Source organism: Thamnophis elegans, chromosome 16 (genome assembly GCF_009769535.1).
Source record: "Thamnophis elegans isolate rThaEle1 chromosome 16, rThaEle1.pri, whole genome shotgun sequence".
Classification (NCBI taxonomy): domain Eukaryota; kingdom Metazoa; phylum Chordata; class Lepidosauria; order Squamata; family Colubridae; genus Thamnophis; species Thamnophis elegans.
In genome coordinates, this window is record NC_045556.1 from 34,855,367 (window position 1) to 34,926,222 (window position 70,856).

The 70,856-nt window shown below is 44.8% G+C and overlaps 2 protein-coding genes across 3 annotated transcripts in view; both read right to left on the bottom strand.

The window, feature by feature from the left end:
- Positions 1–14,712, bottom strand: part of NOXA1 (NADPH oxidase activator 1) — a 19,816-nt gene extending 5,104 nt beyond the window's left edge. The window contains exons 1-8 of the mRNA XM_032232639.1: positions 14,504–14,712; positions 8,951–9,033; positions 7,884–7,992; positions 6,755–6,880; positions 6,498–6,602; positions 6,013–6,060; positions 4,435–4,516; positions 1,604–1,659 (exon numbers count right to left, since the gene is read on the bottom strand). Coding sequence (XP_032088530.1) covers positions 1,604–1,659; positions 4,435–4,516; positions 6,013–6,060; positions 6,498–6,602; positions 6,755–6,880; positions 7,884–7,992; positions 8,951–9,033; positions 14,504–14,677 — 783 coding nt within the window. The 5' untranslated portion in view covers positions 14,678–14,712. The remainder of the gene's footprint in view (positions 1–1,603; positions 1,660–4,434; positions 4,517–6,012; positions 6,061–6,497; positions 6,603–6,754; positions 6,881–7,883; positions 7,993–8,950; positions 9,034–14,503) is intronic.
- Positions 14,713–19,835: 5,123 nt separating this feature from the next.
- On the bottom strand, positions 19,836–52,176 carry LOC116519552 (discoidin domain-containing receptor 2-like). Of its 2 annotated transcripts, XM_032233474.1 has the most exons (17): positions 51,844–52,176; positions 46,990–47,134; positions 40,858–40,960; positions 38,109–38,337; positions 36,575–36,722; positions 35,827–35,932; positions 34,684–34,870; positions 33,443–33,689; positions 29,805–29,909; positions 29,135–29,295; positions 28,828–29,023; positions 25,645–25,889; positions 25,342–25,466; positions 23,953–24,150; positions 23,269–23,503; positions 22,162–22,311; positions 19,836–20,692 (listed from the first exon to the last, which is right to left on the bottom strand). In XM_032233474.1, exons 2-17 carry the CDS (start codon positions 47,054–47,056, stop codon positions 20,543–20,545), a joined length of 2,652 nt encoding a protein of 883 aa, XP_032089365.1. In that variant the 5' UTR covers positions 47,057–47,134; positions 51,844–52,176; the 3' UTR covers positions 19,836–20,542. The 2 variants fall into 2 exon arrangements, with proteins under 2 accessions (XP_032089365.1, XP_032089366.1); XM_032233475.1 differs by lacking the exons at positions 40,858–40,960; positions 46,990–47,134; positions 51,844–52,176 and having other exon boundaries at positions 36,575–36,757; positions 38,109–38,180.
- Between the last annotated feature and the right edge of the window lie 18,680 nt (positions 52,177–70,856).

Below are 70,856 nucleotides of genomic sequence, written 5' to 3' on the forward strand. Positions count from 1 at the left end.
TTCCATACTTATTTATACTTGACTGTATCACAATATCACTTTACATATATTGTACAATATATATTTGCTATCGTTTAGCTCAGTGGTAGTCAACCTTTTTCTACCTACCGCCCACTAATGGATCTTTCTTGATGGAAAAATTTCCTTACCGCCCACCAATTTTTGTGCAAGTGCGGAACATGAGCACATTTCTTTTTTTCAGACATGGGTTCTAAATTTGTTTCACAATTTAACAACTACTTTTACTCTTACGTTTGATCTGCACTCCACACAGTGCGTTTTTCCCTCCTCTTTCCCTTTTATTACAAACACCAAAAACAATGCCGTATTAGGTGCCAATTTTTATTAAGTGTCACCATCAAAACAAAATTCCTTTTCCTGCCTTCTTCTTCTTTACCTTTCTTATAGTATTTCACTATATCAAGGATCTCTTTTTCCCTTTTTTATTTTCTCCTTCCTTTCCTTATTTCTTTCTTTTATTTGATAAGATAACAAAACTTAATTTATGAGCCAGACTAAACACTGCTTACTCTCCTCCTTTATTTTATCCCCTGTTCTCTATTTTTCTTCCCTTTTTTGTTAATTTTTTTTAATCCTTTCCTTTTTAATCTCCTTTTTTTAACCTTCCTTAGGGCAATGTACAAAGTAAGGCTGAGCTAGTTAGCCCACTTATTATTATTAGCCAACAACAATTCTCTCCTGCCTATAACTTTTCTTTCTCCTATTTTGCAACTGCTCTCCTCCGCTTTTATTTCATAAGATAACAAAACTTATCTGCCTCTCCCTGCTATCAGTTTCCACTCCTCCCCTTCCTCTTCCCACGTGTTTGCTTGTTTGTGTGCACGCGCACGTTGGTTTATTGATGTGTGCGCTCGCGCCTGTCCACTCGCTCAAAAGGAGGTTTAACCTCCAAAGTCGTTACCGCCCACCTGGAATCCCGAAACGCCCACTAGTGGGCGGTAGGGACCAGGTTGATGCCCCATGGTTTAGCTACTATATCTTAACATATCTTAACACTATCTTATAACTATATCGAACACTTCTACAACATCACTATTTTATGTTTCCCTACTTCTTGTTTCTGTCCTCTAACCATTTGTTCCATATTAAATAATATTCCGATTCCTCCTTTCCTTGTATTTATTTCGTCCCTTTATCCATCTCCGCACACGCTAAAATTTTTCTTATCACCTCATCTTCCTTTGGTACTACAGTGTTTTTCCAATTTTGGGCATATGTTATTCTGGCTGCAGTTATGATATGAAGAATTATATAATTTTAGGTCATTCTAGTCTATTTTATATATTTATGTATTAAATTGTACTGTATTTTATCCTATAACTATTGTGTTCTACCTTACTCTTATTTTAAATTGTTTGCATGAGATTTTATTGGCGATAGTGTTCAAACCTTGTGCTTTGATGCCTAATCAATAAAGCTATCATATCATATAACAGTTCATTTAGTGCCCGGAGTTACTAAGGTGATAAAATGGGGCAAAATTCAGTTAACAACCATTTCGCTCAGCAGCAGAGAATTTGGGCTCAGGATTATCTGTGTGTGGGGGGGAGGACCCTTCTTTTGAACAGGAGGGGAATCTCACCTCTGGAAAACATTCCGATTTGGAATTTTTTGAGCCAGTTTCATCTTCTCTCTCTTCTGCAAGAAAAAAATATGATACATTTATTCGGTTCGAGGAAAAAAAGAGAGAAAAAAAAGCAATTTTGCTGGAAAATATATAAAAGCACTGCGGGGAGAAAGAGGAGGATGTGTGTTAAAATCTGCCTCTTTGGAGGAATTTATTTTATTTTAAATAATTTTTATTCAACATTTTTTAAGCATTAAAATAATGGTTAGGAAGCCAAAAAGTATTTGAAAAAGATTGGTTAGAGTTGATAAAAGGAGTCAAATTGATCGGAAACCAGAAGTGTTTCTATTAGGAATAATGACAACCAATATAATAAAAGAAATCCAGTATTTAAGTCTACACATAATTATGGCGGCGAGGATTGCCTTCGCTAAGAAATGGAAAAATAAATTGATAACAAATGAAGATGAAATAATAAGAAAGGTTCTAGAACTGTGCTGAAATGGACAAACTAACAAAAGAAATTCAGGGAAGAGAAGAGACAGAATATTATCAGATATGGAGAAAATAGTATAGGTGGTTGATGGAAAGAAACAAAGGTCATTGAAAGTTAATAAAGTCCAAAAGTAGAAATTAAGGAGGATTATTATATAGATATGCACTCAAGAGAATTTAAACATATTAGAGGTAATCATCCAATGTATCAGATAGATAAGTAAAATAAGAGGCTTAAAAATGGTGAAACTTAAAACAAAACGTATTAGAAGGGGAAATAACCTAAGGAGAATTGTACCGATTTGAAACTGCTATAAGAAGGAACACGAAGTTCCAATGTATTGTGTAAATCAGAGGTGGGTTCCTACCAGTTCGCACCTATTTGGTAGAATTGGTTCATCAAATCTACCGAACCGGTTAGAAGAGGTTCCACCAGTGGACCCGGAAAGCAGGCCACACCTACAGAAGAGGTTCCAAAAAATTTTGAAACCCACCACTGACACACACACACACACACACACACACACACACAGAGAGAGAGAAAGAAAGGAAGGAAGGAAGAAATAAAAAAAGAAAAAAAGAAAGAAAAAGTGAGAGATGAAAGAAAAAAAGGAAAAAGGGACAGAGAGACAAAAGGAAGGAGAGAGAGAGAGAGAGAGACAAAGACAGAGAGAGAGAGAGAGAACACATGGCCGGCAAGTCACTCCCACCAGGTCACATGGCCAACAAGCCACTCCCACAAAGGAGGCCACACCCACAGAGTAGGTTCGAAAATTTTTTGAAACCCACCACTGGTGTAAATGTAGTGTGTATCTAAGTTTTGTTTATGCGCATTTTGTATGTTTGAAAATAAAAAAAAGTATTAAAAGAATAAAATAAAATCACGGTTACACTTTTACAGCTTTCTGTTATCGGTATTTTTTTTCCCCAGTTTCGAATTTTCCATTCTAGGGCCTGTTGTTTTATACACATACCTCCTTATCTCATACTCATTTATATAATATATACAACATTTACACCTCTGTTACTCTCTAAATATATACCATTTCTTTTTGTTATACTTTCTATGTACTCATTATGTATTAATTTTACACCTCTTTTCTAACCAATTATACCACCTATTCCATGTCTTATAATACTCTTGTTTCCTCTCTATCTCTTAGTCCCATCGTTAATTTATCCATTTCCGCGCATTCAAACACTCTTTTTATGATTTCTGCATTTGAAGGGAGTTTTTTTTGTTTCCAGTTTTGGGCGAATATAATGCTGGCTGCGATAATTATGTGGCACATATAGATTCCTAAAGGACTAGACTGGGAACGTCCCCTCCCTAAATCACACTCGTCCGGTCATTCCACAATGTTTATATGCACTTTGTGGCTGTTTTAATCCCCTTTCTATCGCTTCTCGTCTTTCCCAGAAAGGTTTGAGAGGCTGTGTAGAATAGATATGGGTTGTAAGTTAGCAGATTTATTTTCTCACAACTGCTTCATTGTGGCTGCTTAGATTTCCAGCAAAGTGTACATGTGTCTGTCTGTCTGTCAATCAGTCTATCAGCGTCTGTCTGTATGTCTGTCTCTCTCTGTCTCTGTGTCTGTCTATCTAAATCTACCTATCTATCAGATAATCTATCTATCTATCTCTATCTATCTATCTATCTATCTATCTATCTATCTATCTATCTATCTATCTATTTATCTCTATCCATGTCCATCAACTGAGTCCCCCTTCGGGGGAAAAGGGCGGCATACAAATGAAATAAATAAACATTCAAACGTATTTCTCTCTCTCTCTCACCTATCTCATCTTATCTAGCTGTCTATCATATCTCTCTCTCATCTATCATTCTCTCTGTCTCTCATCTTGTCTCTCTACCTCGCTCTCTGTCATCTAAATATCTACCTGCCTACCTGCCTACCTACCTACCTACCTACCTATCATCTCTCTAATCTTTCTATCTCACCTTATCTTTGTGTCTATCATCTCTCTCTCCCATCTTCTCTCTCTCTGTCATCTGTTTGTCGCTCGCTCTCTCTCTCTCATCTTTCTATGTCATCTTATCTGTCTATCATCTCTCTCTCATCTATCATTCTCCCAAAACTTTAACCTTAGACTCACCCCATTCCTAAAAGGACCGTCCCAATCCTAATGTTTCTTTTATTCGTATCCATTTTCTGTATCCAAAATCATGTTTATACATATATATGTTGTCTAATACATGTTTGTCAAAGAAAGAAAGAAAGAAGGAAAGAAGGAAAGAAAGAAAGAAAGATCAATTCACAAAACTTTTTTTTCTGCGTTCCATGCCACCCACTAAACGATCCACCCACGAATTGCCATCTTAGTCTGACCTGGCGTCCAGTCCTTTTGATTCTCGTGAAGAAGACCAGGAGGTGTCATTTCCGGTGGAGGTGGGATTCCTTGGATGATCTTCTAAAAAAAAAAAGAGAGAGAGATGCATTTTCATCCTTCCAGCTTTTAGCTTCTGTGGAACCCAGATGGGGAGGGGGGAAATCAACTCAGAGATATTATTCCTCTTAGGAAGTCCCACTAGGGGGCACAAAAACACACCGTTTGCATCCCCGAGGTTGAAGGCTTGGTGTAGCATAGGGTCTAGATTGGAGCTTCTAAAAGTCCCAGGTTTTTAAGGAAAGCTTTAGGAAAAGTTGCCAGATGGAGTTTTACATTTGTGTAGCTCGTGATGCTCTCTTAAGCTTGGTGGTTTTCTTGCAGACGTTTCATTACCTGGCTAGATAATATCTTCAGTGCTACAAGAGAGTGGGAGAGTGGGGTTTGTGGAGAGGAGGAAGAAGAAGAGGAGGAGGAGGAGGAGGAAAAGGACTGTGGGCTCCTTGATGTCCCTGAGCTTGGTGGTTTTCTTGCAGATGTTTCCTTACCTGGCTGGATAATATCTTCAGTGCTAGAAGAGAGTGGGGTTTGTGGAGAGGAGGAGGAGGAGGAGGAGGAGGAGGAGGAGGAGGAGGAGGAGGAGGAGGAAAAGGACTGTGGGCTCCTTGATGTCCCTGAGCTTGGTGGTTTTCTTGCAGACGTTTCCTTACCTGGCTGGATAATATCTTCAGTGCTAGAAGAGAGTGGGGTTTGTGGAGAGGAGGAGGAGGAGGAGGAGGAGGAAAAGGACTGTGGGCTCCTTGATGTCCCTGAGCTTAGTGGTTTTCTTGCAGACGTTTCATTACCTGGCTAGATAATATCTTCAGTGCTACAAGAGAGTGGGGCTTTTGGAGAGGAGGAGGAGGAGGAGGAGGAGGAGGAGGAGGAGGAGGAGGAGGAGGAGGAGGAGGAGGAGGAGGAGGAAAAGGATTATGTGCTCCTTGGTGTTCCTGAGCTTGGTGGTTTTCTTGCAGATGTTTCATTACCTGGCTAGATAATATCTTCAGTGCTAGAAGAGAGTGGGGTTTGTGGAGAGGAGGAAGAGGAGGAGGAGGAGGAGGAGGAGGAGGAGGAAGAGGAGGAGGAGGAGGAAGAAAAGGACTGTGGGCTCCTTGGTGTCCCTGAGCTTGGTGCCTTTCTTGCAGACGTTTCATTACAGAACCCAGTAACACCATTAGTGCTAGGAGGGAGTGAAGTTTGTCCTCCGTTTACATACAAGGGGCTGTGAAAATAAACTAAGTTAACATTCACTAGACTCCCCGTGTCTAAGGTTGGGTTGTGCCACCCCAACCCAGTTGATTTGCTCAATCATCAATGCCGCAGACCCAGAATTTTTCTACAGCAAAATTCTAATTTTTGCAGGAAGAATCGCAACCCTCTCTGGGCAGAAGATCTCGAGATGGAGACATTTCAGCTCTTCTCCGTCTGCCTACAAGGCAGCTGGTCTCAGGAGCAGAAGAGCCCTGGCAGAGCTCAAAAGTTGCCCACCTGATGTTTGATGAGCCACCCAACCACGTTCTTCCCCACGTTGTCCCACACACCTTATGGGAAGCATCAATGCTGGAGTCCTCAAAGGCAGAAGAAATGACCTGTGCAAGCAAAGAAATTCAGAGTTGAGTGCAAATAGCTGAAAGATTAAAGAGGGTGATTATTTAGGACCTCTCCTCGCAAAGTGTTTGCTTCTCCTTGGGTTCCAGCCCATGGGGAATGCAAGAGACTTCTTCAAAGCTCTTCTGGCCACCTCCAAGATCTCAAGGACCAACTGTCATGCCTGCAAGCCATCTTTTCATTTTGGACTTCAGGCCTGCCCCACTTTCTACTGTGGGAAAATGGGAAGGGGGGAATTATATGGAGTGAGGTGATAGGTAGCCATAACGACATTCTTCTTAGAAACTCAAGGTCATCTTTGTCTCTGCACCCCGACCGGAATTGGATGGGTGGAAGCTGCCGGCATGGCAGTGGGAGATTGGACAATGTGATGGACTTGTGGGTGTGGGGGCAAAATAAACTCAGCTTTTATAATCACCTTAGATTCACCGAGATAGTCCTTCTCTTTCAACTCTTCAGCCTGCAAGGGAGGCCTAAACATTCTCCCTGGTGGGACGGACTGAGGTTCCAGGAAGAGATGATCCTGAACACGAGACAGAAGCAAAGTCTCAGCTCAAAACGGGAGAAGGACGGGAGTTTTAAGATGGAATGAGATCTCAAGGTTTTTGGGGCGGAGGGATTTGCCTGGCTGAAATCACACAAACACACACACCCCATTTAAACGAGATGACTTACCTCTACTTGCTTCAAAGCAATTGCTGTTTGCCTTTGGGGCATTTGTCTGGCTGCTTCTTCCAGAGTTTCCCGCGCTTCGTGCCAGCTTCCAAGCCTGCAGTGAGTGGCTGCCATGTTGTGCAGAACCTGCGGCCGTAATTCAATAATTAAGTCGCAAGCTCTGGTGGTCACACAGAAGTCTTTGGCAAAAAATATATATATGGAATTTTGAAATAGGTATACCACTAAAAAGAGGATGCGTGTAAAATCATAAATAAATATGAAAGACGTTTATTGTAATTATCAATACAAGCAAATATTTTTTTTTATTGAAATTTTTTGAAAAAAAAACTTACAAATGTTTATCTCCCTTCCCCTCCCCTCCCCACCCAAACCCCATCCCCACCAACCTCCCCCCACCCCCGGTTTCCCAGAACCAATACAGGGTATAAATCTTTAACAAAAATATTCTAAGATAAACTTAAAAAAAAGTTAGAATCATCTTTCATTTGAGCTTTAACTCCTCTTTGCTAAGCTAGCTCTAAACAGATTATATCATTCCTTGTTTCTTCAGTCATAAACTAGCTGGAATTTCTTAGTCCCGTATTTATTTTGAGTATAGTCAATCCATCTTCTCCACTCCAGTTTATATCTCTCATTTGAATGGTCCTTGAGATATGCAGATATTTTAGCCATCTCTGCTAGGTTTGTTACTTTTAATGTCCATTCTTAAATAGTAGGCAAATCTTCCTTCTTCCAGTATTGCGCTACCAGCAGTCTTGCTGCGGTTATTAAATGCAAAATCACTCTTTCTAGAGTCTCCACATCTTTTCTACACCGTGGCGACCAAAACTGGATGCCGTATTCCAAGTGTGGCCTTACCAAGGCCTTATAAAGTGGTATTAACCCTTCACGTGATCTCGATTCTATCCCTCTGTTGATGCAGCCTAGAACTGTGTTGGCTTTTTTGGCAGCTGCTGCCCACGGCTGGCTCCTATTTAAATGGTTGTCCACTAAGATATCCTTTTCCCCACATTTGGATGCAGGTGAGATGCACATTCAGAGTGACGCTGCTAAGAAAGATAGAAATCTATCTCCCCCCGCCCTCATTTTACTCTGACATCACTCAATCCTATTTCTCATCCCTCACCTCCGGGGTGCAGAGCACAAAGGACAAACCCAGCTGTTTGTAATTGATGCAAGTATTATTCCCGAGAAACCGCAGAGCCTGCTTCGCATCTTTCAAAGCTTCCTCATACCTGGGGTCAGAAGAGAGGAGAGGAAGACGTGAGAAAAGGGAAAATGAAGGAACGAAGTTGCATTTATTATTTATGGAGAGCGTGGCATCCATAAAGGTTGCGCTTTATAGAATGTCACACGGATGCCTTGCTTCAACAGCTTCCAATCGAAACTTCAGAGGACAGAAGCAACAGGATTTATTTAGGAATCAAATGTATGTGCTGGCCCTCTCCCCAATAAGGCGACTCTGGGTGGAATCAGATGAATTAGAATTAAAAACAGAAATCGAATTAATTAGAATTGGAATGAGTAGGATAGGATAAGATAGGATAGAAGGACAGAGCAGAACAGAACAGAGCAGAATAGAATAGAAAAAAGAATGGAATGGAATAGAATAGAATAGAGGAATGGAATAGAGAATGGAATGGAATAGAATAGAATAGAATAGAAAGAATGGAATAGAATGGGATAGAATGGAACAGAATGGAACAGAATGGAACAGAATGGAATAGAATGGAATAGAATGGAATAGAATGGAATAGAATAGAGGAATAGAATGGAATAGAGGAATGGAATAGAATAGAATAGAATAGAATAGAATAGAGGAATGGAATGGAATGGAATGGAAGAATAGAATAGAATAGAGGAATGGAATGGAATGGAATAGAGGAATGGAATAAAATAGAATAGAATAGAAGAATGGAATAGAATGGAATAGAATAAGGGATGGGATGGGATAGGATAGGTTAGAAAATAGAATAGAATAGAAATTAGGAATAAAATAGAATGGAATGGAATAGAATAAGGAATAGAATGGGATAGGATACTATAGGATAGGACAGGACAAGATAGGATATAGAATAGAATAGGGAATGCAATGCAATGGAATAGAACAATAACAGATTGCATCCTGCATGTTCCATCCAACATGGTGAAATAATCCTAGGTTTAGCAACATGGGAGGTGACACTTGCTTACCTGCCCAGCTGCAAATGAACGTAACCTCTTTGGAAGAAACCCACGGCTAAGCAATTGTCTTTGGAAAGCGTTTGATCAAAAGCCTACAAGGAAAAATAGAATAGCTAGTCAACAGGATGAAGGGCAAGTCATTTCTCCACAGCTTTTAATCAGGGTTCGTCTTGGAGAAAGAAATAGAAAACGCGTGCACAAACACACACACACACACAACATTCCGCTATCATTTCTGCATTTCAGAATTGCTTGTGGGCTGAGGAGCAGACCATAAAGAGTTGACTTAGTCTAAAGAATTGTTCTAAAGATTTATTCTAAAGAATTCTGGTGGCTGCCTCAACGGAGGGACAGCATCAAGATCAGGAGGAGGGATTGTTAGGCGCCAGAAGTTTCCCGGAGCCACTGAGATGCCAAAGAGAGTGAGACTCCAGATGAGGCTTGCAAAAATATCAGCTTTTATTTATGGCCATAGCAAAAGCTGGGCCACAAAACTATATCCAAAACATACATGCAAAATGCATGTTAAGGAACAGCCACCCTCGGCAAGAGTGGGGATTTTGCAGTATCCTTCCCCTGGAGTGGGGAGGGGATGGAGATTTTACAATATCCTTCTTCTGGAGTGGGGAGGGGATGGAGATTTTACAGTATCCTTCCCCTGGAGTGGGGAGGGAATGGAGGTTTTGAAGTATCCTTCCCCTGGAGTCAGGTGGGAATAAGATTTTGCAGTATCTTTCCCCCTGGAGTGGGGAGGTAATGGAGATTTTGCAGTATCCTTCCCCTGGAGTGGGGAGAGGATGGAGAGTTTGCAGTATCTTTTCCCTGAAGTAGGGAGGGAATGGAGATTTTGCAGTATCCTTCCCTTGGAGTGGGGAGGGAATGGAGATTTTGCAGTATCCTTCCCCTGGAGTGGGGAGAGGATGGAGAATTTGCAGTATCTTTTCCCTGAAGTAGGGAGGGAATGGAGATTTTGCAGTATCCTTCCCTTGGAGTGGGGAGGTAATGGAGATTTTGCAGTATCCTTCCCCTGGAGTGGGGAGAGGATGGAGAATTTGCAGTATCTTTTCCCTGAAGTAGGGAGGGAATGGAGATTTTGCAGTATCCTTCCCTTGGAGTGGGGAGGGAATGGAGATTTTGCAGTATCCTGGAGTGGGGAGGGGTGGAGATTTTGCAGTATCCTTCCCCTGCCACGCCCACCAAGCCATGCCACGCCCACCAAGTCACACCCACAGAACCAGTAGTAAAAAAAACTTTGAATCCCATCACAGGTATTACAATATATACATTTTACACAGATAGAAATAAAGTTTGCCCAATCAGACACAATGTGATCTTTAAAGCATTTGTTTGTTCAGGCCTCTGTCTCTCTCTACCTTATCTATGGGGGCAGCACCACCTCCCCCTTGGCCAAGTGATGTATTTGGCAGAATGCTTTCAGGCTTTATGAGGCAGGAAAACTCCCTACTCTGGTTCCAGCAAAGTCTTTCAAGGGAGGATTTACAGTCACAGACCTTATCTGGCTTGGAGAGCGGCCAGGTTGACATCTGCAAAACTTGGCCAGGAGTCTCAGAGAGTCATGAACCAATGAAGCGAACTCCTGCAAACTCCACTCCCCTGTCACTCCTCTTTTATTCCCTCGGGGGGGGGGGCGTTCACCGTCCACCTGTGGCCTTACTCCCAAGTCGACCCCTGTTCTTTAGCTCTTCCCTTTGTCCGGCCACTCTGCGCATGCACACACTGTGAACAGGCTCCAGCTGTTCTTCTGCCTCACTGATGTCTGACTCCGAAGGCAGCTCATAACTGGCATATAGCTTTGTGAACCCCTCTCTGCCTCCGACCCAGAGCCCTCATCCGAGCCTTCCCCAGACTCCAGGACTGGCCCAGGTTCCTCCCCAACCTCCTCACAGTCTGAATCTGGCGGGCCACCACAGAACGTTGGACTAGAAAGCGCCAAGGCCCTTCCAACCTTATAATTCTATTTTTTTTTTTTTATGTGAGCTGGCCACCTCGGTGACCCTGACCTTCATTGCACCAGGAAGCTGTGAATCAGAGGCTTGGGGTTTAACTGGAGGCAGCTTGTTTAGATTGCATTTTTGGGAAGGACTCCATCAACTCTTTCAAAAGTAGAGCATGGCACGGCGCCAGAACTTTTCTGCGCTGGGTCCCACCAGCCAAGAGCGACGCTGAACTTAGCAAGGAGTCATTTCAATGGAGTTTGCGAAACTCTGCATTGAGTCTTTCCCCAGCTGGAAAGTGGAGGTTTTCAAAATTGCTTGGGGAGAGGTGACCTAAAATTGATACGAAAGAGAGATTAACCTGATTTTGCATTTAATAACTGCAGCAAGACTGCTGGTGGCGCAACACTGGAAGAAGGAAGATTTGCCTACTATTCAAGAATGGACATTAAAAGTAACAAACCTAGCAGAGATGGCTAAAATATCAGCATATCTCAAGGACCATTCCAATGAGAGATATAAACTGGAGTGGAGAAGATGGATTGACTATACTCAAAATAAATACGGGACTAAGAAATTCCAGATAGTTTAAAGAAACAAGGAATGATATAATCTGTTTAGAGCTAGCCTAGCAAAGAGGAGTTAAAGCTCAAATGAAAGATGATATTAACTTTTTTTAAAGTTTATTTTAGAATGTTTTTGTTAAAGGTTTATACCCTGTACTGGTTCTGGGAAGTCGGGAGAGGGGAAGGTTTGGGGGGGAGATTGGGGGGGGAGGGGGGGAGGGAAGTAAATATTTGTAAAAGTTTTTTTCCCCAAATTCTAAAATTGATACGAAAGGAATGTCTTTATTAGCCGAAGCAAAATTTACAAAACCAGGTGGGGTTTTTTTTTTTTTAATCTCCACCAACAATTCAGAAATTGAGGGAGTTTTTTTTAAAAAAATCCCAGAACGCCAACAAGAGAGAGAAAACACACACACACACACACACACACACACACATGTATAACGACACTAAATATATACCTTCCTCCCTGGCTTCAGCTGATAAGGAGGAGGACCTGTGGCTTAATGGCTAAGACGTCTGCCTAAGATGTAATACAGCACAGGTTCGAATCCCAGTAAGCTTATGGCTAGCTGATGAGAGCTAAATAGCTTGAAATAGATCTATACTAGTCTCCTTTTATTTATTTATCAGCACAAATATAACACACACACACACACACACACACACACACACACAAATTGTAAGCGACACAGATTGTCTCCCTGGCTTGTAAATCATCACTGAAGCCTTGCAAAAATCCAACTGTTGAGCAAGCCACAATTAACTGGGTCACCCGTCACCACAAACCATCATCCAGAGGTCACAAACCAGATCAGCTCCAGCCAAGGAAATGACACAGCGGCTTAACTTGATGAATGAACTAAGTTGTTTGGACTTTGTTCAAGAAATCGCTGCCAGAGAATTAATGGAATATCTAAACGTTAACTCTTTTTTTTTTTTTTTTTTTTTTTGAGAATGCAAGTTTGAACAGAATTAGGTAATTTGGAATAGACTGTCTGGGGAGTAACCTCTACATTTTATCAACCAGAATTTAGGTTTTTAGCCTAGGAGAGTCGCCAGCACTTAGATACTTGGGATTAAACGTTCTCCTTCTCTGCAAAACGTTCCAAACACAAAGTCCATTAAAGTTCGTGATAAGAAAAAGGGACTTTGTCCATGTTTTTAATATTATGTTATAAAAAGAGAGCTCGCCAGCAATGTTTCCTGGACATGAAGAGCTTGTCAAGGCTTGCGAAAGACCACAGTGCTAAATCTTTCTTCTCTCGTTTGTGATTTTATCCGACTTTATCTTTTCCTTCTTCATAATAGGAGAACTTGAATTTCGAAAGGAAAAAGGCTGGGGTCAAAACTGTGGCTACAATAATAAAATTCTTAAAAAAAAAAAAAAAACCTTTGTTGTGGCCAGTATCATTTCTTTAATCTTAATCTGCAGTTATCCTGGGAAATATACACTTCGCTACATTTTTTCCCCTGGATTACTTTTTTTTTCTCTTTTCCAATTCAGTATGGGATTTCTTTTTGGTCTCCTTTCCCTACCATCCAGATTCCACCTTGTTTAATGTTGGAAATTAGTTAAGTGAAGCTTCTTTCTTTCTTTCTTTCTTTCTTTCTTTCTGCTTGCTTGCTTGCTTGCTTGCTTTCTTTGTCCCTTCCTTCCTTCCTTCCTTCCTTCCTTCCTTCCTTCTTCTTTCTTTCTATCTATCTTTCCTTCTTTCTTTCTTCCTCCCTCCCTTCCTTCCTTCCTTCTTTCTTTCTTTCTTTCTTTCTTTCTTTCTTTCTTTCTTTCTTTTTTTTCTTCCCCTTATGTGTTTTTCAATCTCTGTAGCCTTCCCTTTGTCTGTCTTTGCTACATCTTTAATCCACACATTGCAAAACAAGAATGGAAATAATCCTCGACTTACAAGCATCCATTTAGTGATTGTTCAAATTTACAATGATGCTGAAAAAAGTGACTCAGGACTGCTCCTCGCACTTATCACTGTGGCAGTATCCTGCTTTAGCTTGACAATCGTGTGATTCACTTACCGGCTGCAGTGATTCGCTTAACAACTATGGCGATAGATAAAATCAGGCACGGGTCACTAAACAACCGCCTTGCTTAGCAACAGAAATGCAGGTTTCAGTTGTAGTTGTGAGTCGAAATCTACCTGTGCCCCTTCAGCACCTTTAATCTGGTCCCTGAAATCATTGGAATGCAGGGAAAAATCTATTGGATTTGCAATTCTACGACGGGGATTCCAAAATTCTACGCCCCGTAAGGCAAACTTCTTGAAGTCTGATATTAAAAAATATATATCTGCTTTGGAGATCCAGCATTTCTTGTGGATTTGACCACCAAGGGAAATGGCCTGTGGCTTGTTGAACAAACCACAAAGGGATGGTTCCCACAACTTCTGAAGGCAACTTCTGTCCCATGGGTTGATTGTTCCCACTGTCAGAAAGCTCTTCTCTGCGCTCTTTCTAGAGTCCCAACCTCTTTTTAATAGTGTGGTGGCCAAAACTGGATGCGGGATTCTAGGCGTGGTCTTTATAGAGTTGTTTTAACAGATTTTAACAGATGAACAGAATTGGAAGGGACCTTATCGGTCATCTAGTCCAACCCTCAGCTCCAGCAGGAGACCCTACACCATTTCTGACAGATGCCAGTCCAGTCTCTTCTTGAAAGTCTCAAGTGATGAAGCTCCCACAACTTCCAAAGGCCACTTCTGTTCCACCGGTTGATTGTTCTCACTGTCAGAAAGTTCCTCCTTATTTCCAGGTTGAATCTCTCCCTGGTCAGTTTCCATCCATTCTTCCTTGTCTGGCCTTCGGGTGCTTTGGAGAATAGCTCTCTGTGGCAGCCCCTCAAATATTGGAAGGCTGCTCTCCTGTCTCCCCTGGTCCTTCTCTTCCCTAGACTAGCCAGGCCCAGTTCCTGCAACTCTTTGTGTGTTATAGTTTCCAGTCCCCTAAATCCTCTTGGTTGTTCTTCTCGGCACTCTTTCTAGAGTCTCCACATATTTTTTTACAGTGTGGTTGAGAGAATTGCTTTCTCTTACCTCCAGAGCTTGATCCAGCTGTCCTCGCTGGAGATAGAGACAGCCAATGTTGAAATGTATCTTGGAAGGAGGATTCTCGATGCCACGAAAGATGTCCAAGGCAGTATCCAGATTGCCTTTCTCAAGGGCGAGGATACCTTTGTCCCAGTCTCCTAGTAGCTGCTTATAAGCCATCAGCCTTGGTTTCTAATCTTGTGTTGGTCGTTGGAGAATTAATATCCCGCCTTTGTTCTGCTCGATTTGGCTTTTAGAATGAAGTAAACCAGGAAGTGGAGTATTTGTTTTTGCTCATGGAAGGAAGTGCAGTTGGTGGAGGAGGGAGAGTCATCCAGGTCCAAGATAATAATAACCTTACCTTGAGAAAATAATCTATCTAGGACTCCTGGGAGTTGTTATTATCCAGAGAGGCACTAGGTGGCATCAGAGAGAGACATGGAAATCTCTCTGTCACCATCCAGTTTTGAGGTCTTGAGGTTTAGGTGGATTTAGGTTTGTGGAGTTAATTCTGAAATAAACTTTAAGGTAAAAGTTCCCCTCGCACATATGTGCTAGCTGTTCCTGACTCTAGGGGGTGGTGCGCATCTCAGTTTCTAAGCCGAACAGCCAGTGCTGTCCGAAGACGTCTCTGTGGTCATGTGGCCGGCATGACTCAATGGCGAAGGTGCACGGAAGACTGTTTCCTTCCCCCCAAAGGTGATTCCTATTTTTCTACTTGCATTTTTGACATGCTTTTGAACTGCTACGTTGGCAGAAGTTGGGACAAGGAACAGAAGCTCACTCCGTTACGTGGTGCTAGGGGTTTGAACCGCCGACCTTTCTGATCAACGGGGCCCGACATGCACTACATGAACACGTGCAGTGCGCACGCACAATGGCATGGTACGTGTATGTATACTTACCTCTTGCGACGCCTCCGCGATGCTCCAGCTGCTTGGCAGAGCGTCGCGCAGGAGCCGTGCGCTCTGTGCACGGAAGCACCAAAGAACTCAAATAAAGGTAAGGAGCTCGGGTGGGTAGGTGGGGCCTCGAGAGCATCGTACCGGAATGGTACCCAGTGCTCCGGGCAGGCACCAGTACCCCTGTACCAGGGCGTACCTCCTGCAACCCACCACTGTTACCTTCTCACCAAAGGTAGTCCCTATATTTTGTAATTGGTCACGAACCAATCAAGCAAACTCATTGCCTCCTGCAAACTCCACTCCCCTTTCGCTCCTCTTTTATTTCCTCTGGGAGGGGCCATTCACGGTCCACCTGTGGCCTTACTCACAAGTCGAACCCTGTTCTTTAGCTCTTCCCTTCATCTGGCAACTCTGCGCATGCGCAAACTGGGAACAGGCTCCAGCGGTTCTTCTGCCTCACTGATGTCTAACTCCGAAGGCAGCTGATAACTGTCAGACGGCCGTGGCCCCCTCTCTGCCTCCGACACAGAGCCCTCATCGGAGCCTTCCCCAGACTCCAGGACTGGCCCATCTTCCTCCCCAACCTCCTCACTGTCCGAATCTGCCGCCAGCTTTGCAGGCCATTGGCGGGCCACAACATTTGTGTGTGTGTGTTTGTGTTTGTGTGTGTGTGTACTTAATGTACTGTATATGTATGTATCCTCATGAAAAATGGATATATCAATGAGTAATCATCAAGCATTTACCCCCAACGCTGTTGCAGCTAAAGGAACTGCATGCAAAAATGGACAAAGATACAAGAAGCAGGCAGGATGAGAAAACCCAACAGACTTTATTGGTCATTTGTCAATGTATAAAAATGGTCATCAGGATAAAGAACAGTGTGATTACAGAGGAATTCCTGGTTAAATTCATATATTATACTATGTACACATCTGAATGGCGTTTCTAAATACAAAATATACAGGGCTGAAGAGCCGAAATAGATACAAGCGAAGGGTTAGCAAAATTAGAATCAAAAAGGAAAGGAGGAAGGTATGGGCGTTTCTATTTTTCCAGGAAATCTTATGTGCTTTGCGACAAAGTGGTGATTTATCCACAGTTTCAAACTTCAAGTAACATGGAAAGCGCCTCGAAAGGAAGAGGAAATAGTCAAAGGAGAAGAGGGTTTCATTTATTATTGCTTTTAATTAGACATTTCGATTGATTGTTGAGATGCACGGGGAAAGTTTTAGAAGCGGCCAATTAAAAATGCTGGTTTGATCCATTGGCATTTTTTGCATTTTGTATTTGTATTTTTATTTTAAATTAATTCCATGCAGAGAAACGTGTAGGTGAGGATCTCTCTTGCATTTGTCTGGTCTTGAAGGCACAGGGATATAAAGACTTAGCAAATATATATCTATTTTGCTCTGAAACCATGCTGGGGAATTTGCTAACTATTTTTCAGTTCAGCAATGGAATATGATTATCTTGAAACTCCCCTCCAAAAATAAAGTGGTGTTATTAGCCATCAAACCTCAAAAATACACTTTTCCCCAAAAGGTGCCCACAATTTTGGCCGCTACTGTAGATGCCAGTCTATGATACTTGCTGGCAATGTCTACCATTTGATGTGGTCTTCAGGAAAATGGGTTGCATGGCACCAGTGGTGGGTTTCAAAAATTGTTCAAACCTACTCTGTGGGTATGGCCTCCTTTGTGGGAGTGGCTTTCCACCCATGTGACCAGATGCGAGTGGCTTGCCGCCCATGTGACCGGATATGAAGATGCCGACGACACTTGTCAGAACCACCTTGAATTACCTCACACGCAGCACTGGCATGCATAAGAATATGATGTAAACTTGCTTTTTTAAAAGGCATCTTTGGTTTGCGTTAAAACAACTTCAACACACACAATGTTCTGATTGCACCACAAACGCAGTAGTCATCCTTACCTTTCACAGAGGCACTGAGTTTTATAAATAGGAGCATGATTGTGTAGAATAATCATATCCAAGGACCAGTGGTGGGTTTCAAAAAATTTTGGAACCTCTTCTGTAGGTGTGGCCTGCTTTCCGGGTCCACTGGTGGAACCTCTTCTAACCGGTTCGGTAGATTTAACAAACTGGTTCTATTGAATAGGTGCGAACTGGTAGGAACCCACCTCTGCAAGGCACCTATAAGACCAGACAGTTGAGTCCATAGAAGAGAGAAGATAAAAGTCTTCTTCTCCCGTATCAAGTTCCTCAAACTAATTTGCATTAAGGCAGAAGATAAAAGTCTTTGGTATTACCAAGTTTCCCAAGCTAATTTGCATTTCCTTGATATTAATTTTTAAAAAAAATAGAACGGGAACCTAATTATTTGAATAAGGCACCAGGCGTGGCACTTCAATAGAATTCTTTTAAGTTTACTCCTCGCTTTTCAAGGAGTTTGCCTCACTCAAAGTACACCAGGTGTTTTCCCAGCCGTGCTTACCTTTTTCCAGATCAGTTAGGATGGAAAGGGTTGATGGTTAAACTGTTCAAAAGGTCATTTTTCTTTCCCCGAACTGAAAATCGAAATTCTGGAAGAGAATGTTACAGCAAAGACATTTTTTTCTTCTTCTTCCTCAAAAATCAATCCAGTTGCCTTTTAAAAAATAACTTTTGATATGTCTCCAGCGAAGAATTATCCTGGCATGGGAAAATGGAGTTATTTATCAAGCTATGCCCTAGATTTGCTCAGATATTGCTTTGTGCAATTAAAGGTAAAGGTTCCCCTTGCACAGAGGTGCTAGTCTCTAGGGGGCGGTGCTCATCTCCGTTTCAAAGCCGAAGAGCCAGCGCTGTCCAAAGACGTCTCAGTGGTCATGTGGCCGGCATGGCTAAACGCCAGAGGCACACAAAATGCTGTTACCTTCCCACCAAAGGTGGTTCCTATTTTTCTACTTGATTCTTTTACGTACTTTCTTCGAATTGCTAGGTTGGCAGAAGCTGGGAAAAGTCACGGGAGCTCACTCCGTTAGGCAGCGCTAGGGATTTGAACCACCGAACTGCCGACCTTCTGATCAAAAACTCAGCATCTTAGCCACAGAGTCACTGCGTCCCTTAGCTACCACGTTCTGTGCAATTAACAATAATCTTAAGCGCCATACAAAAAATAAAGCAGGTGGTAACCAGTGGTGGGATTCAGACGGTTCGCACCTATTCGGGAGAACCGGTTGTTAACTTTCTAAGCACTTCGGAGAACCGGTTGTTGGAAGAAATCTCCTTTTGTTTTTTTCCATTTTACAGGGCTAATCCTGTACGAAAGGCAGGAAGGCATATTCTGGTGTTGTTTCTAGCCTCATCTTTATTGCCCTGCTTACAGAAACTGCCTCTCCAGTTAACCCTTATTACATTATAACAGCTAAGGTGAAGCACTCATCGACGGGAGTGATGGTGAGTTGGCCACTCCCACACAGTCACATGACCATCGAGCCATGCCTACTCAGCTGGTCATTAGGGCAGAGAACCAGTTTTTAAATTATTTGAATCCCACCACTGGTTGTAATGATGATCAAACTTGATACACATTAATTTGAAATCATGGGCTGGTTAAAAACTGCACAGTTTGCAAGATAGAAATGTGATTTTTCTAGAAATCTGGACCTTTTTGGGGAGGACGCAGAGGGGGGAAAAATTTTTTTGTTCAGTCAAATCTGGGTTTTTTTGTGTCTTTTCCAAGATCCTTCCCACAAAACTCCAAATTTTCAAGCTTAAATATATCCTCATGGGCTAGAAAAACCCAGTTGGCTAATTTTCAACCTTTTAAAAAACCTAGGAATGAAAGCCACAGGTGTTTTAAGGGATTTAAAATAAAGACTGATAGAAACGCTGGATGAAAAACAAAATTGAGATGTTCTGAGGTGGGCTGTGACTTCTTTGGCATCTTCACAACTTGCAATATAGCGCGATTTGAATATCAGTCCTTTTGGGCTACCCAAGACCCATTTCATCTTGGTATTAATCACAGTGTCGATTAAGCCTTTCTATGATAATGCCATTCCCCCCCAAAGTAAACAATTTGTTGAGATCTAGAAGGCCTAACTATCAATCTTGACATTCATTTTTGTTTTGCTCTCCACAAAAGTCGTAAATCCAGTGTGGGAAACTTCACACGTCTCCCCTTTTTGGTGAATCGGCAGTCACAAGCATCCATCAGCTCCCCAAATTTGATTGAAAGGTAGAAAAGATAGTAGTTGGTGGTGTGACAGAAAATAGGAGGCCAAGGTCCCACAGGATCAGGTGTGAAATCCAGCAGGTTCTGACAGGTTCTGGAGAACTGGTTGCAGAAATTTTGAGTAGTTCGGAGAAACGGTAGTGGAAATTTTGAGTAGTTCGGAGAACCAGCAAATGTCACCCCTGGCTGGCCCCAGAATGGGGTGGGAATGGAGATTCTGCAGTAACCTTCCCCTGCCATGCCCACCAAGCCAAACCCACCAAGCCACTCCATGCCCCCAGAACCGGTAGTAAAAAATGTTGAATTTCACCACTGCACAGGATGCATCAAACATGGTCTTCAGGAAAGGTGGACCGATATCCCAAGAAGGTGACTCTTCCAAAGAGATGGAACATTATTTGTCTTCCGTTCTGGAGACAAGTGGATTCTGCTGAGAGCTAGGAACGAGGGACAAAGCAGAGGCAAAAGGCCTTCTCCATATTTCAAGGAAAGAAGTCAAAACTATTCCATGAGATGTTCGTTTTCTCAGCCCTCTGAACCGTGGCTGAGAAAAGCAGCAGCTTTCCAAGATGCCCCCATGGAGAAAGCCATGCAGAATATGGATCCTTCTCGCCAAGGTGATGTAGTCTCCTCAACTTGGTGCCATGCTTCTTCTCAGGATGGCCACCAGCCACATGGCCAAGAGGGCTTTTTTTCCCCAGGTCCTAGATCGAAGAGATGCCAGTGGACACCTACTTGGCCATCAACATGGGAAAATCAACCCAGCCAGCAGAAAAGGGGCTTGGGCCATATCTCCCCTTAGTCTCTTGAAGACATCTCAAGACTAAGTCATTCAACGGTGACTTTGGTGGTTCATCTGACTTCACCTGGTCTTGTCCACAGGAAAGAGGGAGTCAAACAACGACATGAGAACCTTTGGCCCAGCTACAGTAGTCTTTCAACAGTCCCACATTCTCATATAGGTCCGATACTTCCATCCATCTGCTCGATGAGAAACAGATGGATTGCTTCAAAAGTGGGGCGATCCTTGATATCGCGGCTCCAGCATTTCATCATCAAGGAGAACACAGGATTCGAACACAGAGGCGGCTGGGACAAGTAGGCCTGTGGACCAGAAGAGCAGAAGGATGTCACAAAGAGATTTTTGGAATTAATTGAGGTCCATTTTCCCCCCTTTTTCATCAGACATAGAATAATAGGGATGAAAGAGACCTTGGAGGTCTTCTAGTCTAACCCCCCTGCTTGAGCAGGAGACCCTACACCACTCTGGACAGATGGAGGTCCAGTCTACCCATGGAAACCTCATCCCCAGAGACAAGCCATTCCACTGATTAATTATTTTCACTGTCAATTTTTAATTTATTTCAGAAAGGCCATTCACGACTACCTAGATCAGTGACGGTAAATCTTTTCGGCACCAAGTGCCTAAACCGGAATGTGTGTGCGTGCGCTGAAGCCCCGGAAACTTGTGCGCATCCGCCACCTGGTCTTGTCAACTCCCAGCATTGTCATGGGAGATAAGGAGGGGAGTGTATTCCATGCATATTGTCAGCTGGAGTCGGATGTCAGCCAGCTTGGGAGGGGTGCAACTTATAGGGGAATGTGATCTATGACACAGACTGAAGGGTGGGAAGGAACAGGGGTAAAGGTCAGCAATGAATCAAACAAAGCAGAGGCTTGACTGCGAACAAATTTTGCCTAATGGGGCTCCTAGTAAAGTTTTTTGTATTGAGCCTTGGCTTGATGCTCATGAATCAATTAGAGCATTTTAAGGAAATCTCACAGACAGTCAAGTCTATGCTTTGCTTGCTTTATTGCTGACCATTAACCCTGTTCCTTCCCTCCCCTCAGTCTGTGTGATAGATCTGGAGAGGAATTCCCTTTAACCTAAATAAAAGGGGTTTTATCGAGAGTCGAGGAGTCGGCTTTCTGCTCTTGGGAAGCCTAAATCAGAACACAATCCCAGGAAAGAAGAACATCCAACATAACATTAACACAACACTAACACGTGAAGGGTTAATACCACTTTATAATGCCTTGGTAAGGCCACACTTGGAATACTGCATTCAGTTTTGGTCACCACGATGTAGAAAAGACATGGAGACTCTAGAAAGAGTGCAGAGAAGAGCAACAAAGAGGATTAGGGGACTGGAGGCTAAAATATATGAAGAACAGTTGTAGGAACTGGGTAGGTCTAAGTTTAATGAAAAGAAGGACTATGGGAGATATGATAGCAGTCTTCCAATATCTCAGGGGCTGCCCCAAAGAAGAGGGAGTCAAGCTATTCTCCAAGGCACCTGAGGGCAGAACAAGAAGCAACGGGTGGAAACTAATCAAGGAGAGAAGCAACTTAGAACTAAGGAGAAATTTCCTGACAGTTAGAACAATTAATCAGTGGAACAACTTGCCTCCAGAAGTGGTGAATGCCCAACACTGGAAGTCTCTAAGAAGATGTTGGATAGCCATTTGTCTGAAACGGTATAGGGTTTCCTGCCTAGGCAGGGGGTTGGACTAGAAGACCTCCAACTCTGCTATTGTATTATTGTATAATTAATTGATTTGAGGGATCCTACCTGTCGGCCTTGATCGCGGAAGAATTCCCCTGTATTCTCAATAACCTGTTCATCAGAAAGCCAACTATATGGCTGCTCTTTGCATAAGGTGTACATCTCCCACAATGTCACACCAAAGGCCCATACGTCACTGGCGGTGGTGAACTTTCCCTAAAGGGGAAAAAAAAACAGTCGCAGGTGACTGAAAGTCTCTACCAGTTCTGGATCATGTCTGTTCCTCTTTGAGGAGCTGCTAGGAGGTCCTCTCTTAATCTTCACCACCCTGAATGTTCTCCAAGTAGCTGGACATCAGGCATCTAATTCAGTGCGATTCTTGCTAAAAATTCTAAGAAGGAATGTTCATACATCCTGAGTTTGCAATGGTTTGCCCTGGAGATCACAACTCAGTGAAAAGAAAGGAAATGAAGTCTGTTCTTCTACTTGCTGGCTTTTCATTAATTGGATGTTAATTAGCCCATTTGTTGCACATTCAAACTGATTAGTAATTCTCCCTTTCCTGGACAATCACTCAAGAAGATTTCCAGGCATGGTCAGTTACATCTGAAACATTTTTAAGTAGACAGGACTATTAGTTTCTGGACCATCTAGGAGGTGAATTAGAACTTCTTAATACTGACTTCTTTGGCTAGAAGAGTTTTCAAAGTAAAGTATTGCTGCTAACTTTCTAAACAAAGAAAGGAGAGTAGAAGAAGAGATGATGATGAAGAAGGAGGAGGAGAGAGCAAGGAGGAGATGGGATGAAGATGGTTGTTGTTAATGATGATGATGGAGGAGGAGAAGGAAAAGAGAGGAGAAGGAGAAAGGAAGAGAAGGAGATGGAGGCAAGATGACTATGTTTGATGGAAAAGAAAAAGCAAGAAGGAGGAAGATGAGTAGAAGAAAAAGGAGGAGGAGGAGGAGATAGAGACAGGATGATGATGATTGATGGAGATGATTGAGAAGAAAAGTGAGAAGGAGAAGGATGAGGGGAAGGAGAAAGAGAAGAAGGATAAGGGGAAGAGGAAGGTAGAGAAGGAGATTGAGATGAGATGATAATGACCGATGAAGAAGGAAAAGAAACAAGGAGAAGAACACAATTTTAGTTGGCCTACAATTCCATCTTCTTACCAACAGAATACTCTCCCAGGCCATCCAACGGATCGGTAACACAGCCCTGCCTTGTATCCGGTAATAATCACCACTGTAGAGATTCCTGCTCATGCCAAAATCAGCAATCTTGATGGTATAGTTATTTCCAACCAAACAGTTGCGTGTGGCCAAATCCCGGTGGACAAAGTTGAGGGACGCCAAGTATTTCATGCCAGAAGCAATCTGAGTGGCCATGAGCAAGAGATGGAGATTGCTGAGGAAAGAAGAGTCAACGCCAAGAATCAGGCAAGGAATCTCGAAGATCTCACTGATGTCCATCATCAATGCGATAGATTCCACCAACAAGTAGATCATTCTCAGGTGACATAGACCTCCTGGTTTCTTGTACAGAGACAACCCCAAACTTTGCATCCCAAAGACCAGCTTTTAGATGAAATGCAAACTTTATTGTCATCTCCCCCAAAGTCCTTAGAAACCAGTTCTGAAGTCCTTAACTGACCTTGGAAATTTTGGTGGCAATGAATAAAGGAAGTCTACACCTAAAATGGAATTTGCTGCAAAGCCGAATCGATTTTTTCAGAAGGGCACATCCACCGAGCATGCATTTTAATGCCTCTTCATTCCTTTATTTCTTTAGTTTTATCCCACCTTTATTGTTCTCAATTCTAGTTTAGGCCAACTCTTCCCCTTCCCCTCTGTCACCTGACACAAGGAACGTTGCTGGAACGTGTGAAAGTGCTTCTGCTCTGTCTTTGCAGGAGGAACTGGTGAAGGTCCCCATTTTCCATGTATTCGGTGATCATGCAGAGAGGATCGTCCTTCACACACACACCCAACAGACGGATGATGTTTGGGTCATTCAGACGGGACATGATCTTGATCTCTTTTAGGAAATCGTTCCTAGGAAGGGTAGAAGAGTAGAGTGGAGTGGAGTGGAGTGGAGTGGAGTAGAATAAAATAGAATAGAATAGAATAGAATAGACTAACAGAGTTGGAAGGGACCTTGGAGGTCTTCTCGTCCAACCCCCTGCTTAGGCAGGAAACCCTACACCACTCCAGCAAAGGGTTATCCAACATCTTCTTAAAAATGTCCAGTGTTGGAGCATTCACAAGTTCTGGAGGCAAGCTGTTCCACTGATTAATTGTTCCAACTGTCAGAAAATTTCTCCTTAGTTCTAAATTGCTTCTCTCCTTGATTAGTTTCCACCCATTGCTTCTTGTCCTGCTTTGGAAAATAGTTTGACTCCCTCTTCTTTAGGGCAGCCCCTGAGATATTGGAAGACTGCTATTATGTCTCCCCTAGTCCTTATTTTCATTCAACTAGACCTACCCAGTTCCTGCAACTATTCTTCATATGTTTTAGCCTCCAGTCCCCTAATCCTCTTTGTTGCTCTTCTCTGCACTCTTTCTAGAATCTCCACATCTTTTTTACATCGTGGCGACCAAAACTGGATGCCGTATTCCAAGTGTGGCCTTTCCAAGGCCTTATAAAGTGGCATTAACCCTTCACATGATCTTGATTCTATCCCTCTGTTGATGCAGCCTAAAACTGTCTCCTATTTAAATGGTTGTCCACTAGGACTCCAAGATCCCTCTCACAGTCACTACTATTGAGCCAGGTACCACCTATACTGTACCTGTGTATTTGGTTTTCCTTGCCTAAATGTAGAAGAAGGATAGAAGGCCAAACGTTTTGTGTAGAACAGCCGAGAGACATCGGTGTTCTGACTTTATGGGGAAAGAAGCATATTTCTGATCCAGGGCCAAGTATTGATGCCACATGCTTTGGGATCTCAGCCTCCTGATTCATGCAAGTAATTAATTAGTCTAATTAAATGATCACAATTAATGCAATCACAACAGAGGGCTATCTGGGCTCCAGTGTGGAGGAGCTGTGGATTGTTGGTTCTTTGTCCAACTGTAGAGGAAGTTGGACAACTAGATAGGGTTGAACCAGAATATCCCTTCTTATGACATAGGACCATTTCTACATGGCCATACTGTGAGATGATAGACAGCAATGCACAAAAGACTGGAATGAGACCTCCTCAAATCCTTGAGGACTTGACCGATGCTGTCACTGAAGCTTACCTGGCTGTCTTGGTGGCATCCGCTCTCAACATTTTCACGGCCACCAAAATTGCCCGGCTGGAACTTTCTGGAGAAGCGGCACGACCCAAGAATTCCAGAAGACCAACAGCTTCACAAAGGTGGACCTGTCCATGTGAAGAGCCAACCCATGAGAACAAAAATTAGGCTACGCTACAAAGTATCTCCAGAGTTCAACCTAACCGATTGATGGACAGCCAATGAAGTGTCCTACATCTCCTTGGGTTACTGAGTGGGAAATATGATCTACTCACTTCCCCACCCTGTCCTTCTCGATGTACTCACCTCCCCAAATTGTCCTTCTCCCAACTTCTCCTTGAGCTGCAGGTGGTGACGGGGAAACTCAGCGATGGAGATGTCCTTCTTGGTCAACGAGTCAACGGTGATGGCTGGCACGGCGTAGGTATTGTTTCCTGTCACCCCTTGCAAGTTGACGATGTCCGTCTCAGCGTAATGGGGGACGTTATTCTGGAATCCCTGGTGAGGGGTGCACTTGGTGACGTCGGGCTCTGCGTAATCGCCACTGCAGGCTGGAAGACCAAGGGAGACAAAATGGGTTTGGACCAACGTCATGGTCAAAACCCTACGCAACTCATTTGGGAGGTTCTTCTTGCTCCGTTGGGCCAGGCAAAGAGAGTTTTAGAAAAAGATTCTGAAGGCGCTTCCAATCGGACACTTCCTTTTTGAAAGTCTCAAACTTTCTGGGCATATGAAAGATGAAATTTTCTGAGTCTGCTATCAAATTAACTTATTTAGGTGTTTTGATTGTAGACCTATCTCCCGTTGACCATTCCTGGCCATTCAGAGTAGCTCAGGCTTTTATCAACAACTAGCCGATAACTTGGCGTTGCCTGGGAAATTATTTATACAGTGGGGCTATTTATTTATATTCCGGACCAAACATAATTTCTAATGTTGGATTTTGCCCCTTACCAGAGGGAGCCCCCTTGTGGAGTACTGTGAAGCCGTTGCCATGGCAACTCCACTGTGCTGTACAGTAGAAGACATTTTACAGCAGTACAGTAGAAGTATTTGAAGGCAACAACAGGCTATATCTTAACAGAACACACACCCCAGGTGATGTTAGGGGTGTCTTATCCCCACAGTATTTGTTTCCAGAGAGTAAGTCATCTGTGTACCAAGTTTGGTTGAAATTGCTCAAGGCGTTCCCGGGTTATGCTGGAACATACACACACAGCCATAGATGATTGATAGATAGATAGATAGATAGATAGATAGATAGATAGATAGATAGATAGATAGATAGATAGATATAGACAGACAGACAGACAGACAGATAGACAGAGATAGATAGATAGATAGATAGATAGATAGATAGATATAGACAGACAGACAGACAGACAGACAGACAGACAGATAGACAGAGATGATAGATAGATAGATAGATAGATAGATAGATAGATAGATAGATAGATAGATAGATAGACAGACAGACGATAGATGATAGATAGATAGATAGATAGATAGATAGATAGATAGATAGATAGAGATAGATAGATAGATAGATATAGACAGACAGACAGACAGACAGATAGACAGAGATAGATAGATAGATAGATAGATAGATAGATAGAGATAGATAGATAGATAGATAGATAGATAGATAGATAGATAGATAGATAGATGAATGTTTGAAGTTAATAAAGCCATTCCCTTTCCTTTAGGACACTCCCCATTTTCCGTCTATTCCCATCCCCACCGCCCAGACCAGACGAAAAATGGGGCGTGCAGAAGCCAAAAATGGGACATGCGGAAGCTGAAAATGGGGTGCACGGAGGCGACAATAGACAATGGCAATCCCTGCAGCCTGAAACAGCTGATGGTTGGGAGGCCGATCCAACCGACAATCAGCTATTTGTGCTAACCAGGCTGTGCTGAAACTGAAACAGGCTGTTTGCTGCAAGGAGGCAAGTCGCTGGGAGGCAGAGGCCAAAAGGTGGGGGGCAGAGGGGGGGGCAAATTCAGTGTATAAGATGTACCCAAATTTTCACCCTCTTTTTTTGTGGGGGGGAGTCAGAGGTGGGTTGCTACCGGTTTGCACCAGTTCAGGCGAACCAGTAGTGGTATTTTGGGCTTGATCACAGAACCGGCAGCAACCCAGGCTGGTCACGCCCCTGAACTGGTTCCCCGGTCACCTCTGCCATTGCCGGCATGTTTTATAGTAATTTTTTCATGTTCTCTGCATGTGCAGGACAATTTGCAGTCAACTGCGCACGGACGGATGCGTGAAGCGAACCGGCAGCAACCCACTCCGAAAAAATACGGTAATTCCAGTCTTCCGGAGGGGTGGGTTTCATGGTTTTGTCTATCTGGTGGGGCTGACATAGGGAGCCGAGGTAGTGCAGTGGTTAGGGTGCAGTACTGAAGGCCACTTCAGCTGACTGTTATCTGCAGTTCAGCGGTTCTAATCTCACCGGCTCAAGGTTGACTCAGCCTTCCATCCTTCCGAGGTGGGTGAAATGAGGACCCAGACTGTGGGGGCAAGTTGCTGACTCTGTAAACCGCTTAGAGAGGGCTGAAAGCCCTATGAAGCGGTATATAAGTTTAACTGCTATTGCTATTGCTATTGAAGGAACAAACAAGCAAACGAAAAAGATCTATCGAGATTCACTCTGCTGCAAAAACCCAGAGGACAACCTCATCAGATCACTGGGGTTGCAAATTGATCTGGTAACCAAAACTCACCAAAGAGAGAAACTAGGCATCTTGGAAGGCAGAAAAAAGGAAGGAGAAAATTGGAAAAGAAAAGCCGCAATGAGTGGAAAAGAAGAAAAAAGAGGAGTAAGAGGAGGAGCAGGAGAGAAGGAAGTGAGGGAAAGCGGGATTCCCCATCCATTACCCTCTCTGGACCCATTCATTAGTGGTGACTGTGGCCTCGCCCCGTGCAAATTACTCAAGGAAAAGCTTGTAAGAAAAAACCATTCTCTATGCGCGGCTTTCAATTAGAGCAAGTTCTTGCAGGGAGGATTTTCCTCATCCCACCTGCTCTTAGTCCACTCTGGTCAAGTAGAACCATGATCTGGAACCCACAATCATCACCAAGTCATGGACACGCTCGTCACGGAGACCTCAACTCAAGTGGAATGTGCTGTTTGAACTCTACCACAGTAGAAGCGATCCGGCCAGCCAGTCCTAGAGGAGATCAACCCTGACTGCTCTCTAGAAGGCCAGATCCTGAAGAGGAAACTCAAAGACTTTGGCCACCTAATGAGAAGGAAGAAAGACTCCCTGGAGAAGAGCCCAATGCTGGGAACGATGGAGGGCAAAAGAAGAAGGGGAAGGCAGAGAAGGAAGTGACTGGATAGAGTCACTAAAGCAGTCGGCGTGAGCTTCAATGGACTCCAGAGGGTGGTAGAGGACAGGAAGGCCTGGAGGAACGTTGTCCAGGGAGTCGCAATGGGTTGGACACAGCTTCGCAACTAACAACAACAATAGAAGCTTCCCTACCCGAGTCTTCGGCGCTTTGAGATAACTCTGGCAATTTCTGGAGGAGGGTGAGAGGCTGGTGGTATTCCAGATCCAAGGGGAAGACCCTCTCATAGGTGGGGTTGTTCTGGTAGATCTGTGTCTGGCCGTTGACAATTCTGGAGCTGTAGAAGGAGAGACGCACCGTGGCATCTTCTTCCAGGATTCGCCGGGGAGCCTACGGAGATCATTTGAGAGATCTTGTAAGCAACAGCGACCCACACTGGGAACTGTTCTTTCTCCGAAGCTTGAGAAAGGTCTAGGTAGCTCAATGAGGGGTGCATGGTACCGTCTCCAGATGCTTCTGAGTGTACTGTCTCCACAGGATGGCGATGATAACCACCAAAAGGAGAAGAATGATGGCCACAAGACAGCCGACCAGACTAGAAGAGTTGGAGTCCTCTGCCTTCTGCTCCACCCTGGGACTGATGGAAGCTAGGATGGTGTTCCCTGTATAAAAAACGTTTATAGTTGATCAGTCCAAATCAATATATATCAATGTGTGTGTCTGCGTCTGTGTGTGTTCCAGCATAACTCTGGAATGCCTGGAGCAATTACAACCAAACTTGGTACACAGATGACTTACTCTCTGGAAAATAATATTGTGGATGGGGTAAGACACCCCTAACACCCCTTGGGGTGTGTGTTCTGTTACGATAAAGCCTGTTGTGCCTTCAAATGGCTTCTACTGTACTGCCGCAAAATGGTTTCTACTGTACGGCGCAGTGGAGTTGCCATGGTAATGGCTTCACAGTACTCTACAAGGGGGTTCCCTCTGGTAAGCGGGAAAATCCAACATTAGAAATTACATTTGGTCTGGACATTTTCCCCCCTATAAATAAGTGCCTGGGCAATGCCGGGTTATTGGCTAGTCTAGAATAAAAGGGTTGAAAATAGGCCCACCCATCGGTCCCCCTGCTCAGAGAAGTTCTAAATTATTTGCCTCTCTGGCTTCTTACCCAAAGTCCCCTGTGTTGTGTTTGGTCTCTCTGATGATGGATAGGACTCTGTGGTGGGACTCCATGCAGAAGTAACCAGGATTGGATCTGAAGCATCCATATTGACTAAAGAATTGAAAGGGAGAAAGGCATTATCTCAATATATCAATTCTAGACTGAGGAATCTGTATGTTTTTCACTCTCTCTCTCTCTCACTTGCTCCCTCTCTCCCTCCTTCTTTCTCTCTCTCTCTCCCTCCCTCCCTCCCCCCCTCTCTCTCCACATTCATGAGCCGAGGTAGTGCAGTGGTTAGGGTGCAGCAGCACTGCAGGCTACTTCAGCCGACTGCTAGCTGCAATTCAGCAGTTCAAATCTGACCGGCTCAAGGTTGACTCTGCCTCTGTTCGGGAGGGGGTCTTTCCCCCCGCACTTAAAGCGGCGGTGGTGAGACCCCTCCTGAAGAAACCATCTTTGGATCCAGCCGTTCTTAACAATTACCGTCCAGTCTCCAACCTCCCCTTTGTGGGGAAGGTTGTTGAGAAGGTGGTGGCCTTCCAGCTCCAGCGGGCCTTGGAGGAAGCTAGCTATCTTGACCCATTCCAGTCCGGCTTCAGACCTGGCTACAGCACAGAAACCGCTTTGGTCGCATTGACCGATGACCTCTGGAGAGCCAGGGATCGAGGCCATGCCTCCATTCTGGTTCTCCTTGACCTCTCAGCGGCTTTCGATACCATCGACCATGGTATCCTTCTGCGACGACTGCGAGAGGTGGGGGTGGGAGGCACTGTTTTGCAGTGGTTCTCCTCTTACCTCTCGGACAGGTCGCAGTCCGTGTTAGTTGGGGGGCAGAGATCGAACCCTAGGCCCCTAACATATGGGGTGCCGCAGGGTTCGGTCTTGTCTCCCCTACTTTTCAACATCTACATGAAACCGCTGGGCGAGATCATTCGGCGGCACGGGATAAAATACCATCAGTATGCGGACAATACCCAGTTGTATCTGTCCGCCCCGTGCCAACTCAATGAAGCGGTGGACGTGATGAACCAGGGACTCGAAGCCGTTAGGGACTGGATGAGGGCCAACAAACTCATGCTCAACCCGGACAAGACCGAGTGGCTGTTGTGTTTCCCTCCCACTAATTTGGCAAATATTCCATCTCTCAGGCTGGGGGGTCAAATATTATACCCCTCAGATAGGGTCCGCAACTTGGGAGTCCTCCTGGACCCACAGCTGACTTTCGAACATCATTTATCAGCTGTGACCAGGGGGGCATTTGCCCAGGTTCGCCTGGTGCACCAGTTGCGCCCCTACCTGAACCGGGAGGCTCTCACAACAGTCACTCGTGCCCTTGTGACCTCTAGGCTGGAGTACTGCAATGTGCTCTACATGGGGCTGCCCTTGAGGAGTATTCGGCGACTTCAGCTAGTCCAGAATGCAGCCGTGCGAGCGATTGTGGGTGCACCTCGTTTCACCCACGTAACACCTATCCTCCGCGAGCTGCACTGGCTACCTGTCGATCTCCGGATACGCTTCAAGGTGCTACTTGCCACCTATAAAGCCCTCCATGGTAGTGGGTCTGGGTACTTGAGAGACCGCCTACTGCCGATCACCTCCACACGACCCATCAGATCTCATCGTTTAGGCCTCCTCCGAGTTCCATCTGCTGGCCAATGCCGACTGGCCACCACGCGGAGGAGAGCCTTCTCGGTGGTAGCCCCGACCCAATGGAACGATCTCCCCGTGGAGATTCGTACCCTCACCACCCTTCAGACCTTCCGCACAGCCCTTAGAATCTGGCTATCCCGTCAGGCCTGGGGCTAAAGATTGTAACCTGCCCGAATGGTATGAATGTTGCGTTTTAATCATGTACTGTCTTATATGTAAAAGTTTGTCTCCCCCGCCCCCCCTTGGATTGTGAGCCGCCCTGAGTCCCCCCAGGGAAAAGGGCGGCATACAAATAAACAATCTGAATCTGAATCTGAATCTGGTAAGAATGCAGAAATGCAGGTATTCTGCCAGCTGCCAGGAGTTCAATCCTGACCGGCTCAAGGTTGACTCAGCCTTCCATCCTTCTGAGGTGGGTAAAATGAGGACCCAGATTGTTTGGGGGACAATACGATGACTTTGAAAACCGCTTAGACAGGGCTGTAAAAGCACTATGAAGCGGTATATGTCTAAGTGCTACTATCTATCTATACCTGCCCTGTCTGTCTGTCTGTCTGTCTGTCTGTCTGTCTGTCTGTCTGTCTGTCTGTCTATCTATCTATCTATCTATCTATCTATCTATCTATCTATCTATCTATCTATCTATCTATCTATCTATCTACCTACCTACCTACCTACCTACCTACCTACCTACCTATCTCTATATCTTATCTATCTATCCTATCATCTCTCTCTCTCTCTCCCCCTTTCCCTCTCCCTCTCCATATACATATATATATATGTGTGTTTATGTTGTGTGTGTGTGTGTTTCTGTGTTGCATTTGTGTTGCATAACAAAGGCAACAGTAAAAATAATGGCTTTCTGTCGTGATGGTCTCTTGTGATGAGCTGATAGACAGAGAAAGGAAGCAGTATGCTTTCTCCCATATTTGGGCATACCAGGGGTTGTGACACTATATATATATACTATATATATATATATATATATATATATATATATATATATATATATATATATATATATATATATATATACTATACTATATATATATATATATATATATATGTGTGTGTGTGTGTATGTGTGTGTGTGTGTGTGTGTGTGTGTGTGTGTGTGTTTTTATTTGTGCTGATAAATAAATATATATATAGTGGTATATATATAGTGGTATATATATAGTGGTATATATATAGTGGTATATATATATATATATATATATATATATATATATATATATATATATATATATATATATATATATATATATATCTCCTATCTATCTATCTGTCCGTCCGTCCGTCCGTCCGTCCGTCCGTCCGTCCGTCCGTCCGTCCGTCCATCCATCCATCCATCCACCCACCCACCCACCCACCCACCCACCCACCCACCCACCCACCCACCTACCTACCTACCTACCTACCTACCTACCTATCTATCTCTGCTGACTCTATAAAACCGCTTAGAAAGAGCTGTAAAAGCACTACGAAGCAGTATATAAGTCTGCTATTGCTATTGCTATCCATCTATCCATCCTATATGTATATCCACCCATCTCACAAGAAATGAGTCTCGGCAGTGTGTAACATTTCTTATAAATATATATAAAGCAGTCAAAAATTTTTTAAAAAACCCACTACATGCTTTTTGGAGGGGAAGGCTTGGGAAAACCGGGCACTTGGTGCCGAAAAGATTCACCATCCCTGGACTAGAGAGTGGTGCAGAAGAGGGAGAGATAAAAGGAGTGTCTGGGGATTTTAGTCCACTGGTTGTGACCGACTGTAAGGGCCCCTGCTCATTTCTAGGCCAGCACTGTCCAAAGTCATTTCTGGGGTTATGTGGCTTCACAGACCACTGTTCCCACCGAAGTGGTACCTATTTATCTATTCACATTTGCATGCTTTTGAACTGCTAGGCGGCCAGTCGACAATCCGTGCCACGCTGCAAATCAAGGGTATTGGTTGACACTCCCGACCCACCCACCCCGGGTGCTCACCTGATTGAAAAGAGACCTCGCTGATCATCATCCAGGTATCGGCGAAGTAGAAATGGCAAAGGATGGCTTTGCCAACGTGGTGGTGGAAGGGAACGGTCACGAATCGCGCGCTGGGATTCTTGTCATCCAAGACGGTGCTCAAGCCCACAGGTTGCGGGTCCCACTCGGTGACCCACTGTGGTTTGAAGAGACATTCCACCCTTTCAAAGATCTTCACCCCTTTGGAGAACATGTTGTTGCAATGGACCTGTAGTTGCGCGGCGGCGGGGAGAGAAAAATGGCAACCGTCAGGTAGCCATGTTGGCTTTTCTGTTGCGGGAAGTGGTACATCCCTCTGAAATATCGACAGTCTAAATATTTGTAAAGATCAAGCTTTTATTTTATATTATTTATACATATAAATGCGTGGATAGTGTGATACCTGGATATCATACATTTCAATACACATAGACATAGTCTTATTACTCCTAAGTATTCCTTTCCATTGCATTATTTCATATTATTTATACATGCCTTTTACTATTCCCCTTCATTTCTAAACCTTCCATCTATTCTTTTATCTATCTTAATACACACAAACCATTATTCCCCTCTTACTTCTGTCCCTATTTTAACTTTTTTCCATCCTCCAGTTCACTTTTATATTCAGACATGTTATATTGTTTATATGTCTCTTGGTTAATTCAAAAATTTCATCTATTCTTTCATTATTCAATACCTGAGCATACAATTTTAAAAACAAATTACAATCGATTATATATTTAAAATATGTATTTTCATATTCTTTCCAGTCCTTCGATCCATATTGTTCTACTATTGGTTACATATTTAGATTAAAATACATATATGTTTTTCTTAACCATCCCTTATTTGTTTCTAGCCTTTCACTGCTAATCATATTTTTTATCATATTTCCCTTAACTTCTAAATTTCATCCTTCAAAATATAGGTATATTTTTTCTAATCGCCCATTATTCGATTCTAGCCTTTCACTGCCAGTCATATTTTTATACACATTTAATAGTATCCTCATTTAAAGTCTAAATATTCCACTTCTTCATATCTGTTTATATTATTATCCTAATAACTATCAGGCTAACTATATATGTTCAACCTGTATAATTGTGGTATTAGTACACATCATTAAAGTATATTCATAAGAATTTCTTTTTTACCTAGGGTTAACCTAACCTTTGCAAGAAGACAGGCATCAAAAATGTTTCACCAGGAGAAGATTCTACCTTCATGGAGGTGAAGTTCCTCTGATGGTCAAACTGGAACTCCATCTCCACCACACCGTTGCGGAAGCTGTCGTTCCTCCAGCCGATGTAATCGTAGCCTGGCCACGCCCGGTATTGGTGGCTCTTGGTGAAATCATCCAGTCCCAGAACACCGTCTGTCAGCTGGCCCAGCCCACCATAGAGGAGCCTGGCAGGAGAGCATTACCCAGTCAGAAGAAGTTTTGGAGGTGCTATCTAGACGATAGATATACTACGTTGGGACTTTATGGTTTTGTCCACTTCCCTCTCGGGATAGGGATTGATGTTCTACCTAAAAGGTAGCTCTGGGTTCAGAAATGGATAATCAATGTTAATCAGGGGTGAAATTCTCTGAAGTCTGCTAACGGTTCGCTTTGCTACCAGTTCACTTCATGCGCATGCGTGCTCAACGTGCACTTTGCGCACTACTGAAATTGGAGGATTAAGAAGCCTTTTCTGAATCTGCAAAGTAGGTAGAAAAGTGAGAGATGGGGGATAACGTTACCTAGTTGGGTCATGAAACATCTGCAAGAAAACCACCAAGCTCAGAGAGCACCAAGGACTCCACAGTCATATTCCTCCTCCTCCTCCTCCTCCTCCTCCTCCTCCCACTGATAACATTACCTAGTTGAGTAATGAAACATCTGCAAGAAAACCACCATGCTCAGAGAGCACCAAGGACTCCACAATCATCTTCCTCCTCCTCTTCCTCCTTTCTACCACTGATAACATTACCTAGTTGAGTAATGAAACATCTACAAGAAAACCACCACGCTCAGAGAGCACCAAGGACTCCACAATTCAACCCTGAGCTACAAATATTCCCCTCTATCGGTAAGATGGACCTTGATGTCCTTCTGCAAGGTGGTTTATAATCTTACTTAAAACGAAGTGGATGAAAAGGGACATTAGCATCCCTTAAGCGGCAGTTTCGTGGATCCACAAAAGTATCTGTCGCAATGGATGAGATAGCCTTGACTGTGTGACTGTTTTGGTTTTGGTACAAAGAAACGAAGATAAGGTAGCGCGCGGGAAGGGGACATTTGAAAACTGTATTGCATTATTACATTAACGAGAGCAATAAATGGAGAGGCAAGGAAGACATTGAACTTGGCTCCCTCTTACTTTCGTTCCTGGTGACCATCGTAGATTGAGTCGTTTAGATAAACAAGAGGATTGCCAGAGTCCACCATGGTTTCCCCCTCGGGCATGCTGTAGGACTCCAGGCCATCTAGGAAAGGAGATTATTGAGCATCAGGAGAAGGACATCGTAGTAACGGTATCCTCTTTTCTTCACTACCAGTTCGGTGGTGGGAGTGTGCATGTCTGCGCATGTGCAGAAGGTCCGTGATGACGTCTGGGTAGGCGGGTGGAGCGTTGCGCCGCCACCACTACCCATTCTCACGAACCGGTGCGAACCAGCAGAATACCATCTCTGCCTACATGCAGTGGTGGGATTCAAATAACAACTGGTTCTCTGTCCTAATAACTGGGTGTGTGGGCGTGGCCATGGTGGGTGTGGCCAGGGGTGTGTGACAGGCAGCACTTGGCCTCCTGAACCCACCCACCCCCGGGAGCAAAAACAGGCCACAGGGGGGGAGGCGCCCCCCATTTTGAAGCTAGAAGGCCTCCTTGCAGTCTCCTAGGAGCAAACACAGGATGTTGAGGCCAGTTTTCAACCTCACCCGAATCAAGAGCGCAAATGGCTATGGAACCTTCTTGGACCTGCTCATCCAAGCTTCTTCAGTTCTGAAGAATGTTTTCAAGGGGGTGCTGGAACCTAAGAAAATCCTGTTGCCTTTTTGGAAAAGGCACCTTTGGGACAAGCAGGACCTGGATGATTGAGAATATCTATCAACATGTAAGTCCTTACCAGACCAGACACAACCGTAGAGTTCTACTCTCATGCAGACTGTCATGGGCTGCTCCGTCACTGGGATCACACGGATGTAGCGAGCGATGATGGGCGGGCGAAGATCTTTCAACACAACCTCGTAGGTATCTGTGTTGCCTTGGATCACCTGGAAGGGATTTGGCCATCTTAGAGGCACTGGACCTGGAGAATTGTGAGTCTTGAGAAGGAGAAGCCCACAGATGGGTAGCTTTGAGTCTACCTGGTAGAGGCAGCCTAGCTGGAAACATCTGGGAAAGTTGGAGAAGGCTACTGCCTCAAGCAATGAATGAATGAATTGGGGGGGAGGGAGGTCCTTAAGTACATTTTAAGATGCAAGAGATTCTTTTGGAGTCTACCTTAGGCGTTTGACGACATTCCTATCACCAGCATGATTTTGTCCATCCCTGATGCCAAGTACGCTATGAACTAAGGCTAAGACATAAACCAGGGGTGAAATCCAGCAGGTTCTGACAGGTTCTGGAGAACGGGTAGTGGAAATTTTGAGTAGTTCAGAGAACTGGTAGTGGAAATTTTGAGTAGCTCAGAGAACCGGCAAATGCCACCTCTGGCTGGCCCCGCCCCCATCTATTCTCTGCCTCCCAAGTCTCAGCTAATCAGGAGGAAATGGAGATTTTGCAGTATCCTTCCCCTGGAGTGGGGTGGGAATGGGGATTTTGCAGTATCCTTCCCCACTCTACTTGTTTTCTGTTTTCCTGTCTGCTTATGCAATGGACATTCATAACAGCTACTAGGTCTGAACCGAGAGCTGCAGTGGTGAAATTCAATTTTTTTACTACCGGTTCTGTGGGCATGGCTTGGTGGGCATATCAGGTGTGGCAGGGGAAGGTTACTACAAAATGTCCATTCCCTCCCCACTCTGGGGCCAGGCAGAGTGGGGAGGGAATGGACATTTGCTGGTTCTCCAAACTACTCAAAATTTCTACTATCGATTCTCCAGAACCTGGTAGATTTCACCCCTGAGGGGCTGGTCCTTTACAAACTGTAGAGAATAATGCTAAAGAAAAGCAACAAAGGAGTTGTGGCAGTGATGGGATTCAAAGTTTTGTACTACCGGTTCTGTGGCCATGGCATTGCTTGGTGGGCATGGCAGGGGAAGGATACTGTAAAATACCCATTCCCTTCCCACCCCACTAACCTGCTTTCCAGCTCTGTTCTCCTGTGCAGGGCAACAAAAGAAGACCAAGCCAATCAGCTGGGATTCGGGAAGCAGCAAATAGATGGGGGTGTGGCCAGCCAGAGTTGGTATTTGTCAGTTCTCCGAACTACTCAAAATTTCCGCTACCAGTTCCCTAGAACCAGTCAGAACCGGCTGAATACCACTTCTGACTTGCGGGCAGGAGTTAAGCAAGTTTGGAACTCATCTGGATGAGTAATAAATTAAGCTATATTCCACGCACAGCCTCTTTTTCTTGAAAATGAGATCTAACAGCTTTCGGTAAAATGTATCTTCAGAGCTCAATTTCTCTTTGCAGCTCCTCCGTATCTCACTTACCTGCCTGTTCTGTCGATCCTTCCAGGACAGCCACCGTTCGCCGTTACGACTGTAATTGATCCGATAGGCCCGGGCGAACTCCTTCCCGGTGGCCCGGGCATGGCGCCCTTGTGTCCCCACCAGGGTGATGAAGTAGAGTTTGTGAAGGTCAATCTGAAGAAACTGCACGTCTTCTGGTTGCAAGAGTCCCGCTGGACACCAAGCTCCATCGCCCTCTTCTCGGAGCAATCTGAGCACACGTGGGGGGCAGAAAGAGATGGAGGCGGACAGTAGGACCCATAACGCCAAAGACCAGGTTAGCCACTTTAGAAGAATGATGATGGAGGTTCTCCATCATCCAGGTCATGGTTGTCCCCAAGATGCTTTTCCAAAGGTCAATTGGATTTCCTTGGTTTTTCTTCAGAACTGAAGAAGTTTCTTGGATGAGAAATGAAATGTTTTCAAAGATTAAAAAACAAACCAAGGAAGCCCAGTTGCCTTTCGGAAAAGCATCTTTGGGGTAACTTGAATTTGGGAACCCTGTGGAGCAAGAACTGCCATATTTTTCAGAGTATAAGATGGACCGGAGTTTAAGACGCACCAAGATTTTGAAGAGGCAATTTAAAAAAAAATTTTTACACTCTGCAGACCTCCCAAAAACGGTCCATTTTTCGCGAAAACAGGTCCGTTTTTTTTGTCAAAAAAAGGACATGTATAGCCTTTAGCCCATTTTTCTCTCATTTCTATCCTCCCCAGCTCCCAGGAGTACTCTGGAAGCCTGCTAAAGGCTATGCACGGCCATTTTTGCAAAGGGGGCGGGGTTTCGGGAGGCCAAAAATGCTGTATTCAGTGTATAAGACGCACTCAGATTTTTACCCTCTTTTTAGAGGGGAAAAAGGTGCGTCTTATACTCCGAAAAATACGGTAGCTGTCAACTCGTAAAGCATTTCCATATTTGTTATGGAGTTGTCATGGGCATCTTTCGGAAACATGACACTAGCTTCATGGTTGCTGTTATATATTGTAATTAATTGACCTTTTTTCTGGGTTGACGCGATGCATTGAACCAAGTTGGCAAGGTTCACCCCACCCATTAACTCGGGAATATTGACCTGGCTTGATCCGGTTTGTGATATCTTTCATGCTTAGCCTTGGTTGGACCAGACTATGGACCAAGTGTCATGTAGGCCAATGTAGGCCAATGTCCCTGAAGGTGCTTTTTCAAAAGGCAACTGGGCTTTGTTTTTAGCAGTTAGCAATAGCAATAGCAGTTAGACTTATATACCACTTCATAGGGCTTTCAGCCCTCTCTAAGCGGTTTACAGAGTAAGCATATCGCCCCCACAGTCTGGGTCCTCATTTCACCCACCTCAGAAGGATGGAAGGCTGAGTCAACCTTTGAGCGGGTGAGATTTGAACAGCTGAACTGCATAACTGCAGTTAGCTGAAGTAGCCTGCAGTGCTGCACTCTAACCACTGCGCCACCTCGGCTCTTCCTTGAAGATGTTTCCTTTCTCTTCAAAAAAAAAAGCTTCTTTAGTTCTTCAACTTCTTGGATGAGAAGCAAAATATCTTTAAGGAAAAACTAGAAAGTCTAGTTGCCTTTTGCAAAAGCATCTTTGGGACAACCATGACCTGGATGATCGAGAATCTCCATTTAGACACTACTGAAGATTCTTCAAAATCATGCTATGCCCCTTTCTCAAAAAGTCTGAGGAATTCAGGGTGTATAGCAGTGATGGGATTCAAATAATTTAACAACTGGTTCTCTGCCCTAATGGCCATCTGGGTAGGCGGGGCTCAGTGGTCACGTGACTGGGTGGGTGTGGCCAACTCAACGTCACTCCCGTCGATGGGCGCTTCGCCTTAGCTCTTACAATGTAATCAGGGTTAACCGGAGAGGCAGTTTCTGTAAGCAGGGCAATAAAGATGAGGCTAGAAACAACACCAGAATATTCCTTCCTGCCTTTCTTATAGGATTAACCCTGTAAATTGGAGAAAAACAAAAGGAGATTTCTTCCAACAACCGGTTCTCCGAACTGCCTGGAAAGTTACCAACCAGTTCTCCCGAATAGGTGTGAACCGGCTGAATCCCACCACTGCTGTATTATGCTACAGGTTCTTGAATAAGAACTTGGTTTCTTGGCTCACCAGAATGTCCCCAATCATCAGTGGTGACAAAAGACCCACTCAACCAAATGTCTGTGGAGATTCTCGGTCATCCATGGTGGTCCCAAAGGTGCTTTTTCAAGAGGGACCTGGGTTTTCTTTGTTTTTTTTTCCCTGAAGAGGTTTCACTTCTCATCCAAGAAGCTTCTTCACTTCTGACTGAATCCTTCCGTTCCACACCATTCAGTCAGAACTGGAGAAGCTTCCGTGGATGAGAAGCGAAATCTCCTCAAGGGAAAAAACGAAGTCTGTTTGCCTTTTGAAAAAGCAACCTTTGGGACAACCATGACCTGGATGACCGAGAATCTCTACTACTTTGTTGTAAAGCTTTAGTAATGGAGTTGCACAAGCCTGCATGAGCTTCCCCCTCCTTCCCTTTATCTGTGTGAGAAATGGGGAATGGCCTGTCTTGCTCTGGATACTGGCCTCTTTTATCTGACCATGTCTTGGTTGCTGCTCTTCTCTCTCTCCCTCAAGGCCATTCCTTCTGCCTCTCCCTTGGTTGGGTGGCTTGTGTACATTGCCCAAAAGCGGGGGGGGGGGGGGGAATGATGACTCAAAGTATTGTACCAAGGCCAACTTTGGAAGAAATTCCACCCACCGGGCATACTGTGGTCCAGTTGAGTCATACCACTGGCTGGAAGCAGTAATGTCCTCGTCTCTGATCGACCCTTCGTACATCCCCAGAGGATACCGGCATATTGCTGGGAAAGAGGAAAAGGGGGGGGGGGGAAAGGGCACAAGTTTTGCAGTGAGGAAAAAAAAACATCATCAAAGCCTTTTAAAACTCTCGTGAAAAATACACCATTCCCTGCCTGTTCTGACCGAGCTTCCCAATAACATGAAGCAAACTCCTGGTCCCGACAAAAACCCCTTTTATTAATTGACTGTGAATTTTGCTCCTCCCCATCCAGCAAAGTCTTTCAAGGGAGGATTTACGGTCACAGACCTTATCTGGCTTGGAGAGCAGCCAGGCCGATCTCTGCAGAACTTGGCATGGAGTCTCGGAGAGTCACGAACCAATTGAGTAAACTCATGGTCTCCTGCAAACTCCACTCCCCTTTCTCTCCTCTTTTATTTCCTCTGGGAGGGGCCATTCACCGTCCACCTGTGGCCTTACTCCCAAGTCGACCCCTGTTCCTTAGCGGTTCCCTTCGTCTGGCAACTCTGCTCATGCGCATACTGGGAACAGGCCCCAGCCGTTCATCTGCCTCACTGATGTCTGACTCCAAAGGCAGCATACAGCTCTGGCCCTCTCTCTGCCTCCGACACAGAGCCCTCATCAGAGCCTTCTCCAGACTCCAGGACTCCCTGAAGCCTCCTGGGACCAAAAATGAGTTGTGGGGGGGAATTGCTGCCCCTGCATCCCCCTCTTCATGCGCACGCATCTCCCATATGCGTGGCAGAGACCTGAAAATCAGCAGGCTGGCGGGAGGCATGCATGCATTCGCTGTGGAGCTGCGTGCAATGCCTTGCATGCCAGCAGAGAGGGCTCAGTGTGCCACCTGTGGCACATCTGCCATAGGTTTGCCATCGCAGCCCTACAGGATTGAAATAACAACGTAGTCAAATACTCTGTCAAGCCATTTGCTAATCCTGTCTTATCACACGAGGACTGCCTCAGATAACACAAGTTTGCACATGTCCCTTTAATGGTGTTTCAGGTCATGTCAGTGTTGGGCTTCTTGTCAAGTAGAATATATTACAATATAATCCTGTCTTGACAAGAAGCAGGAGGCTGTTTGGGGATAATATGCATTCTCTAGAAAAGCAGAGGAGGATAAACCTAGAAGCTTTCTCTCTTGGCGTTTGGGAAACTGACCGGATACGCTTTGGTGAAACTGACTTTTCTGGATTATCTACTAGGAAATAACATATTGGCCTACTGCCAATTACCTCCACTCGACCAATTAGATCCCACAGATTAGGCCTCCTCCGAGTTCCATCAGCCAGTCAATGTCGACTGGCAACCACGCGGAGGAGAGCCTTCTCTGTGGCAGCTCCGACCCTCTGGAACGAACTCCCCGTGGAGATTCGTACCCTCACCACCCTTCAGACCTTCCGCATAGCCCTTAAAACCTGGCTGTCCTGACAGGCCTGGGGCTAAAGACCTCACCGTACCCGAATAGTATGAATGTTGTGTTTTTTAACGAAGTACTGTCCTATATGTAACTTGGTTTGTCTCCCCCTCCTTCTGAATTGTGAGCCGCCCTGAGTCCCCCCAGGGAAAAGGGCGGCATACAAATATTAATAAATACCAAATACCAAATATCTTGTGAAATGAAGAGACGAAAGAGCCCAAAGCGGCTCGCGGAGACCCCCTTGGTTCACCGAGGAGCTCCGCGAGATAAAGCGCCGGAGGAGACGCCTAGAGCACCGGTGGAGATCCGACAGGTCCGTATCGAACCGAGCACTGTTGACAGCTTGCACCAAGGAGTATATTTGGGCATTGAGAACTGCCAAAAGATCACACATTGCCTCCTTGGTAGCGTCCGCCGAGTCTCGCCCAGCCGCCCTGTTTAGGATAACCCGCTCCCTCCTAAATAGGAGGGAGACGGGGAACCCCCTGCAGGGTAAGGCTGAGGAATATAGTCAGTTCTTGGCGGACAAAATTGCTCGGTTTCGATCGGAACTGGACTCCACCCCTGCAGATCCAGCCGGGACACAGGGGAATAACTTGGTAGACCATCTCTGGGTTGAGTTTCAGGATGTTGCCTCCGGGGATGTGGACAAGGCTATGCGAGCTGTGAGTTCCTCCACCTGCATACTGGACCCGTGTCCCTCTTGGCTGACTGCCAACAGCAGAGAGGTGACACGAGGCTGGATCCAGGCGGTTGTTACCGCCTCTCTTCGGGAGGGACACCTCCCCACCGCGCTTAAGGCGGCGGTGGTGAGGCCCCTCCTGAAGAAACCGTCCTTGGATCCAGCAGTTCTTAACAACTATCGTCCAGTCTCCAACCTCCCCTTTCTGGGGAAGGTTGTTGAGAAGGTGGTGGCCTTACAGCTTCAGCGTACCTTGGAGGAAGCTAACTACCTTGACCCCTTCCAGTCTGGCTTCAGGCCCGGTTACAGCACTGAAACCGCTTTGGTCGCATTGACCGATGATCTCTGGAGAGCCAGAGATGGAGGCTATGCGTCCATCCTGGTTCTCCTCGACCTCTCAGCGGCTTTCGATACCATCGACCATGGTATCCTTCTGCGACGACTGCGGGAGGTGGGGGTGGGCGGCACTGTTTTACAGTGGTTCTCCTCCTACCTCTCGGACAGGTCGCAGTCGGTGTTGGTGGGGAGGGAGAGATCGTCCCCGAGGCCCCTAACCTATGGGGTGCCGCAGGGTTCGGTTCTGTCCCCCCTGCTATTTAACATATACATGAAACCGCTGGGCGAGATCATTCGAAGGCACGGGATAAAATACCACCAGTATGCGGACGATACTCAGTTGTATCTGTCCGCCCCGTGCCAACTCAATGAAGCGGTGGACGTGATGAACCGGGGCCTTGAGGCTGTTAAAGACTGGATGAGAGCTAACAAACTGGTACTCAACCCAGACAAGACCGAGTGGCTGTTGTGTTTTCCTCCCAAAATTTGGCTAACGTTCCACCTATCAGGCTGGGGGGGCAAAATTTATTCCCCTCAGATAGGGTCCGCAACTTGGGAGTCCTCCTGGATCCACAGCTGAGTTTTGACCACCACTTGTCGGCTGTGACCAGGGGGGCATTTGCCCAGGTTCGCCTGGTGCGCCAGTTGCGGCCCTACCTGAACCGGGAGGCTCTCACAACAGTCACTCGAGCCCTTGTGATCTCTAGGCTGGAATACTGCAATGTGCTCTACATGGGGCTGCCCTTGAAGAGCATCCGGCGACTTCAGCTAGTCCAGAACGCGGCCGCGCGAGTGATCATGGGCGCACCACGGTTCGCCCATATAACACCAATCCTCCGTGAGCTGCGCTGGCTACCTGTTGATCGTCGGGTGCACTTCAAGGTCTTACTTACCACCTATAAAGCGCTCCATGGTAGTGGATCTGACTATTTGAGAGACCGCCTCCTGCCAATTACCTCCCTGCGTCCCATCAGATCGCACAGAGTAGGCCTCCTCCGAATTCCATCCGCCAGTCAGTGCCGACTGGCGACTACGCGGAGGAGAGCCTTCTCAGTTGCTGCTCCGACATTATGGAACAACCTCCCCGTGGAGATCCGTACCCTCACCACAGTCCAGGCCTTCCGCACAGCCCTTAAGAACTGGCTATCCCGTCAGGCCTGGGGATAGGATTACTCTCACCCCGCCCGAATGTTGAGTGAATGTTGTGTTTTTATGATCAATTTTCTTTTAATCACGATTCTTTTCTTTTTAAGTCTTGTCTTGCACTCCCTTCCCTTCACTGTTGTAAGCCGCCCTGAGTCCCCTCAGGGAAAAGGGCGGCATATAAATTTCCAATAAAATCTAAAAATCTAAATCTAAAATCAAAGATAGCTCAGAATAAGGAGCTATTTTCTATCTTGGCTCTTCATGGACAACAAATACGGCTCTTGTTGTCCTTTTTCTATATTTACATCCCCCGAGCAGAAGGAAGGGGAAAATATTTATCTATTCCCATCTGGAGGCAAGAAATCGGATTTAAGAAACACACATGATGGATTGGCTGGGTGTTAACCTCTGGATTCCGGTGTCTCTTTTACGTTTCCTAAATCGCGGGACGAGTGGCTGAGACTTGCATCATCAACACTGCCGAGAAATGACATCTTGAGTCCCTAAATTTGCAATTCAATGTGGTAGAACCCCAAAATTTAAAAATCTGTTAAAACAGTGAAATAGTTAAAGTTGTATAATGGAGATTTGGATGTATGATGAACTATTTGTGTTGCTGAAAAGCGCATGTAAAAATGTTAATTGGTAAAGGAAAGCTGGGAAATCCAAACATGAAGCCGACCTGATGGAAGTGTAAAAAAGTACAAGGGACCTATTATCACATATGGTGGACCTGCCCGGAAACACAAAAATATTGGACAAAAAATTGGTAATGGGTGCAAGAAATTACAGGAGAACAGATAAAATACAAACCCGAAATCTTTCTGCTGGGAATAATCAAAGGGAAATATACAAAGAAAATTAAGTACATATTAACACATCTGCTAACTACAGCTAGAATAGCATTTGCCCAATGCTGGAAACAAAATAATACCCCCTTGGACGAATTAGTGATTAAAAAAACCTTTGGATTGTGCAGAGATGGACAAATTAACACTGAAATGAAAAGATGAAGAAGAGTCGGAATATTATGAAATTTGGAACAATTGGTACAAATGGCTGCAAAACAAGAATAAAATTAATTAAGCCAAAAAAACAATATGTATAAAAATATATATAGAACTGTGTATAAAGGTGTGTAAATATAGAAGCGAAATATTATATACATGTACAGGTTTGATGACATAACAATGTTGATGTAATGACTGTAAGGTGTTGTAGAAGGGAAAAAATAATTTAAAAAATCTGCTAACAAGGAAAGCTGGGAAATCAAAGGGGACATACAGAACAAGAAATAGGAGGGAGTAAAAGGGGAGATAAATGAGGGACAGGAAGATAAGGTGGGAAAAGGAAGTATTGAAAATAAAAAGCAGATAGAAGATTTCACTGGGATTTACAGTCACAAGGGAAAAATAGATAAAGGGGAGAGCTCCCAAAAAGGAAACCACAAAATAGTAAGGAAAGGAGGAGAACATGGAAAACCCTGGGGAAAGTTACTAGAATAATGAAAGTAAATACACTGAAAAAAATAGCAATAGCAGTTAGACTTATATACCGCTTCATAGGGCTTTCAGCCTTTTCTAAGCGGTTTACAGAGTCAGCATATTGCCCCCACAGTCTGGGTCGTCATTTTACCCACCTCGGAAGGATGGAAGGCTGAGTCAACCTTGAGCCGGTAAGATTTGAACTGCCGAACTGCAGCTAGCAGTCAGCTGAAGTGGCTGCAGTACTGTACTCTAACCACTGCGCCACCTCGGCTCTAAAAGATACAACAACCACAAAAACAGCAAAAAGAAAAAGAAGTTAGGGGAAAGGGGAAGAAGAAGGGAAAGAATTAAAACTGGAATTTTTGAGAGCCCGGGAGAAAATGGTTAAAAGAGGAAGAAAGGGGGAAAGAGTTACATTAGTAGACTAAAGAGAAGAGTAGTAAGATTGTTATTGTGACGTAACCAATTAAGAAATAAAGAAACGATAGCCTATTGTTAATTGTAGAAAATTTTGGGGGGGAAAATGCTCTCTATGCTTAAATTGAATTAGAGGAGGTAGGCTGTTCATAGCAAAATATACCAAATGGAGAAAATGAGAAATTTGGTGCGACTTTGAAGGGGCAATGCAAGATATTGTTTAAGTATTAAGAAAAATAATAATCATAAAGATGAAAAAGTAATGGAAGAGAATAACTTGGCACAAAGTGAAAATGAAACTATGATGTAGAACGGACTCTGTAAATGAGAGGATGTTAAAGCAAAGATCCAGGCAACGCTTTGTTCCTACAATACGTATAATTTGTCTTAAAATAAATAAATAAACCTTGAATGGAAAACGAAAAGAAATGGCATCTTGAAATAATAGCCCATAAAAGATATGCCCATTTTTGTGGAGACTTACAACTGTTACTGATGGACTGGGTAGAAATGGAATGGGAGACATTTAAGGGAAAGAAGAGATATTCCCGTTTAGTTATACCTGGATTATACCTAATTCATACCTGGATTGACTTCAGACCCCGAACACGTTGAAAATCCAGCCAGGAGCAGAAGAGATAAGCAGAACATCCTTAGCGAAGGTAACCTTGGAGTGGGTATCTTCCGGTGGTCAGTTTGACGGGTCCTCAGTCGCTTCCATTCATGATTCTGAGGGAAGAGAGAAGGAACCTGGTTAGAACTAGATGGCCATGTTGTAGATCAGCTGTCAAGCGCCAGGAGAATCAGGAGATCCAGCCAGTTCAAATGGGTATAAAGATTTATTGTAAGCTTAGGGTCCCTAGCTGAATCTCAACTACTAACAGTCAAAGCCAGTTGGCGGGAGATAAGGAATTCACGGCGGGCTGGACTTAGGTCTCTTGAGGACGCGAAGGCACTCATAGGCAGTTCAAATGGGTATAAAGCTTTATTGTAAGCTTAGAGTCTCTACCTGAATCTGAACTGCTAACAGTCAAAGCAAGTTGGCGGGAGATAAAGAATTCACGGTTGGCTGGATTTAGGTCTCTTGTGGGCAGCGAAGGAACTCATGACTGATGTCGCCATTTGACCTCTCTTTCAATCTCAGCCTGGTTATCTCCCACATTAACAGAAACATGTGATCCCCTCCTCACCCTTGGATAAGCTTTAGATAAACTGCCCCACGATTCCTTTCATCTGAGAGAGAACGAAGAAGGGAAGCCACAAAGAGACACCCTTCCCGCTCCTGCAAATCATATCCTGGAGGAAATTAACGTTCCACGTCCTTCCCCTCGGTGCTTCGAAAACACAATGGAATTCCTCCGCTGTCTCCTGGGCGTGCGGGACCTTGCTCCGAGCTTCCGTCCCAACCGAGCTTGCAAGGTGCAAGCGAAGAAGAGTCCAATTTCCTCCCTCGCTTTCTGATAGCCAAGCAGAACAGCGTTAAAATTCTCCTTGCCGGGGGGCCCAGGGCGGTTTCAGCCGCTAATTGCTAACAGCTGCGAGAACTGTATATTTAAAAACCATATTAGAGAAAGAACGGGGACGATAGCAGAAGGCAGGCTAGGAGGGTTTGGCCAAGGTCACTCTCTCTCTCTCTCTCTCACATACACACACAGACAAAAGTGCTCTGAGCTGGAGACAATCACAACCTTCTTTCTTTGCAAGGGGAGAGAGAAGGCCCACCTGTTCTTCTCACCTTCCCCTCGCTTTCTGCTTTTGAAGTCCCCGCTCTCCCCCTGGCACAGGTCTCCAGCTTTGATCTGGCCCACGCGTGCCACGTTCCCTCGCCTGTTTTGCACACCCACCGGTCTTGCTCACTTCCCCCCACCCACCCCGGCTTAAGTCCTGCTCAGGAAAGAACCTCTGGAAGGGTGCAGAATCCCAGCATCTGCCTGCCTTCTGCTTGCCTCTTCAGGCCTTTGTTGGGCTAACGAGATCCATGCCCATCTGCGGTTCTCTGCCCCCCAACTTTGAGGAAAGGGCTTGGAGGCGTGCCCTTCCCCTTGGATTTTCCCTGCTTCTTTCTTCTTCTTCCAAGGTATCAACTTCTCCCAAGGAGGAACTTTCAGCTGCGAGAAGGAGGCCCGATTCCATTCCAGACAAATGGTTGTCCAATCTCTTCTTAAATCCTCCAGTGTTGGAGAATTCACAACTTCTGGAGGCAACTTCTGTCCCGCTGGTTGATTGTTCTCGCGCTCAGGAAATTCCTCCTTAGTGTTTCTCTCCTTGATGAGTTTCCATCTGTTGCCTCTTCTGGTGCTTTGGAGAACAGGTTGACCCCTTCTTCTTTGTGGCAGCCCCCATAGATATTTGGAAGACTGCTATCATGTCCCTGCTAGTCCTTCTTTTCATTAAACTGGACATGTCCAATTCCTGCAACCATTCCTCGTATGTTTTAGCTTTCAGCTCCCTAATCATCTTTGTTGCTCTTCTACAATATGCACTCTATATAGATGCAATGGATGGCTGTGAAAGTTGGACCATAAGGAAGGCTGAGCGCCAAAGAATGGAGGCCTTTGAACTCTGGTGCTCCTGCATCAAGTCCCTTGGACTGCAAGGCCATCCAACCGGTCAGTCCTAGAGGAGATCAACCCTGACTGCTCTTTAGAAGGCCAGATCCTGAAGAGGAAACTCAAGTACTTTGGCCACCTAATGAGAAGAAAGGACTCCCTGGAGAAGAGCCTCATGCTGGGAACGATGGAGGGCAAAAGAAGAAGGGGATGGCAGAGAAGGAGGTGGCTGGATGGAGTCACCAAAGCAGCCAGCGTGAGCTTAAATGGACTCCAGAGGATGGTAGAGGACAGGAAGGCCTGGAGGAACATGGTCCATGGGGTCACAATGGGTCGGACACAATTTTGCAACTAATAACAACAACAACTTCCATGCAAACAATTGTGAAAGTTTTTCATCATGTGACCTTGGATGACTCCACTACTGGATCAAGAAGATAAAACAGTGTGTGTGATGATGATGATGATGATGATGATGATGATGATGGTGGTGGTGATGACGATGATGACGACAACAACAACAACTTTATCTGGGCCCCATGAATCAGACATCCATTTCTCAACCCTGGTGAGCCTTCATTGAATGGCACAATGTTATCACAAAACCTGCACATCTCAGCAAGACGTAACCCAGCCGCAGCCTCTCCTGGCCCATAACCCCAGATGAGCGGGGCAGTGATTGCCCTTAGATGGAAGGCAACAAGGGAGCAGTAGCCCCATCTGTGGGTGGGTGGGTGGGATCCTGTAACTGGGAAAGTGGGTGTTATTTTGTCCTCTTTCTTCTGAGTTTTCAGCCTTTGTCAATTTCATGGGGTATTGCGCTCTGCTCTCATTCTCTCATATGTGTGAGAATCTGTCTGTCTGTCCATCCATCCATCCATTCATCACCTCTATCCATTCTGCCTGCCCATCCATCCATCCATCCATCCATCCATCTTTTGTCTTTCTGTCTGTCTTTCTGTCTGCCTGCCTGCCTCTTGCTGTCTCTCTCTCTCTTTCTCTGTGTCTCCCTCACTATCTCTCTCTATCTATATCTTTCTGTCTGCCTATCTATCTATCTATCTATCTATCTATCTATCTATCTATCTATCCATCTATCTTTTCTATCCTTTCTTTCTATCTCTCTCTCTCTCTCTCTGTTTCTCTGTGTCTCCCTCACTCTCTCTCTCTATCCTCTCTATCTTTCTCTCTGTGTCTGTCTCTTTCTCTGTATATCTATCTATCTATCTATCTATCTATCTATCTATCTATCTATCATCTATCTACCCTTTCTATCCTTTCTTTCTGTCTGTCTCTCTTTCTGTCTGTCTGTCTCTCTCTCTCTCTCTCTCTCTCTGTCTCTATCTATTTCTATCTATCTATCTATCTATCTATCTATCTATCTATCTATCTATCTATCTATCTATCTATCTATCTATCTATCCTTTCTACCTTTCTACCTTTCTGTCTGTCTGTCTGTCTGTCTGTCTGTCTGTCTATCTATCTATCTATCTATCTATCTATCTATCTATCTATCTATCTATCTATCTATCTATCTATCCTTTCTACCTTTATGTCTGTCTGTCTGTCTGCCTCTGTCTCTCTGTCTCTCTCTCATCAGGCATATCTGCCCACTACTGAAGGGAGGGCACTGTTTGGTGTTTCAAAATTAAAAACAAAACAAAACAAACCCCAGATCCTCTGTCCGTCTTCCAGGATAGAACTGAGCCAAGAGAAAAGCAAGCCCTCTTCCTTCCTCTAAGCCAGAAACAAAAGAGAGGCAGCTGTGTAGCCTTCCGGCTACCCTGGGCCATGCCCTCTGCCTCCCCCTACCATGCCCCATGGCAGAGAGATCAAAAACATGGTTTCCAAATTCCCCTTTTCTAGCTTTGCCTTTGGAAGGGAAGGGAGGGAGGGAAGGGTGGGCAGGCCTCAAGTCCCCGGAAGAGGAGTGAGTTGCTGAATTGGACAAAGCCAAGGAAAAAGTGTTCGGGAATTGGAGAGTGAAAAGGAGGCGAGGAGAGAAGAGAGAAGAAGAGAAGGGAAGAGGAGAGGAGGAGGAAGGAAGGAAGGGAAGGAAGGAAAAGGAAAGGAAAGGAGGGGAGAGGAGAAGAGAAGAGAGGGGACAAGGAGAGGAGAGGAGGAGGGAGAGAGGAAGAAGAATGAAAGGAAAAGGAAAAGAAAGGAGAGGAGAAGGGAAGAGGGGAAGAGAGGGGAAGAGGAGAGGAAAGGAGGAAGGAAGGAAGGAAGAAGAAAGGGAACGAGAGGAGAGGGGAGAAGAGGAGAGAAGAAGAGAGGGAAAGAGGAGAGGAGGAGAAAGGAAGGAAGGAAAGGAAGGAAAAGGAAAAGAAAGGAGGGGAGAGGAGAAGAGAAGAGAAGAGAGGGGAAGAGGCAAGGAGTGGAGGAGGGAGGAAGGAAGAAGAATGAAAGGAAAAGGAAAGGAAAAGAAAGGAGAGGAGAAGGGAAGAGGGGAAGAGAGGAGAAGAGGAGAGGAAAGGAGGAAGGAAGGAAAAGAAAGGGGACGAGAGGAGAGGAGGAGAAGAGAAGAGAAAGGGAAAGAAAATGAGACAAAAAAAGGAAGAGGGAGGGAGGGAAGAAAGTAAGGAGAAGAGAAAAAAGAAAAGGAAAAAAGAAAGCAAGAATGGAAAAAAGAAAGGAAGGAAGGGAAAGGGAAAGAGAGAAAGAAAAAGGGAAAAAAGAGAAAGAAATAAATAAATAAAGAAGGAAGGAAGGAAGGAAGGAAGGAGAGAAGGAGAAAAGAAAGGAGGGAAGGAAGGAGGGAAGGAGGGAAGGGGAAGGAGGGAGGGAAGGAGGGGGAGTAGGAGAGAAGAAACGAGGGAAGGAAAGAGGGAGGGAGTAAAGAAGAAGTAGGACCGTTGTATCACACACACCCCGCGCAACAGCCCTTACCTCCCTGGCTGCCTTCGCTGTCCTGCCACCCCCACCATGGTGGGGGCGGTGTGTGCGAGAGAGCCTAAGCGCTTGAGCTCCACGGATCCAGCCGGGCTCCCCTTCCCACCATCCCTTCTCTTGGGCCCAGCAACTTTCGCCAGGGGTGCTGAAAGTTGTTGGCGGAGGTAGATAAACTGCTCTCTCCCTCCGCCTGGGCCCAGGAGGCTCTTCTCCTTCTTCTTCTCCTTCTTCTATGTCACTCCAGTTTCTATGGCAACCCCTGACGGAGGAGGCTACGGGAAAAGAGCAGATGTGTGTGTTGTGTGTCGGTGTTGCAAAGCCAGGGGCTGCCTTTGGCGCTCTCTCCTCCTCCTCCTCCTCCTTCCTCTCTCATCCCCTCCTACTTCGAGCTGTTGCTCAGCCCACTTAGCTGGACGCTGTCCAAACTTTGCAACGCAAAGAAGGGGGGGAGCCACAATGGGCCAGAGAACAAGAGGAGCCGAAGCAGGGGGGCGGAGAGAGGTCCTCCCCCACACCCACCCACCCTTCTCCCTTCCCAGCCTGCTGACCCTACAGAAATGGGAAGCTGCACCACAGGCGCCAACGTGCCCCGGCGAGTTTGGAAGCTTGCGACAGGCGAGGAAATTGAACTCTTGGCCTTCTTAGCAGTTCCTAGAAGAGTGGGGCTCGGATGTGGGGGGTCTGCTGGGATGTGGAGATGATCCATCAAAACGTGTGCATCTTGCAAGCCCTTCTTTTGGGGCAAGTCCTCCTCGGTCTGGCATCTCCCCTTCCCCGAGATGCCCCTCCGATGAGATTCAGAGGGGAGGCTAAAACATGCGAGGAACGGTTGCAGGAACTGGGCACGGCTAGTCTAGGGAAGAGAAGGAGACAGGATAACAGGCTTCCGATATTTGAGGGGCTGCCCCAGAGAGGAGGAATGGGTCAAGCTGTTTTCCAAGGCACCTGAAGGCCCAAGGAGAGATTCAACCTGGAAATAAGGAGGAATTTTCTGACAGTGAGAACAATCAACCTAGGGAACAGCTGTTGCCTTCGGAAGTTGTGGGAGCTTCATCCCTGGAGGCTTTCAAGAAGAGACTGGACTGCCCATCTGTCAGAAATGGTGCAGGGTCTCCTGCTTGGGCGGGGGGTTGGACTAGATGACCTACAAGGTCTCTTCCAACTCTGTTAATCTATAAAGGATATTGAGCCTGTAGAAAGAGTGTAGAGAAGAGATGATGAGGGGACTGGAGGCTAAAACACACGATGAACGGTTGCAGGAACTGGGCCTGGCTAGTCTAGTGAAGAGAAGGACCAGGGGAGACAGGATAGCCGTCTTCCAATATTTGAGGGGCTGCCTCAGAGAGGAGGGGGGCAAGCTATTTTCCTGAAGGCCAGACAAGGAATAATGGATGGAAACTGACCAAGGAGAGATTCAACCTGGAAATAAGGAGGAATTTTCTGACAGCGAGAACAATCAACCCATGGAACAGAAGTTGCCTTCGGAAGTTGTGGGAGCTTCATCCCTGGAGGCTTTCAAGAAGAGACTGGACTGCCATCTGTCAGAAATGGTGCAGGGTCTCCTGCTTGGGCGGGGGGTTGGACTAGATGACCTACAAGGTCCCTTCCAACTGTTAATCTGAATCTTTCATTAAAAAGCCATTTTCTTTGTTTGGTTTTGTTCTTGGCTTCCATCCCACCAAAAGTCAGTTAATAGCCGAGAATACTTTTGAGGGGGAGAGGGTAGAATGAATGCCGGTAACTCTCGTCCTTTACTATAAGTAATAAACAAAACAACATAAAGGAGAATATTTGTAGCTCAGAGTTGAAACAGGAGGTCCTTTGGTGCTTGCTGAGCTTGGTGGTTTTCTTGCAGATGTTTCATGACCCAACTAGGTAACATCATCAATGCCAGTGAAAATCACACTCCTTCTAGCACTGATGATGTTACCTAGTTGGGCCATGAAATGTCTGCAAGAAACCAAGCTCAGATCTACTGAATAAAAACAGGGAGAAAATCACACTCCTTCTAGCACTGATGATGTTACCTAGTTAGGTTGTGAAACATCTGCAAGAAACTAAACTCAGATCTACTGTATAAAAACAGGGAGAAAATCACGCTTAGTAGCACTGATGATGCTACCTAGTTGGGCCATGAAACGTCCGCAAGAAACTAAGCTCAGATATACTGTATAAAAACAGGAGCAAATCACACTCCTTCTAGCACTGCTGATGTTACCTAGTTGGGTCGTGAATCGTCCGCAAGAAACTAAGCTCAGATCTATGGTATAAAAAAAAGGGAGAAAATCATCCTCACTAGTGCTGATGATATAACCTAGCTGGGTCCTGAAACTACTGCAAGAAAGCAACCAAGTTCGGAGAGCACCAAGGAGCCTTAATAACAGAGTTATTCAGCTAGGGACCTTGGAGGTCTTCTAGTCCAACCCCGCTGCTGAAGCTGGAGACCCTATACTCAACATTCAAATGGTGTATGTCAACGTTCAAAGTATGGGCAACCTACAGAGAGAGCTTCAGATTCTAATGTACGATGGTGGGTGTTACATCGAGCTATAACTGGTGCTTGGCGGTATAGAAACTCTCACCAGCGCAAGTGACTTATGACCATTTCCCACACTAACGACTGTTGCAGACTCCCCATGGATCCCTGGCACACAATCCCACCTGAGGTTATTTTTAACACCGAAAAGCTCAGCACGTGTGTGCTATTTTATTTCAAAAGCGATCCCCCCGAGGGCTGAAATAATGATTATGAGCAAATATGTTGGCGGCCTTGGTTGGTTGCCCACACATCGGTGAGAACCTGTGAATTGCGTCTGAGTCATTAGCTCAGTGTGTTCCTTCTGTGATTCCCACGGTGTTTTTATGGAGCAGAAGCTGCTAATGACCTCAGAAAAGCAAAAACCACCATTGGAAGGGGACCTTCTAGTCCAACCCCTTGCTCAAGCAGGAGGCCCTATACCATTTTGGACCAATTGTTGTCCAATCTCTTCTTAAAAGCCTCCAGGGATGGAGGAGTCACAACTTGATTGTCCTCACTGTCAGGAAACTTCTCCTTAAGTTCTAGGTTGCTTCTCTCTTTGATTAGTTTCCACCCATTGCTTTTTGTCCTACCTAAGTATCTTTGACTATTTTTTGTATTAAAGAGTTTTAATAGATTTTACAAGTATTTCCCCTTCCCCTTCCCTCCCACCACCCCAACCCCGCACCTCCTCCAACCCTCCCCCCCACACCTCCCAGAGCAAAATACAGGGTATAAACATTTAACAATCATACACTAAGTAACTTTAGCGTCATACCTTCACTTATACTTTAACTCCCCTTTTATTAAGCTAGCTTTAAGTAAATTGTAACATTCCTTATTCATTCATTCATAAGCTAAATGAAATTTCTTAGTCCGATATTTATTTTGAATGTAATCAACCCATCTTCTCCATTCCAACTTGTATTTCTCATTTGAATGGTCCTTCAAGCATGCTGAGATTTTGGCCATCTCTGCTAAGTTTGTTACTTTCAACGTCCATTCTTGAATAGTAGGCAATTCTTCCTTCTTCCAGTACTGCGCCACCAACAATCTTGCTGCCGTTATTAAGTTCAAAATCAAGTTAGTCTCTATAACTGTACAGTCTGTAATTATACCTAACAAGAATAACTGAGGAGTGAACTTTATCCTCTTTTTAAGAATATTTTGAATAAAATTAGCTAAACTTAGTTAAATTCAGTGATAATAGGTATAGTTAAATAAAAATTGATAATGATAGCAATGTATACAATGTTGAGTTGTTATGATAAGTAATAATTGGATATGAATAATGAATGTTACCTGAGAAGACAAGGTTAGAAATATTTTGGACTATATATAAAGATTATTAATAACAATAATAATAAAAAAGAACAAACTTAGACACAGTTAAGTTTTAACTAATAGGGGGAAAATGTTATGATATAGGATATAGTTAAATAAAGAAAGGATAATGATAATAAATTATATACATGGAGGATTAGAAAATTTTGGTATTAAATATTATGGATGTTTAGCTAAAACAGGATATGAGGATTTAATGTTAATGGTGGATTTTATAAATAAGTAAATGAAATGCCAGCATGTGGTTATGTATTAAATCTTGGTATATTTTAGGATGAAGGATGTTTAAATAACTACAGTCAAATAAAAGTGGAGGTATGATGATGGTAACATAATAAATATTTGAGTTAAGATATTTGAATTAATATGAATTATATTTGATGACGGTGGAAGAGATGCACAAAAGCCTTTTGTAACCAGCTGATACACTTTCTACAGTATGTAAAGAAGGAGGATTTGTATGTTTGTTTTGAAAATTAAAAAAATCTTTACAAAAAAAAGGAGAGAATATTTTGAATAATCCACCATATTTTTATCCAAAATGCTTTGACTTTTTTACAACTCCACCATATATGATAGGGACATATATGTCCTGCCTAAGTATCAAAACCTACCATTCATTTCCTTTCTTGCCAAGGAGGGAAGGAAGGAGGGAATGTAGGAGAGAAGGAAGGGGGGAAGGAAGGAGGAAAGGAAGGGGGAAAGGAAGGAGAGAAGGAGAAAAGAAAGGAGGGAAGGAAGGAGGGAAGGAAGGAGGGAAGGAGGGAAGGGGAAGGAGGGAGGGAAGGAGGGGGAGTAGGAGAGAAGAAACGAGGGAAGGAAAGAGGGAGGGAGTAAAGAAGAAGTAGGACCGTTGTAAGATAAGATGGATCTATGGGATGTTAAAAAAGCAATCTTCAAGTATATTATCAACAGTAGGGAAAAATTGTTATAAATACATATTATTAATAACAGTTATGAGATCATATAATTGTGAATGTATATATGAAATTGATAAAATTAAAAAAATTAAAAAAAACATTTCCTTTCTTGCCAAATTATCCCATCGCAAACTGTGCTTTGGTTCTTCCAGACTACAACACCCATCTTCCACATTCAGGGAGATTGAAGGGGGGAGGAAGCTCACTTCATCCTCTATGTGTGGAGGACCCAATACTCATCCGCTCTCCGACCATTGTTCGCTGAATGGAAGAAATACAGGAAGAATTCCCCCATGAAGTCTTTAAGGGAATGAGTGGGGTCAACAAAAGGGCAGCATGTTTGGGAACGAAGACAAGGATAATATTTTGCTTTCCCTTCGCGAAACTCTTAGTTATTTATTTTAAAGTTGGGTGGGATCGTAGGATTTGAACAAGCAAGGGAAAATAAAGGATACCCCCTCTGCATCCAGGAGGTATCTCACTCTCCAAAGCCTTGGAGATGACAATTTGATGGCATCCATGGATCTTCTCTTACTCCACTTCTGTTGTTGTTTTTTTCTCTCATTCTGGCCAGCAGCTAAGCTGAAGATGCCAGTTCTCCTCCTATAAACTTCCATAAACAAGGCGAGGAGGTCAAAAGCAGAGATCTTAAGTTAAAGTTCCAACTCTTTACAGCCAACACTCCGGAAGACAGGCTCAAGATACAGAAGGATCTGGATAGATTTGAACATTGGGTGCTATCTAACAAAATGAAATTCAAGGGTGAAAAGAGTAAGGTTCTACATTTAGGCAAAAAGACCAAAATGCTCAGGTGCAATAAAGGTGGCACCTTGCTCAATAGGAGTAACTGTGAGGGGGATCTTGGAGTCCTAGTGGACAACCATTGAAATAGGAGCCAGCCATGTTCAGAAGCAGCCAAAAAAGCCAACACAGTTCTAGGCTGCATCAACAGAGGAATAGAATCAAGATCACGTGAAGGGTTAATACCACTTTATAAGGCCTTGGGAAGGCCACACTTGGAATACGGCATCCGGTTTTGGTCGCCACGATGTAGAAAAGATGTGGAGACTCTAGAAAGAGTGCAGAGAAGAGCAACCAAGAGGATTAGGGGACTGGAGGCTAAAATATATGAAGAATAGTTGCAGGAACTGGATAGGTCTAATTTAATGAAAAGAAGAACTAGGAGAGACATGATAACAGTGTTTGAATATCTCAGGGGCTGCCCCAAAGAAGAGGGAGTCAAGCTATTCTCCAAACCACCTGAGGGTAGAACAAGAAGCAATGGGTGGAAACTAACCAAAGAGAGAAGCAACTTAGAACTAAGGAGAAATTTCCTGGCAGTTAGAACAATTAATCAGTGGAACAACTTGCCTCCAGAAGTTGTGAATGCTCCAACACTGGATGTTTTTAAGAAGATGTTGGATAACCATTTGTCTGAAGTGGTGTAGGGTTTCCTGCCCAAGCAGGGGGTTGGACTAGAAGACCTCCAAGGTCCCTTCCAACTCTGTTATTCTATTCTATTCCTTCTCCATTAACAAAGAACATTCTGGTGGGGTAGCAGGAGGATTTTGCTGATTCTGGCTTTTATGGTGTCCTTCAAACTACTCTGTGACCTTAGAAACCACAGACCAGCTAAGAAAAAAAGAAAGAAAGAAAGAAAGAAATTCCCATGTTGAACAAGCCAAACCCACAGACTGTGGTTCTTTTCCATGCAAATCTCATATCTCTGGGAGCTTACAAGTGTGAGGCAGACTGTCTAGGAGTAATGGGGCTCGTAGTATTTGTTCCGCGGGTATTAAGGGGGATAATTTTTATCCTCCAATTAGGCTTATTATGCGGTGAAGTGGGAGGCAGAAATAGCTCCAGCTATTTAGAGAGAACACCTGGGGACGGAGGAGAAGAAGAAGGAGGATTGCGTGCAAAGATCTCGCCTACTTGGAATAAGCCGCCTCTTATTTCTCCTCTGGCAGGGCTGCAAGTTGGTGAGAAGCCGAACCATGCGCCCCGGGGTGTTATGGGGCGCACACAACTCATGCTTGTTTTTAGCATGGCCCGGCTTAAAATAGAGCATGCTTGTAAGGTCTTGTCCCAATGTGATTGCCAATGCTGGACGTTTATTTATTTCCAAAATCTATATGGCCATCCGACACATTCAAGGTGACTCCATATTCTCCCATAGAGGAGAATATACAAATATTCCCCTCTATGGGGTGTTTTGATTTCCTAGACTAGCCTACTATCTGGCCACTTCACAGTGGTCTCTTTTCCAAGTCCGCTTAAATTTGAAAGACTAGCTCGAGTTAGCAATAGCAGTTAGACTTATATACCACTTCATAGGGCTTTCAGCCCTCTCTAAGCGGTTTACAGAGTCAGCATATCGCCCCCCACAGTCTGGGTCCTCATTTCACCCACCTCGGAAGGATGGAAGGCTGAGTCAACCTTGAGCCGGTGAGATTTGAACCGCTGAACTGCAGATAGCAGTCAGCTGAAGTGGCCTGCAGTACTGCACCCTAACCACTGTGCCACCTTGGCTCGGCTTCATCCAGAGTTGTACCCTGGATGAAAGGAGAAGGTGATTAAACCTATAGATACACCTTCACTGTGTTCTTACCTTAACCACCAGAAAGAATTTGGTGAAAGCAAAGACAGTTAACCAGCTCACAAATACACAAAGGCCAGAGACCACTCCTCATGCCTTCAGGGGAAGGATCAACAACCATGTGATGGGACCCCCCCAACCCATGGCATAGCCTAGAAATGCACAAGTACAGTATAGGTGGTACCTTGCTCAATAGTAGTAACTGTGAGAGGGATCTTGGAGTCCTAGTGGACAACCATTTAAATAGGAGCCAGCCGTGTGCAGCAGCTGCCAAAAAAGCCAACACAGTTCTAGGCTGCATCAACAGAGGGATAGAATCAAGATCACGTGAAGTGTTGATACCACTTTATAAGGCCTTGTTAAGGCCACACTTGGAATACGGCATCCAGTTTTTGTTGCCATGATGTAGAAAAGATGTGGAGACTCTAGAAAGAGGGCAGAGAAGAGCAACCAAGAGGATTAGGGGATTGGAGGCTAAAACATAGGAAGAATGGTTGCAGGAACTGAGTATGTCAAGTTTAATGAAAAGAAGGACTAGGGGAGACATGATAGCAGGGTTTCAATATCTCAGAAGCTGCCACAAAGAAGAAGGAGTCAAGCTATTCTCCAAAGCACTTGAGGGCAGGACCAGAAGCAACGGGTGGAAACTAATCAAGGAGAGAAGCAATTTAGAACTGAAGAGGAATTTCCTGACCACCAGAACATTTAATCAGTGGAACAGAAGTTGCCTCCAGAATTTGTGAATGCCCCAACACTGGAAGTCATTAAGAGGATGTTGGATAGCCATTTGTCTGAAATGGTATAGGGTTTCCTGCCTAGGCCTGGGGTTGGACTAGAAGATCTCCAGGGTCCCTTCCAACTCTGCAATTGTAATTGTAAGAAAAGTTACTTTTAAAGAATTTTAACTTCAAAGTCCATATCAAATGTATCTTTTGACAAAGCGATCAGATTACAGGTAATTTGCAACCATTTGTTTAGCAAACGTTCAAAGCGGCACTGAAAAAATTGACTTGTAACTGGTCCTCACAGTTACAACCGTCACAGTATCACTGGAATGATGTGTCTTCTCTTCTCTCCCACTCTACTCTACTCTATTCCCTATTCTATTGTACTCAACTCTACTCTACTCTACTCTACTCTATTCTACAGTACTAAAATGCCAGTAATTTCCCACACATGGTTTCACGTGTGCAACAGTGCACCCTAATCCAGGCATGCAAAATGGAGCTTCACACACTTGCTCGCTACTTGTGCAACCCATTTCCCAACACGCCATGGCCTGGTACCAATTCACACACTGGGAGTTGTGTCCCCGTTCCCCCCCCCCGTCCCAGCTCCACTGGCATATTTCTTGAGAGCGGGCAAAATTGATGCTAGATGCTGCTTTGATCACTGCTACCAATTTTATGTAATTCCCCAAAAGTTTTGTCTCCAAAAGAAAACAGATTTTGACCTGGCTGGCTGGGAAACTAGAGGATTGTTCTCCTCATAAATTAGGGAAGTACAGATATGGCTTTTTAAAAAAAAACACTGAAAGAGAAGGAAAATAACCACGAGAGAGATATTCAAGCAAATAATATAGAAAAAAAGTAAGTATTTATTTGCTTGGTTCAAAAGTTGGGCACCTAGTCTATTTCCGTCTACATAACGTTGAAAAAACCCCAATGATTAGAAGACTGAAAAAAGCAATGGTTGAAGAATCCAATTGCTTGAAAGAAAATTGACCATGGGAAGCTGAATTAGAGACGGTTCAAAAGTATAGCGTTTATTGTCATTGTACATCATGTATGCAACAAAATTGGTTTTGATGTCCCTTCACACCCCAGACAGTCTGCTTACAGCACAGCCATTGAAGGACCCAACTGAAGATGCCAACTGCTTCAAAGTTGCAGAAGATAAGAAGAGGTAGATCCACTCATGATCATCCTAGTGCATGCAATCTTGGGAAGCTCTCCAAGCAACCCATTAATTTTCAGTCCTGCGATCCTGTGGCTCTTCGTTATTCATCAAAGAATCCACTCCTGAAAGTCCAAAGGAGCAACCTTCTCAACAGAACTTTCTTTGTTCTGTTTATTTCGGGTTTTTTTTTTTTTTTGTATTCCAGTATTTGAGGGGCTGCCCCAAAGAAGATGGGGGTCAACTTATTTTCCAAAGCAAGGCAAAAACAAGAAACGGTGGATGGAAACTGATCAAGGAGAGTGGAATTAAGGAGAAACTTCCTAACCAGGAGGACAATTAGCCAGTGGAAGGGTTTGTCTCCAGAAGTTATGGATGCTTCATCGCTGGAGGTTTTCAAGAAGAGACTGGACAACCACTTGTCTGAAATGGTGTAGGGTTTCCTGCTTGAGCAGGGGGTTGGACTAGATGACCTCCAAGGTCCCTTCCAACTCTATTCTGATTAATTGATTGTTTCAGCAGGAACATCTGCCACTTTCTTGCTTGGATCACCAGCTGAGCCCCCAACCCGTTAAGCAAAATACTCTTGATGTTACAGGAATCAGAACAAACGATGAGTGACAAGTTGTGTCCAAAGCTTTATCCCCCTCGCTACATTCCTCGGATTCTCTACAAATCTTCCGTTGGTTTAATTAGCTCAGAGCGCTAAAAGACAGGCTCGTGGTTTTTTATTTTTTTCATGCGCTCCAGCTCAACGACTGAACATCTGTTAGCAGGCAAAACGTGGAGGCAGATTCTTGCCATTTTCCAAGAGGGCTGGGAAAATGCCAGGCTGAAATCTTCCAAAGCCACCCAGGGTCAATATTGACAAATAGAGATCTGGAACAGAACTCGGCTGAACTCTGCCGGGACTTATCTTGCCCTGTTTTTAAAGCCAAACATAATGATATGGGTTGCTAAAGAGATGGAGAAGGAAGCAAGAAAGGAGAGAGGTGGGGGGAGAAAGGGAGGGGGAGAGGAGGGGGAGGGAGAGATTCTGAGAGTGAATGGGAAAGAGGGAGAATGAGAGGGAGGGGGGAAGAGAGAAAGAAAGGAAAGAAAGAAAAAGACAGAAAAAGAAAGAAAAAGAAAGAAAGAAAGAAAGAAAGAAAGAAAGAAAGAAAGAAAGAAAGAAAGAAAGAAAGAAAGAACATTTTGAGAGTGAATGGGAAGCAGGGAGAAGGAGAGGGGAAAGATGGAGAGGGAGAAAAAAAGAAAGGAAAGAAAGAGAAAGAGAGAGAAAGAAAGAAAGAAAGAAAGAGAAAGAACATTCTGAGAGTGAATGGGAAGCAGAGAGAGGGAGAGGGGAAAGAGGGAGAGGGAGAAAGAAAAAGAGAAAGAAAGAAAGAAAGAACATTCTGAGAGTGAATGGGAAGCAGAGAGAGGGAGAGGGGAAAGAGGGAGAGGGAGAAAGAAAAAGAGAAAGAAAGAAAGAAAGAAAGAAAGAAAGAAAGAACATTCTGAGAGTGAATGGGAAGCAGAGAGAGGGAGGGGGAAAGAGGGAGAGGGAGAAAAAAAGAAAGGAAAGAAAGAGAAAGAAAGAAAGAAAGAGCATTCTGAGAGTGAATGGGAAGCAGGGAGAGGGGAAAGAGGGAAAGGGAGAAAGAATAAAAGAAAGAAAGAAAAGAAAGAGCGAGCTTATTGATAACAAAACGCTTCTTATTCTTTAGCAGACTCAGCTAAGTTTGGTTCAGAGGCATGTTTATAAATGCATCCTGAAACTCAACCCAGTTCAGACATTCAAGTCCTCAAGATGCCAACGATGGATCAGAAGACAGACAAGCGCTGGCAATCCACAGCAACATCTCAGACCAGGCCAAAAGGACAACATGGAAAAACTAGAAACAGAAGATTCAGGGACCTGGAGAGTGTCATTGTCAACTACTGGGATACCACAGCGTGGAAACAGTAAGTAAGCAGCACCAAGCAGCACCATTAAGATCCAGATCTCTAAATGGCAGGATAATACAGGACTTTGTATTAGAATATTAGAATAGGGGTTGTTCTGTTCCTTTCAGGACTAAGTACCTGCAGCATCTGTTTGATGTTCTCCTTAGATCTTGGAGACCACCTAGGTTTCAGTTGGAAAATCAATTCCTTTTGCTCTTGAAACATCACCAAACATTTCCCCCAGTTCTTTGAGCAAACCTCCTCTTCCTTGACCAGCGCCAAAGCATTTTGATGGGTGGCGATGGGCTATTTTGGAGCCTGGAGAAATTCCGTGGGTGGCATCTTGCAAACACGGGCCTCCTCCAAAGTCCGGTGTGAAGTTTCTTCAACCGGTGCTCCTTTGTCACTTGAGGAATTGTGGGGAGGCCCGAAGCTCTGGAAACAGGTTGGTCCAGCCAGCCACTGGTCCTCTCCAAAGCCTTCCAGGTCTTCTCCAGGTTCCTCCATCAAGATCTGCAGAAGGACCACTCCTATCAAGAAGAAAAACCATTTCTTGGTGGCATCCGATTTCTTCCGCTGTTGACACTTCCTCACCAGTGGGGGGTACAGGATCCGGCTTGGTTTCCTGCCTTTCCGTGATGGGTGGGCCAAATACCTTTCTAGCGAAGAGTTCCCCAAGGGATATCTTGCTGACGAACCTCCAAAAACGGGTGCAGTTTCTACCAAGCTGGACATCTTCAACGGGATGAGATGTTTATCCCAGACAAAATTCTAGAAGCTGATCTTGAAAGCAGAAAATTTTTAGCTCACCCCTTTTTCTCTCTCTCTCTCTCTCTTGCAACGGGAAAGGTAGAATTATGAAGACGGAGGTGCTGGCCACGATTTCAGCTTCTTGGAAGGTGCGGTGATCGGTTTATTTCACTTTGCAAACTATAAATACTTTCCGTGCCCATTGATGTTGGTTCAGGAGGGAGGTGTGTTCTGACTCACAGGTGACTGTATGCCTCGCTCACCTGTCTACACCCATCATAAAATCAACAAGACCTTTGTTCTCTTAAGTTATGAGGTCCCTTACATTCAGGAGAAGCCAGGAAGAAAATTGAAGGGTCTAGGAAATGGATGGAGCAAGCAAGGTCATGAATATGATGGGGACATCACCTGATGCAGGGATGGGTTCCTGCCAGTTCTAACCTCTTCTGTAGAAGAGGTTCCACAAATCTCCAGTGCCGTTTAGAACCGGTTCCAGTTCCCTCCCACCGCCCATCTGCACATCATCAAGATGAAGAGCGAGAGGGGGAATTCTGGGAGTTGAAGTCCACAAGTCTTAAAGCTGTCAACTTTGAACACCCCTGGGGGTTTTCGTTCTAAAGGGTTAGGGGTGCGAGGGTCCTGTAACTTGACAGCTTTAAAACTTGCGTGCTTCAAATGCCAGAGTTTCTGAGCCAACATGACTGGAGGAGGAATTCTGGGAGTTGAAGTCCACAAGTCTTAAAGCTGTCAAGTTTGAACACCCCTGGGTTTTTTTTTTCTAAAGGGTTAGGGGTGCGAGGGTCTTGTAACTTGACAGCTTTAAGACTTGCATGCTTCAAATGCCAGCGTTTCTGAGCCAACGTTTTGGTTGCTAAGCAAGAGCGTTGTTAAGTGAGTTTCACCACATTTTACAAGTTGGCCACGCCCATCCAGTCACATGGCTGGCAAGCCACTCCCATCCAGTCACATGGCCAGCAAGCCACTCCCACAAAGCAGGCCACACCTACAGAAGAGGTTCTAAAAAAATTTGAAACCCACCCCTGACCTGATGCCATCAGATGTCGTATCAGTGTGGACTCCATTCTCCAAATCCAAGATGGGGAAGGAATGGAGGGAGTGAACGATTTTATTTTCCTGGGCTCCAAGATCACCACAGATGGGGCGGCAGCCAAGGAATGAAAAGAGGCTTGCTCCTGGGGAGGAAAGCGATGGCAAATCTAGACGGCATCCTAAAAAGCAGAGACATCACCCTGCCAACTAAAGTGTGTATAGTCAAGGCTATGTTTTCCCCAGTTGCAATGGATGGCTGTGAAAGTTGGACCATGAGGAAGGCAGAGCGCCAAAGAATGGAGGCCTAGACATACCTAGTTCTCTTAATCAAACCAAACCAAACCAATGCACAACATGTGTAGAATGAAATGGAATGAGCCTCCCTTGGTGCAGCCCACCCAAGAACACAGAATAAAGGCAAAGGTTTCCTCGCAACATATGTGCTAGTGGTTCCAGACCCTACGGGGCGGTGCTCATCTCCGTTTCAAAGCCCAAGAGCCAGCGCTGTCCGAAGACGTCTCTGTGGTCATGTGGCCGGCATGACTCAACACCGAAGGCGCACGGAATGCTGTTCCCTTCCCACCAAAGGTGGTCCCTATTTTTCTCCTTACATTTTTTTAACGTGCTTTCAAAACTGCTAGGTTGGCAGAATCTGGGACAAGTCATGGGAGCTCACTCCGTTACGGTGCTAGGAATTCGAACCGCCGAACCGCCGGCCTTTCTGATCGACAAGCTCAGCGTCTTAGCCACTGAGCCACTGCATCCACAGAATACATCTCCTTAAAACATCCATCCTAAGGTTTAGTCTCCGGACTCCCTCGTGGACATATAAGCTAGCCGAAGTGAAAAATCAGACAGATGACCTAAGGAAGGGAAAAATGCTCGGAGCAGAATCCCCGGAGGCTGCTCAGGGTGAGACAGGAACAGAAAAATGAGCCTCAGTAAGCCAGAACTGATTTATGACCCATGCAGGCTGCAGAGAAATTGACTTTGCTGGTAATCAGCATTTACGTAACTTGTTTATGCGCCTTATAACTAGTCAATGCCCTTTCTCGGTGTAATTCCATTGCTTTATTCTTCTCCTTTTCGGGGCTGATGAGACCACAACATTGAAGGCAGCAATAATCTTGCGTTGTGATACGTGACGTTCCTTGACAGATATTTCTTTTGTCTGGCACTCCTTGAGTTACAACTCCTTGTTTAAGCGACAGTTTGCAGCTACAGTGGCGTTGAAAAAACAGGGACTTATGCCCATTCCTCGCATGGCTATGGCAGGATCCCTATGGACATGTGATCAAAAGAATAACAGATGAGTCGGAAGGACTTTGGAGGTCTTCTACTCCAGCCCAGTGGTGGGTTTCAAAAATTTTTGGAACCTACTCTGTGGGTGTGGCCTCCTTTGTGGGAGTGGCTTGCCGCCCATGTGACCTGGTGGGAGTGGCTTGCCGACCATGTGTTCTCTCTCTCTCTCTCTCTCTCTCTCTCTCTCTCTCTCTCTCTCTCTCTCTGTCCCTTTTTTCTTTTTTCTTTCATTTCTCTCTCACTCTTTTTCTTTCTTTCTTTCTTTCTTTCTTTCTTTCTTTCTTTCTTTCTTTCTTTCTCTTTCTCTCTCTCTCTCTGTGTCAGTCTCTGTGTGTGTGTGTGTGTGCATGTGTGTAAGTGGTGGGTTTCAAAAAAGTTTGGAACCTCTTCTGTAGGTGTGGCCTGCTTTCTGGGTCCACTGGTAGAATCTCTTCTAACCGGTTCGGTAGATTTGACGAACCGGTTCTACCGAATAGGTGCGAACTGGTAGGAACCCACCTCTGCTCCAGCCCTACACCATTCCAGACAAATGGTTGTCGAATCTCTTCTTGGAAGCCTCCAGTGATGGAGCATTCGCAACTTCAGCAGGCAGCTACGGTACCACTGATTAATTGTACTCATTGTCAGGAAATTTCTCCTTAGTTCCAGGTTGCTTCGCTCCTTGATTAGTTTCCACCCATTGCTTCTTGTCCTGCCCTCAGGTGCTTTGGAGAATAGTTTGACTCCCTCTTCTTTGGGGCAGCCCCTGAGATATTGGGACACTGTTATCATGTCATCCCTAGTCCTTCTTTTCGAAGACCCAATTCCTGAAACCGTTCTTCATATGTTTTAACTTCCAGTGCTCTAATCATTAAATTTCTCTTTAGTTAGCAATAGCAGTTAGACTTATATACCGCTTCATAGGGCTTTCAGTCCTCTCTAAGCGGTTTACAGAGTCAGCATATCGCCCCCAACAACAATCCGGTTCCAGGTTGGGTCTTTTTTTGATAGGTTCCCACCCATTGCTTCTTGTCATGCCTTCAGGTGCTTTGGAGAATAAATTGACCCCCTCTTTCCTGGGACAGCCCCTCAAATATTGGGAGACTGCTATCAAGTCACCCGCTAGTCCTCCTCTTCTAAGACCCAATTCCTGCAACTGTTCTTCATATGTTTTAACTTCCAGTGCCCTGAGATAGACTAGACATACCTGGTCCTTCATTGTTATGGCCTGCCAGTGGAGATTCGGACAGTGAGGAGGTTGGGGAGGAAGATGGGCCAGTCCTGGAGTCTGGGGAAGGCTCTGATGAGGACTCTGTGTTGGAGGCAGAGAGGGGGACGGGGCCGTCTGACAGTTATCAGCTGCCTTCAGAAACATCAGTGAGGCAGAAGAACAGCTGGAGCCTGTTCCCAGTGTGCGCATGCACAGAGTTTCCAGACAAAGGGAAGAGCTAAAGAACAAGGGTCGACTTGGGAGGAAGGCCACAGGTGGACGATGAATGGCCCCTCCCAGAGGAAATAAAAGAGGATCGAAAGGGGAGTGGAGTTTGCAGGAGACCATTAGTTTGCTTCATTGGTTCGCGACTCTCCGAGGCTCCTTGCCAAGTTCTGCAGACATCGGCCTGGCAGCTCTCCAAGTCAGATAAGGTCTGTGACCGTAAATCCTCCCTTGAAAGACTTTGCTGGATGCGAAGGAGCAGAATTCACAGTCAGTTTTTTTGTCGGGACAAGGAGTTTGCTTCATGCTCTTGGGAAGCCTCTGTCAGAACACACATAGAGTTTAGCCCCCAGACCACTAATCATCTTTACTGCTCTTCCTTCTGGAGTCTCCACATCTTTTTAATTTTATTTTTGAAGGCCTTTGCAATTTGGAAATAATCATAATAATCATAGACTGCCTTGAAGGCACCTGACAAATCTCCCCCCCTCCCGCCCCCCCCCCAGTTCTGTTTTTCCAATTAAAAACACCCGCCCACTCTTCAACGGCTGTTTATCCCCAAGGAACGGTGTAAGGAAGGCGTGAATGTTTTCGCCAAAATCCAGCGCAATATTCACAGTTAGGGAATGGCTACTTTGGGGTCAGCGACACTCTGGGGGGAAGGAAATATTTAAACATTCCTGAAATTATTCATTGGGGTGGAGAAACTCGGGGGCTGATGTCATTCTGCCGTTCTGCAGTTTATCACAGGCTTGGAAGGGATGAAGATGGAATCTGGAAAAATATTGATTTCCCCCTCCTTTCCTCCTGAGAGCAGAATTGGACTGCCTTGGTTTAAAGAAAGAGGAATATTTTTTTGGGGTGGGTGAGATAAACACCCCAAAATTCCCTGATAAAGATTTCATGCATATAAGCCCAAATTGGGGGTGAAAATACATATTCCAGGTGTCCAGGCTGCAAACCTATAAAACTAGAATATCTGGCAATCTGATCTTTCCTCCCGTGAGATTCTGGGTTTCTAAACTGCAATGCCAGGTAAAGGTTCCCCTCGCACATCTGTGCTAGTCGCTCTAGGGGGCGGTGCTTATCTCCGTTTCAAAGCCGAAGAGCCAGCGCCGTCCTAAGACTTCTCTGTGGTCATGTGGCCGGCATGACTCAACACCGAAGGCGCACGGAATGCTGTTCCCTTCCCACCGAAGGTGGTCCCTATTTTTCTACTTGCATTTTTTCATGCTTTTTCATGCTAGGTTGGCAAAAGCTGGGACAAGTCACGGGAGCACCCTCCGTTACGTGGCAATGGGGATTCGAACTGCCGAACTGCCGGCCTTTTCTGATTGACAAGCTCAGCGTCTCAGCCATTGAGCCACCGCATCCCTTTTAAATTGCAATGCCACCTGTTTTCAAGGGCACTTTTCTTCCTCCAGATGCACATCTGGGCCTTCCTGTGTTCTGCGTGGTCCCAGATGTGTTCTGTGTTCTTTATTTTTTCCTTGAAGACATTTCACTTCTCATCCAAGAAGCTTCTGCTGTTCTGAGTGAATGGCAGATCACGGGAGGATTGATATTCCTTGCAGTTCTCTGGTCGTTAGTCCTCTTTCTGAGAATCATTGAGGCCACTTGGAGGTTTCTCTGTGCCCTCAAGGATGGCCTGAATAGTGCAAATGGGTGTGGGACTTTCTTAGGACAGTGCCTGTTTCCCCCCAAGCCTTTTAGAGACAGGAGATGGCCTCATCATTTCCTTCCCTCCCTTTACTTCTTCCTCCCTTTCTTCTTTCCTAATATTATTGCTGTGGCTTTAAGACTCACTCATTCCCTCCTCTTTCTTTCTTTCTCTTTCCTCCCTCCTTTCCCTCCCCTTACTTCTTCCTTTCTTCTTTCCTAATATTATTGCTGTGGCTTTAGATGTCCTCCCTTCTCTTTCTTTCTTTCTTTCTTCCTTCCTTCCTTTTTTCTTTTTCTTTCTCTCTCTCTCTTTCCTTCCTTCCCCTTCCTTCTTCCTTCTTTCCTAATATTATTGCTGTGGCTTTAGATGTCCTCCCTTCTCCTTCTTCCTTCCTTCCTTCCTTTTCTTTCTCTTTCTCTTTCTCTCTCTTTCCTTCCTTCCCCTTCCTTCTTTCCTAACATTATTGCTGTGGCTTTAGACTCCCTCCCTTTCTCTTTCTTTCTTTCTTTCTTTCTTTCTACCTTTCTTTCTTTCCTTTCTCTCTTTCCTTCCCTCCTTCCCTCCCCTTACTTCTTCCTTCCTTCCTAACATTATTGCTGTGGCTTTAGATTTCCTTCCTTCCTCTCCTTCCTTCTTCCTTTCCCTCTCTCCTTCCTTACCCTTCCTTCTTGCTTCTTGCTTCCTTCTTCCTTCCTTTTCTTTCTCTTTCCTCTTGCTCTCTTTCCTTCCTTCCCCTTCCTTCCTTCTTCCTAAACATTATTGCTGTGGCTTTAGAACTCCCCTTCTATCTATCTTCCTTCCTTTCTTCCTTTTCTTTCTTTCTCTCTTTCCTTCCTTCCCCTTCCTTCTTCCTTCTTTCCTAACATTATTGCTGTGGCTTTAGACTCCCCCCCTTTCTCTTTCTTTCTTTCTTTTTTCTTTCTTTCTACCTCTCTTTCTTTCCTTTCTCTCTTTCCTTCCCTCCCCTTACTTCTTCCTTTCTTCCTTCCTTCCTAACATTATTGCTGTTTCCTTCCTCTCCTTCCTTCCTTCTTTCCCTCTCTCCTTCCTTCCCCTTCCTTCTTGCTTCCTTCCTTACTTTCCTAACATTATTGCTATGGCTTAGACTCCCTTCTATCTTCCTTCCTTCCTTCCTTCCTTCCTTCCTTCCTTCCTTCCTTCCTTCCTTTCTTTTCTTCCCGTACGCAAGCACAACAGCTCTTTTTCCAGCAAGAAACAGATCTGGAAAAGGAGCCAGATGTTGCTGCTGACTATGCAATGGCTTAGCAAAGGGTGGCCAGGAGGGTAAGATGAAGAGGAACGCTAGGGATGACTTCTGTATGCCGGAGGGCTTTGTTAGAATCACCGCCTTCTCCCATCAACTCAACTTTCAAAGGGAAAAAATTAATTTAGCAAGGTTTGGTTGCCTTCTCAGGCTGAATCTTATTTTCCTTTCTTTGAATGCCAGGTTCTTTCAGGGGGGGAAAGTGGGTGATTTCCCAGGGGTGATTAATACCAGCAGGTGCTATGAATCTTAGCTCCTCACTCACCTTATCCCAGGTAACAGAAAATAACAGAATAACAGAATTGGAAGGGACCTTGGAGGTCTTCTAGTCCAGCCTCTTGCTGAAGCAGGAAACCCTACA

What these genes read in the sequence shown, in the direction of transcription:
- LOC116519552 (XM_032233474.1), bottom strand. Translation starts at nt 47,056, where the DNA reads ATGTTCTGCTTATCTCTTCTGCTCCTGGCTGGATTTTCAACGTGTTCG. An exon ending in GGGGTCTGAAGTCAATCCAG is followed by an intron (nt 40,961 to 46,989) that starts GTATGAATTAGG and finishes CCTCTTTCCCAG; the next exon opens with CAATATGCCGGTATCCTCTG. An exon ending in TCAAAGCGCCGAAGACTCGG is followed by an intron (nt 25,890 to 28,827) that starts GTAGGGAAGCTT and finishes TTGGTCTTCCAG; the next exon opens with CCTGCAGTGGCGATTACGCA.